Below are 72,089 nucleotides of genomic sequence, written 5' to 3'. Positions count from 1 at the left end.
TGCTTCACTAAGGTGAATCCTATAGTCTCTGCCTCTATACCGTACTAGCATTGTAGTTAACGGCATATATTTCTTACCGTGAAACACGTGAACTGAAAAGTACAAAATAATTTTAATGATAAAATTCCATGATCAAAATGACTTTTCTCTGGAAGCATGTTTAGTATATTTAATACATATGAGTTCCTTGACATTTTGTAGTATTCCAATTTTATTATCATGAAAATTTTGGAAATATATTCGTTATTGAACATCTGGCTGGGGGTTTACGAAAAAAAAAAAATGTACAAACATCTGAAAATACACAATTTGTAGCGAAAAGAACATGATTCCCCCCATCTCTCACGACATCTCTCACCCTTTTTTTACTTTTTGATCCACATGCTGGTAAAGCGTGGATTCTTTAAAGTATATTTTAAGTTCAAGTTAACAAACTTTCACTCACAATATTACCAAATATATGCCTTTCAATCCACCAGTGTTAGTGGTATCAGTGTTTTGAAAAATTTCCAGATTTCCAAAAGTGTTTTCAAAAGAACGTAGAATTATAGCACGGGCCTCAAAAGTATGTTACATACGGAAATGACAATAAAATTTGATAAAATTTTTGATTTGATAAGATTTAAATTTTATGTAATTTAAATTGACAATGAACTTAGTTCTTCTTACATCTACAAAATTTCGGACCATGCAGTTTTATAGAAGTAAGAGAAATGTAAATAGAAAAATTACTTTACCTACTTACATAGACAACAAGCATGTGTCAATGCAATGAAAGCATATGAAAATGTCAATGTGTCACGATCGATTTGTATGATTCATACCTAAAGGGCATTTATAAAAGGTATATAGTAACCACTAAAAATGTATTTGGACAAAAACCGGTTTCAAAACACTTCATTTATAATGATTTTTTTGTAATTTTTTATACCGCAAACGTAAACCTTTTAGACATTAGTTTCAAGCCAAACTGATGATAGTCATACAAAGTAACAAAACTAGGAATTTATACCCCCAACCAAAGTACTGCCTCTCAAAATATGAACATTTTTATTGGTCCAAAAATAAAATAAAGGCAAAAGGTTTCAATTTCATTTATTTCTTCTACCAACTAAATTTTAAGACAATTTATTGAAAAATAAAAATAAATAAATAAAAACTAATCTAAATTAAAATCAGTGGTAATATAAAGGAACATTTCATCAGAAAACAAATATTTTACACCATGAGCCCACAATGAAGCAATTTTAATGATTTGTTTGTGGGCTTTTTTGAGGGTTGATAATGATATTATGATAATCTTGGTAATAAAGTTGGAATTTTAAATCATGGCTCAAGTGTCGACAACTTTCTGGCCTGTAGTGTAAGTTAGAATATCTCAAATATTATATTTATTGTTGCTCAAGGTGAAACCGACTGAAACAAGGTGAAAACATGTGATCTAAGGCTTCTTTACTTGATCGAGTGGTGTGTGTACTATTTTTCATGCCGCTGCAAGGAGGAAAGTTACGGTAACTTTGTTTAGTTAGGGACGAAAATAGTTACTTTCGGTCCGCAGGCTCAGGAGACCATTTTTCAACCCTTTTGACGAATGCAAAGTTCCATTATTAAATTTTTTTCCTACGTATTAAGCTGTTATTTACTTGGAAAATGGAAAAGTCGATTTGCACAAATTCAACACTCGGCCCACGATTAAAATTTTAAATTTGTTTATTACTATCTTGCTTTTATCAATCTTCAAAATGGTAGAGAAAAAAATCATAGTAATGTTTCTTTATTATAGGCTCAAGGTCTATTTGGGTATATGGTTTTGATAAAACTTTACCTATAAGCCGATTGAATTTTGAACTAATATGTGTTTAAATTTAATTAATTAAAATTTATTCACAATGAATATATAGGAATACTTACTAACATTCATTTAAAGCAGTTTTTGTATATCTACTTTTTTTAAATACAAAAACCATTAATTTATACCTAACATACTTCATCATTTATAGTAAACTGCCCAAAATCCTTAAAAAGTGTCACTGACTTTACAAACTTGTTTTACAAATTCCTTGAAATGATGAGATAAAAACAAGAAAGTAATTTAATTCACTAGAAGAGTTATTGTGAAATACTGAAATATTATTAGAAGGTGTTCATATGGCAGGAGAGTAGAATTTTGAACTATGAATAATTAAAAACCCAGGAAAATAAGACAATAAAACAGCCAACCTGCTTAAAAAATCCAAGTGAAGTTTTTTCACCGGAATTATCTTTATTTGGATGCAAGAAATGACCAATGAAAAGTTCATTGCCAAATCATGTGCGCAAAAAAAATTATTCAACGTCAAAGTCAGCGAACATGTCTCATATTCTCTATCACTGCCCAGATCTTACCATGAAGAGATGGACTTACTTAAGCCAGTCTCTCTTTGTCGACCTCTCCGATATAAAGTCCATCGACGTCAAAGCACTCCTGCTGTTCTTAAACAGCTCCAAATGGTTCATGGAGTAGTGACCGAGGATGGGCCAACTCTTTTTCAGCCCAAATTAATGGGCCTCAACAATCCCGGCATTCTCCATGAAGCTCCTAAGATAAATAAAACTCACAGAGAAATATGGCATACTATTGAAATTTCGGGGTAAAACAAGGTCACCACGATCTAATAGTCGGTGTTAGCGCTACGGTATTGGTCCGCAGCCGCTCGCACTGACATCTTGTCAATATCGAACGTGGTTTTGTTGAAATTACAGGTTACTGTGTAGTTTTATTATTTTAAGACCTTTAAAAACGGAAAGTTTAGGTTTTTTTATAGCGTACACGTACCCCAGTTTGGTTTCTTGTAAATATGTCCTGTACAATCCGATCGATGTACAATATGTTTTCTTTGCATGAAAACAAAATTTACAAACTAGGCAGGAAAATTCGTCTCCTCAATTTTTTGCTTTTTATACCATTTGTTAATTTAAGTAAGCCTTAAATGCCGCAGGTACCTTATTATTTAATTAGCTTATTAAAATAAAATTATATTCTGATTTCAGACATAATAACAAGGTAAACACAAAAGTGCAAAAGTTATTTATCTTAAATTATAATTAATTCAATCTGAAGGATGATTAAATAAAGTTAGTAATTAATTTCGATACAATTATATTTATTTTTTTTTTGTAAATGGTAAACACGTGTTATTCCTTCCGTATGTACATACTTAATTTTATTCCTTGCGTGTTAGATAAAACGTGAGTCTATAACAAAATAAAAGAAGTAATTAACCTTTATAAACCAGATGATTTTTTTTAACTAAAACGGATTTTACTTTAACAAATCCATCCCCTTAATGTTATTGAGGAATGTTACAATGTGTAGCCAATTTAAATTTTATAACACGTATTTATATTTGAAATATACCAAGGTATATTTCATATATAAATACTTGTATATTTCATTGTGGGCTCATGGTGTAAAATGTTTGTTTTCTGATGAAATGTTCCTTTATATTACCACTGATTTTAATTTAGATACCAAGGTATATTAACTTTAGTACCAAGTTTGTATCGCTTAAAAATTTTGATGCTACGAACAAAATTTTTACACAATAACTCAAAAACGAAAAGAGATATCCAGCTAAGATTTATATATAGCGTGATCAGGATGTTAAAAGTGAGGTCCAGATCGTAAAAGAGAAACCTATGTCAATTTAGTCCTGGGACCGTAGAACCCATCATCTTTTGTTTGAAACATTTCTACGTAAACATCACTGCTTACCCATATACCAATTTGAATGTTTCGGTAATATACTTTCATGAAAATCGTTGGAGCCGTCTCCGAGATTGCATGTATATATATATAATATATGAGATTGCATATTATATCTTAATATATATATTTCTTGTGAGCGTGTGTATGTAATTGAACTCCTCCTAGACGGCTGGACCGATTTTGATGAAATTTTTTGTGTGTGTTCGTGGAGATTCGAGAATGGTTTAGATTTACAATTTGGTTCAGTACAACTGTTTTTGAGGGCTCCGTACCAAAAAAATGAAATTTCATTAAATGGTGGGAGCGCATATAAATCATATCACATTATGTATACTATGTGTACTATGTATTTTTAATAGTATTCAGGTCATTGTCAATAGGCATTTATTAGAGCCATATGCGAGCGCAGCGAGCTCTACTATCAAAGGTCAGGCCAAAGGTCGAAGGTCAGGCCACTCCAATAAATAGGAGCTAAATTGGGGTTTAGCGGGATGGGTTTAGCGGACAGGCTAAACGTAGTATAGGTATTCATGAATTGGAGTTATGTTTTTACGGGACAACGTCCGTCGGGGCCGCTAGTATATATATATATATATATATATATATATATATATATATATATGCAATCTCGGAGACGGCTCCAACGATTTTCATGAAAATAAGTATGCAGAAGGTTTTTGGGACGATCTAGCTAAGTTTCATCGTTATAAAATGTATTTTTAACCGTGTTTTCAGGAAAAACTGACACATTGCAAAATATGACTCTTCCTGACATCTATTGACGAAATAAAGTATATTACCGGGACATTCAAAGTGGTATTTGTCTAGACATTTTAAATGGTTCTTATATTATTGATAAAATTTGTGCCTTTTTCATTCAAAAAAATACCGTATATATATTAGATATCAGATATGTATGAGTGGCTATGTACGAATGGTTATCTTTCTTTACTTACATGACGTAAAAATAGAAACGATTGCGTTATCAACACTGTCTATACATAGTATTTCAACAATTAGCTCAGTCAATTGTTTGTTTTCACTTGTTTTATTTATATTTCATACAGAATTTATCACATAACTAAAACAAAATTTGTTTAACTAATTATAATTTTTTGAAAAATTACATAATTGTATTGGCATGGAACTATCTAATTAGTACCGGATAGAGACATGGAATCAACAAATTTTGACCTTGACAGAAGAAAACACGTTTTATAATCATGCAGACTAAAAAATACTTTGGTTTTTATTTTTACACAAAATTTTTCATTATAAATAAAATTATATTACACTTTAGAACTTTCTTGATAAACAAATTCAAAAGTTTCTTTGAAGCAGAAACTATTATTTAATTATAAACAACGGAACCTTAAAAAGGTTCATTTAACATCATTTATATGTCATTTTTTCTCATAGTTTTACGGATATCAATTCTAACGTTAAAGAAAAATTGATTTATAAAAAATTCCAGACTTTTCCAAAACAAATTAATATGCACTAAAAAGTAAAAAATTAACGATAATATAATGCAGTTAAAATTATTTTTATTTCTGGAGTCGGTGTCAGCCAAGGAAACAACTCTGACAGAACAGTTTGCTCTATTAGCTTTGCTGACACCGACTCCAAAAATAAAAATTAATTTTTACTAATTTATATTATCGTTATGTTTTCTTTTTGTTAAATGTTTTTTTTATTTTGTGATTTTTAGTGAATCTGAAGTACACCAACTAATTTGTCGCTAAAAAAGAATCATCGAATTCGGTTGGCGTGATATTGAGTTATTCGTCCTCTTTTCGTGCATACTTAATGCAAATTTATGACTTTTATGGTTTTCTCATGGATGCCGTTGTCAGAACTGGGCCAAATTGAAATGGAACCACCAGCTTTCAAATAGATAAAGAATCATCAAAATCGGTTCACCCATTCGAAAGTTCTGAGGTAACACACATAAAAAAAATACAGTCCTATTGATAACCTCCTACTTTTTTGTTTGAAGTCGGTTAAAATTAAATAGTCTCTGATGAACAAGTTTATACCAGGATATGCGTATGTAATGGTGTTTTTATAAAATTATGCAACCTTTGTTTTACTAATGACTTTTTTGTAAATATTTTGAAAACTGAAATGAAAAACATAATCCGATTTAAAATTGTGATGTGAAGTATAATTGGGGTTAGATCGCTTATGCAGGAGGTTTGTGTGAGGTATGTTAAATAAAGCAACATTGGATTGTTGTCACGAGCTGGGCTAGTGGACTCCCACTAAAATTCGCTTAAAAAAATGGGAAAATCACATTGTCATCCTGCCGGGGGATAAAAACTGGCAGAGGCAAAAGGGAATAACAACCTATGAACAGTTGGAAACCAGCATTAAGGAAAAAAGAAGGTGAAACGACGGAAAGTTATACATCCCACGGTTGATGAACTCCAATGCTTCCTTCAATTAAGAGTTTTTTATTAATAATAATTGTACGTCGACTAGCTGCCTTATTTTAAATGAATAATTTTGGAATATACCAGCTACCGAGAAATGAAAAATACATAAATAAACTGTTTCATTATTGCACAATAAACAGTTAAATGAGCAAAAAATAGTTCTAATCACCGTTTTAATTAAACTTTTTTCACACAACAATATTGATGGCCTCAACATCATCTGAACAAATTAATCAAAAATAATTTTTTTTTGAAATATTTAATAGGGAATATTCCTGTACCTTGGAATACTGTATGTTTTTCAAAGTCAATAAAAAAAATTTCACAATTGAAAAGATCTCTTTTTATAGCATTATTATTTCTACACATTATGGGTATTTCTTCTAGAAGTTAAATACTAACAATCTATAAGTATTATGATTATATTATATTTAAATGCGAGCTTTAATCCATTTTGACAATAATTTACCACGGATCATATCATAATGTATCTCGGAAGGCTCACAAATTTTTGGTTATACAAAGGCGTTGCTAGTAGGACCCTTAAAAATGTAATCCTCCCATTCCACTCTAGTATATAGGATGTCTTTGATTAAAATATTAAATGCCCTGCAAAATTTTCTTTAAAATACTTTTTTCTTCTCTGAGTGTCCACTTACAGCTTTAAATATCAGTTTTCTTACCTTAGAACACATGGATGGCATGCTGACCTTGTAATGACATTGTAATGCGTTTCTATCGAATGTAATTGCGTTTCTATAATAAAATGGCAAATAATTGTCACATTTGTCCTACAAGTACTTATATTCATTGATCACAGAGGACGTAGTATATTTTTTTATATTTTGATTTTATCCCAGGTACATGCCGGGATGATTTATGCAAATTTTATTTCTTTGACTATATTAAAAGAAAATTTTTATATTTAAAAAAGAATTACTTTTTAAAGGCAGGCTTTTTTGCTATAAAAATGATTATTTTTGGGAGTCTCTCATACAAGACTATTTGTAAAAGCTTGAGGCGCTCAATATAAAAATGAGTTGTAAGATTCCACCCGAACAAACATAGTTATATACATACATTGAGGTGCTCTAAATCATTGCCGAAATTTTATATTGAGCGCCTCAAGCTTTCTTCTTTTAAGGTATGTATATAAAAAATGTTGGAAGAGATGTGAAAATGAGGGCGCCACTTGCCTTACCCAAGCATTATCATCCAAAATAAACGTGTACGTAAAATTTCAGCTCAATCGGTTGAAGATAATTACCTTTTACTTCAGTTAAAAACATACAATAAAAATTAAACCGAAAACTATTTAATTTTAACAAGAAAAATTTTTGTTTGTTTGACTTGTATTCAAAAGCACATGGACAAACATTATCTTGGCTGTTTGCCTTTTGGCAATTTTAGCTCCATATAAATTTATATATTATATTGTTATTGGCCAAGTTACAACACTTTAACCTATTAATAATAATAAACGAATCATCTTGACTACATAAGATTAGACAAAGGTGCATGTACTTAGGTATTCGATTTCTATAGCAAGCGGTCAATAAACTATTTGTATTTTTTTAAGATCAAATTTAACTTCCATTAATTTAAAGTGAAATGTAAATTCGTTATGGTGTTAATTTTAAGATTAAAACATAACAAAGTACAGTTATACGAAGATATAAAAAGTGAATCTTATCCATGAGCTGAAAATGACTTCAATCATTATTTATGTTTTGAAACTCGAATTAAAGATACAGCCCATTTCAATATTTTGAAATCAAAAATCTCATTTTAGGAATTCATAGAGTTTATGATAAAAACTTGAAATCTTTTTGTACAATAATTAATTATTTTTAACCTGCATTTTTTCATAATTCATATCTGAACAACATTTAGACAATAAATTCATGTTATATGTAAAGCAACTTAAGCAAGAATTCCATGGTTTAGTGGCTTTACAAACTACAATTTTTTTTTTTTTTTAAAGTTACCATTTTTGTCTACAAAATATAACTGGTCACTATAGAAGTTTATTCGAAAGATTTTCCTGGAAAATATTGAAATAATATTTCTGATCTTGATCGTGATCGAATTTTTAAATAAATTTTATTCCAAAAAATTCTAGTCTACCCCTGTAAAATTTCTTGGAAATCATTATCGCTGTAAAATAATGTGGACAATAATTTTATGAGCATACAATTTCTATAATCAATCGAACTTTAATCATAATAAGCGATAGATGAAAATATCATAAACATCATCAAAAATACCAATGTACAAAAAATTAATTACGCCATTGTCTCCAATGCCATCAAGTGCCTAACGCTATTGATTTTACAGGTTTGTACATTGAACCCTAAAACAAAAAACCCAAAATCAGTGTTAACAGAAGTTATATTTGATGTTTTTATTTTAGTTTTAAAAAAAGTATACAAGTATTTTAGAAAACAAACTTGTTTCTTTTAAATCACTGGTAAGGTCATTGAAATATATATGCACCTAGTTTTGTAATAGATTTAATGGAACCAAATCACCTTGAACGTTATATAAGTATACATGCATTTTTAGATAAAATAATAATTGAGATGCTTGTTGCTATTATTCATTGTTTAAAAAAATTCGAAATGTGAAGAAAAAAGTACAAAAAATAATTTTACATCTTGTAGAATAACTTTTTTAAGGCAGGAATAATTTTGATAAAAAGCAAATACTTATAGGCTTTATGAGTAGATTTAAATAGCAAGCGTATCAGATAAAACTCCAAGGCTTTACTGACTTACAAAGTTTTTTTTCAAAAATTTGCATTGATCATTTTTAATAAATGTAGTTGAGTTGCGTTGATTCAGGTCTAGATCCCCTCTGTCAATTCTTGGGTGGTCGCATGCTTGATGGCATAAATCTCTGACTTTAGAAAATCCCAAAGCAAAAAATGCAATGTTTATAAATCCAATGGTTTGAGAGATCAATTTTGGACTAACCATAAATAATAATTTTAAAAAATTTATCTTTTCAAGTATAAATTTAAATTAATATTTTGCCATAATTTGCACGAAAATTGTGAGCTTTAGCCGCTAGATCTTCAATTATTTTTAAAACCTCGATGAAGAGTGAAAAGACGATTCTTTTTATTAAAATATTGCATTGATTTTTTGACAATATTTATTAATTTATTTTTGCTATCTCTTATACCAATTTTCTAACAGGATACACTTTCAATTTCCATTCTGCTACCAACATATCGTGTGGTTATGTAATCTTTTATTTTTCAAGTTTCAAACCAATATGATTAATGAAAGTGGGTGAAAATTAGTTACAAGTAAATCGAGCTTGTTAAATAAAGACAAGTGAGAAAAAAATTGATGTGCTTGTAAAAAATTATCCGTAAATCGAATTCATATAACAAAAATTTGTAACAAGAGGTCCTGGGATTCACAGCCAGTACCTCAGCTACACAGACATCAATCTAAAAGTGTTTTAACTACAGTTTGTGCCATCTTTTGTATAACTATGACATTCGTCAACCGATTGAGTTGATGAAATATGTTTTTAAAAAGTCATTTCAGTACAAATTAAACCATAAATCGCTTCACACCAAAACAACGAGCCGGAATATTAACGCTCTACTTTGAAAATAGTCGTTCGATTGTGTTACGCAACGTGCGTTTCATCGAAAATATCGTGGTCAAATTCTATTGTCGTTCATCAACGATCAAGATGGTGCGCGTCATGCCACAATGCAAATCCGCAAACGAAAATTCCCTGATCGCTGATGTAAATAAGAGGCGACATTGACTGGTCATCTCATAGCCTTAGAGTATTGATGAGCTCAAGTCAAACATTCGTGCCTAATTCATGGCCGTATCGCCCGAGATACTCGAAAAGGTAAAAAAACCCAGGAAAAAGGGCTTTTGTATTTGAAAGGTGAAATTTGCTAATGAGAAAAATCGACAGATAAACAAGTGGTGTGGGGTGCACAAAGTACAAATTTTTGAATTTTTTCAAAGTAAAAAACATTTTTGTATTTTTTACACTTTTAAGCAAAAAAGTACTCTTGTAATTTTTTTTTCTAAGCCCTTAGTTTTTGAAATAAAAATTTTTGAAAAATTAAAAATGCAATATTCGATTTTAAGAAAAATGTATTATTTTTTCAATCTGAAGGAATTCGTTTAGATACTGCAGCTTGTGCGCTACGAACTTTTTTTTTAAATTATTTAATGTTTAAAGAGGAAAAATATATAAAATTTCGATTTGAACTTTCATATCCATTACAAGAACTTCCTTATGGGAGGAAGCTAGTAAAAACAAAAATAATAATAAATAGTAGGGAAAAACAATGTAAAATATATTTGGTTTAATTTTTTTAAACAGCACATATTGGAAACAAACAAGTTTTAAAAATTATGAATCAAAATCTTAAGAAGACAATAATTTTATAAATGGGCGGAAAAAACAAATTTAATAAATTTTTTTCGACAAGACAATTTATAGTTGCGGAAAAACGACGTTGAAAGGTTAGTTATGAATGAAAAATTCTACAAGAAAATAATTATTAATAGGACAAAAAACAATTTTACAACATTTGTTTAAATTTTGTATAAATGCGAGGAAAAAACAAATAAAATAAAATTTTTTCGCCATAATTTTTGACAAGGCGACATTGAATTATAGTTATGTATGATAAATTCTACAAGAAAATAATTTTATTAATAGGAGAAAATAAATTTTTAACCCCCGAACTAAAAAAAGAGGTGTAATAAGTTTGACCGCTATATGTGTGTGTCTGTGTGTTTGTCTGTCTGTGGCATCGTAGCGTCTAAACGGATGAACGGATTTTAATTTTTTTGGTTTCATTTGAAAGGTAATTTAACGGAGAGTGTTCTTAGCTATGTTGTATGTGCGAGCTTAGAGTTTTGTACACGAAAAAACTATAAAATTCGCGATGATCTTCAAAATCGATTCAGTTTGGAAAAGGCATTACATATAATTTTAACATATAATTACTATGGAATTGAACGGTCAAATAAATAAGGCTCAATTCATTTCGAAAAGTGAAATGGTAAAATAATTAGGCAGTTCAAAACAATAATTCAAAGGAACAAATTCAATTCAAATTTTTCAATGAAAATATTTCCAAAAATTTGTCATATAAAATGATAGCTCTCTAAGTATCCTTTTCATCTCATTTGATGTCCTTGATCATCACTTTGATGTTTATTAAAGAAGGATTGTTATTAGCTTAAAGTTTTTATCTGTGCGTCTACGTGTTTCTCAGTGACATCGTAGCCCTTTAACGGTCGAACCGACTTGATTGAGAACATTTTATAGCTAAGTTTCCAAAAATCGGTTTACAAAAAATAAATCGCATTTGTCGGGGGTTTTTTAAATTTTGTAAATTTCACTTGTATAACATTTTTTCGCGATAATTATTCAAATATTATTATTAAATAAAGATTAAATATTATGAATGGAAAATTGTTTTAAGCCCCCCATACACGCGGAAACCATTTACATAAAATATCAATAATTAATAATTAATAATTATTTATTAAATTTTTTCAACCTTATAACAGATTGCATAAATTGTTTCATACAGCATGACTACATATAAGGAGTCTTATGAAATGAGGGTGTAAGTGTCCTCAATATCTTTGTACTCCGATTGGTTTTTTTAGATTCTTGTAGAGTTATTTATCAATCTTGTAAACCATTAGAGATAGAACCGAAAAGTTTAAATGTTTCTTATAAAATAACAAACTTTTGTTTGAAACAATTTTACGTAAATATCATTGTTTACCCATAAAGACGAAAATTAGGACAAAACTTAGGTTATAGCTTTCTCTAAAACCAAGACAAGGAGTTGAAAATTTTCAGTCAGTTTCAACTATTGGTATTGTAAAAGATTCTCGAAAAACAGAGTTCCAGAAAATACTTTCGAAAACATTCGAAAACCAATAAAATGGCCAAAATCATCAAGTACTGACATGCAACACTTTCTATACCAGTATATTTCAACAATTAACTCAGTCAATTGTTTGTTTTCTCTTGTTTTAAAATACTCTCTTGTCCAACTTTTCATTTGTTATAACGCTGTTCTATAATTTTTAACTTAAGCTAAAAATATTTCGATAAATTATGCTTTTTGTGTTATGAAAAAAATTGCACGAGTCAATTGTTTATCAATAATTTCTAATATTAAACTAACCGATGTGCAGCATTGACGTCAAATTCAATATAGTACCATTGTTTTTAAATTTGTAAAACTCTAATTTGAATTGAATACAAAAATTATTTCACACAAAAAATAACCAACATAGAAAAGAGCTTTAAAAAAGATTTTTTCGTAATTTTTGTAAGACATTTCAAACCTCAATCAAAAATATTTTGTACTTTTTGAGATTTAAATACTCAAAAAAATAATTTTCAAGGCCATCATAAAATTTAAATTTTATAAATCTTTTCAACTTTTTTAAGAAGCCTGTGTTTCTTTTTTTTAAAAATCGAATATCATTAATAATATTAATTTGCTTAAACTTAAATTTTTCAATATTTTGGATTTCTTGAAATCAAAAATCAATTTTTATTTTCAAATACGAAACAGAAATGAAATTTGAAGAGTTTTTATTAATTTTCTAAATGGTCTGAAAATCTTGTAAAAAACAGAATATTAATAAAGCAAAAGATTTTGACATTTTAACAGATTCCGAAAACCTTGAATAAAACGTAAAAATTCCCAAAAAATCTAATTCTTCGATTATGCGGAGGCGTTTTAGATTAAAATAATGCGCTAATCTCTAACAAAATAAGGTATTTTTTCAGATTTGTAAAGGGGTCCATGGAAAAACTGTACCTAACTATTCTCAAAGGATCAAATTATTCAATTCTGTCGAAATCGACTAAGCTACTTTTAGTCGATAGAAAAAAATACGTAGGACACATGAGACTTTTTTCTTAAAAATATAAAACACAGAAAAAATCCATAGTTAATGAGTGATTTTCAAATATCATCTCAAAATGTCTTGGTAGAAAAATTCTAAAACTTTATACAATATTCTGTAAGTTTGAAATTTTCTAGATTTCGTTGAACGGTGAGTACAGCCCTGAAATGCAAAATTAAATATAAAGGTTAAATAAATAACCAGAATTCTTTTATTTTGAAGTCGGTCAAATATGTAAATTCAGTTATTTTTCATTTGAAGGACATAATTTAGATGCATGTTTTTTGTTTGAATATATAACAACACTAATTTTTGAAAAAATGTTCCTTTTCGGAAAAAGAAGAACGGTACTTTTTCAAAGTATATTATTTTGGATTATTAATAGTATTCTCAAGGAGGTCGTGGTCTTTTTCCTAAAGTGTCCGGTCCTCATCCAGAAGAATAATCGTCCATGTCAATAGTTTTCCTTTTTTTTTAATTAACTTTATTTTTTTTTTTTAAATTTAGTATACATAATAGGAGATAATCCTGATGTCGATTCGGCCATATTACCCATACAAATGTTAAACTAGACTTAATACCATGACAAAATTTGAAAGTGAAATTAAAATTGATTAAAAAACGAAGAAGTTATAAGTAATCAAAGGTTGCCCATCTTCTATAAGCAAAATAAAGTTTAATATGTAATCTATATGGTGATACCCACGTATGACGTCCACTAGTAGGTATCTTCCTTTTTATTTAATTAGGAATTTTAAATCACATCTTGCATACTAGTAAAGATTTTTAAACTTCACTTTTCTATTCGTGAAGTGAGAATTCTTCATCTGAATTGATATAGTTCTCACCGGAAGCTCACTTTTTTTTATTGAAAAAGGAATCGACTAGGTATATTGGAAGATGGTTCTATTTAATTTTGAAAAAATACTTTAGTTGTGTACTTAAAAATATAATTATAAAATCAGTAGATTTCAAAATATTGTGCAACTTTTAGAAAGGATCACTTGGTTAATGTTAATTTGGAGCCTTTATGCCTTCTTGGTGAACAATTGAAGTGATGACCTCACTGACTGAATAACATGACCACATATACTTCAAAAACTGGTCAGAAAAATCCACCTTAAGTGACAATTCTAAGATTGAATACGCAATAAAAAATTTCCCAGTGAGCTTCTTAAAATAATATTTAATAAGAAATATAATAATTAGTGATTTTCATCATGGAAATTATAAACTATTAAATTTAATAAAAATGATAATATACAAAAACATAAAATTTATCCGGGACCCGAGGTTGTAGTTCTAAGATAGGCTACGCACGCACAAAGATTTTTTTGTTAAATAAAGAAATAGGAACTGAAAATTCATAATAGATATTAAATTTTTAAACGGAAATAAACAAAAAATATTAAATAAGGTGAATTAATTTATAATTTTCGGGAAATTTTAAGAATTTATGAATATATGTTTTTCAATTAAAATCAGTTATTATTATACCATGCATATATATGTAATATGCAAGGTATATTAAGTTTAGTCCCAAGTTTGTAACGCTTAAAAATATTGATAATAAGTAAAAAATTTTGTTATAGGTGTTCATAAAATCACCTAATTAGTCCATTTCCGGTTGTCTGTCTGTCATCTGTCATCTGTCGTCTATCTGTCCGTCTGTCATCACGATTACTCAAAAACGAAAAGAGATATCAAGCTGAAATTTTTATAGCTGAGGACGTAAAAAGTGAGGTCAAGTTCATAAATGAGCAACATAGGTCATTTGGGTCTTGGGTCCGTATAGGAACCATCTTGTAAACCGTTAAAGATAGACCAAAAGTTTAAATGTAAAAAATATTATTATAAAAAAATAACCAACTTTTGTTTGAAACATTTTTTCGTAAGCATCAATGTTTACCCGTGAAGGCAAAAATTAGACGTAAATTGTATAGTATATATTATATGGGAATATCAGTTATATATGTGTGACATGTATGTGTAATGTGACAGAGTAATCAACACTTTCTATACATGGTATTTCAACAATTAACTCAGTTAATTGTTTGTTTTCACTTGTTTTATTTTAATTTAGTAGGAGGGAGGGGTTTTTTTTTGTAAACATTTATTACACTTTTAGAAAACACGCATAATTTTACACTAAATAATAGTGGATACAATGAATTGAACAAAGACAGAAATATATACACATATAAATATTATAATAGTGAACATATCACCTACCTAATGTTATTCAATAAAATACCTCCAAAGGTACGAAATGAATTCATTTAATCATTAAAGAATAGACAATACGGTGTTTAAGAAGAAGAATCGATAATAATACGATTCTCTTACGAAGTTCATCAGTGTTGTTTTTTTAATTATTTTGGAAATTAATACGAAAATTTAAAAGTGTATTTAGTCCAGAATTAGTGATTTTTTAAAAAAAATTTTGGTTGGAATTTATTTCGAAATGTAAGTAAAATTTTCTTCTAAAAAAATACACAGGGCAAAAAAATAGTTAAAAAGCATTGTTGTTTAGAAGTTTGATTTTTGAACTTTGTTTGGAAAATTTGTTTTATTATTTTTAATCTTAACCGTTTATTTTCGTTTTTATAAAATTTTATGAAAAACAACTATCGTTAAAAATTATACTTAATTAATTAAATCGTTAATCAAACTGTCGTTAAATGAAGTTTAGTTTCGTTAGTTTTTTTTAAGAAGTGTATTTTTTTTTTGAAACTTATTTTATAATTTTTATACCATGTATAAATGAAATATATCATAGTATATTAAGTTTAGTCCCAAGTTTGTAACGCTCAAAAATATTGATGCTACGAACAAAATTTTGGTATAGGTGTTTATGAAATCACCTAACTAGTCCATTTTTGGTTGTCTGTCCGTCTGTCTGTCAACACAATAACTCGAAAAATGATATAAAGCTGAAATTTTTACAAACGTGCTCAGGACATAAAAAATTAGGTCGAGTTCGTAAATGGGCAACATAGGTAAATTGTGTCATGGGTTCGTAGGACCCATCGTGTAAACCGTTAGAAATAGAATAAAAGTTTAAATGTAAATAAAGTTTAAATGTTAAATTATAACTTTTTTTAAAATTTTTTTTCGTAAACATCACTGTTTACCCGTGAGGGCGAAAATTAGGCTCAAATTATATAGTATGTATTATAGGGGAACATCAGTTATGTATGTGTGACTTTTATGTATGTGTAACGTGACAGTGTAATCAACACAGTTTATACATGGTATTTCAACAATTAACAAAGTCAATTGTTTGTTTTCACTTGTTAATATTATATATCGCTTAAACGGATGAACCGATTTTGTTTTTTTTTTTTTGCTTCGTTTGGAAGGTAATTTAAGTGCGAGTTTAGCGTTGCGTATATGATCCTCAAAATCGGTTCAGTTTGGAAAAGGCTCTTAGAAGAAAGGTCATGTAATGGAGAGTGTTTTTAAATATGTTTGAAGTGCGCGAGATAAGGGTTAAGTACCCGAAAAATGGAGTTTTTTTAAATTTCGTAAATTTCACTTGTTTTGTTTGTTTATTTTCCTTAGTTATGAAAAAAGAACCATCGTGATAAAAAAGCAGAAAACTTAATGCGTTAAAAAATAGTTCGTTAAAAAAGCTTTGACTTCTTTTAATTAGTATAATTTTTGTCGTAAATTTTACATATATAAATTTTAAAAATTATTAAAGGATATAATACAGTTTTAATTTTAATAAAATACAAGTTTTTAATAAATTAAGAACCGGCTCTTTTTTAGAAAGCATTGAAATTTGAAGGATTTCCCTAATTTATAGTTGAATAATTTTTATTTTTTATTTGATATTTTGCTGTTGCATTCATTATTAAATATATTATGCATAAAATTGCAAACTGTTGATTAAGTAAGCATTATTTATTTTTTTTTAAATTTATTTATATATGTTAATTTGTTCTTGAAATTTAAATCATTTTTGTATTCTACATTTTATACATATTTCCGTGTGAATTATTAATAAACAATCGATTTAAAAAATATAACTTATTATATAACACAATTTTTGCGTGAATCATATATAGGCATTTTATTAGTATTTGCCAAAATAAATTTTAAATATGCAATTGGGTTTTATTCTGGCAAACCCGCATTATATTTATTAACATTTCTTTTCGAACAATAGAAGCTAAATTAACATAGGAGTAAAGGAAAGGCACGTGAAACTACTGAACATAATAATTTTTAACAAAATACGATAGATATTAAAGTTTGCCTAAACTAAAATTAAAAGAATTATTTACTGGCGATATACAAGCATATATATTCAAAATAAATGTAATTTTTCTAACACCTCTTAAAAATATCATCCTCATATATGTTATTACATAAAAAGAGTATTTTTGAGGGAAAATTTTGGACGATCATTACAACTACATAATAAAAAATTGATAAATCAAAACTTCGTATGTTTTAATTAGTTATATGATAACCCGAAAATAGAAACAGGAACATTAAATTTCAATTGAAACGACTATTTGGTCTAAACACTTATTTCTTTAAGTGAAGATATTTAAAAAGTCGCCAATCAAGTTCGCAATCTCTAATTAGTTTTATCTAAAATATAATATTGATATATTTAGGATATATTTTCTTTCTTACGATTATCTAGTTCAAACATTTCAGCATCCTAAATATTGAACTTGCACTCTATAGTTAATAAAGACACATATATTAAAAATATTGAAGATTATCATCTCTTTTCTTGTTGTTATCGAGTGCGGAACCCTTAAAAATAGCAAGGAAAATTCACAAAATGATCAAAATTATAAAACCCTTGACAAATTTCTCGGGTACTAAACTCGAACTTAAACATAGCTAAGACTAATCTCGATCCAACTATTTTCAAACAACAAAAAACCAAAATCGGTTCATCCATTTAGGATCTTTGATGACCTAGAAGAGCACACAGATACACATCTACGTTAAACTTATAACATCCCTCTATCAAGTCTCGGGTTAAAAGCCGAAATTTTTATCTAAAATAATCGTAAATTCCATTAGACAATTTCCTGTAATTAACACTTAATAATTCCTATTAAAGTATTCAGTGATTATAAATACAAGCATTTACTTTAACGTATAATTAAGTAATTATCAAAATTAAATTACTTAAGGTACAACATTTGATTTCCATCACGTTTTATTCATCAAACACAAGAGATATATACCCACTAAAATACTACTTGATTTACTATAAGGAAAAAATCATATGAACATGTTTGCAAATAAGTGGAAATATTTTTAATGAACTATTATCATGATTTAATGTTTTCTTGTCTAAATATTTTTTTTGGGATTTTTTTTAAATTTAATTACAATAATAAACGTTTAATAGAAAAAATACATACCATATAATTTATATTTACTTGCTATTGCAACAATACATGACGTTTTGGGTATAACTCATGCTATTGCTTTGACTGTTCAATAATTCTTTTTTTTCCGGGATGACAAACATAGTGCAATTTTTTTTAGAATAATAATTGTTCCTACCTACAGTTTTTTAAAGAGTAAAAGTATTTTACTTCGAAAAATAACGATTAAAATTGTTGTTTCAAATCTATATAATAATTAGACAGTTTTTGCAAAAGAATAGTTTTTCAAAAACAGAAAGTCTTTATTTTCTTGTCATAGAATCGTATTTTTCCAAACTTTCAACGCGTTACTCTAAATATTTTTGTTTCTTTGTTTCTTCCGCTATAATATTCATAGCCATGGGCCGTCTCAAAGTCAGGACCATGAAAAGTATGAATGGAATAATTTTTTCTTCAGTCAATAACCAAATCGCTTCATAGGCATGAAACATCCGGCAATTATCCGGACAATAATAATTAACTCTAAAAACTATGAAATATATGCGTCTTAAAAATTAGCACGAACATTGCGTGCGTATAATTTCCATATTATAGGAACCACTAATTAAATATTCCACTTTTATTTATTTTAAATCTGTATTTAACTATATTTATTGCTTTGGTCCTCTGGTTTAGTTCCATGTTTAAATTGAGTGCTACACGAAAGCATAACCTTCATAGAACACGGAAAACTAATATGATAAAAGTAGCATGTTTGATTTTAATTGTTTGTCTATAAGCAATGTTCTTTTTAGGCAATTCTCATAGATATATTTTTCCATCTTTGACTAGAAACGATTTTATACACAAATGCATTAAATTTCGAAATAATTTTTCATAACGCTTGGCATTGACATTGACCTCATGGGTATTTCCAAAATATATTTCATCAAATCATAATAGTTACCTTATTATCGTAATTTTCATTATAATGACAATAAAATATAATTGATAGGAAAAAATATAAACACAAATATAATTGATCGGAAAAAACAATTATGAAAAAAATTTAATGATGTTTAGGTAAATGTTACCTAATAAACAAACATTATTTGTAATCTGCAATGTAATCAATTTTGCATCGTATAATATTGTTTATATGGTCAAGTTCACACAAAAGTGATTTATGCAAATTTTATTTTACTTCTTTTTGTCAGACTATAAAATAAACATAATTAAATCAATTATTTTTTATCCGACTGTCGAGGAGTGGTTATGGTTTTCGCACGTATCTTGTATGTATACTTGTTTGTAAATTTCTTTATTACCTTGTATCTTCCAAATGGCTCAATGGATTTCAACATTTAAGCTATCATTATATTTGTCTCAAGAACCCAGGTGTTTTTTATTAAGTGTTTGGTAAAACTATAGCAAGGTTTTGTAAAACTAAACTACTTACATTTCTAGTGAGCTTGAAAATGTTTTTCTCAAAATATTATTTTTTAATGTTTTGTTTATTTATTTAAAATTACTATTAAAATATTTTTACAATTTCTAGTAAGTAAACCTAAACTTTTGAAGGCCTTGCGTATAAACAAATAAAAATAAAAATGACAAGAAAATAAAAAATATTATGAAAAGTAATAATTAAATACAATTGTGTTATTATACATTATGCATTTGTTTAAGTAAGAAGACACACGATGCTAATTCATAATCATTTAAATAACTTTCTTTTTTTATTTTGACTAATCGTATCGTGGTCAAATTGATTTAATTTATTTAAAGGTATAGAGTATGAAGGACAGTATAGCCATAGTCGTACAACTTAAGTTTAAAAAGTCATTACATCAATCCGATATACATTTTTTTAAATTTGTTTTTTATCAAATAAGTATTGATTAGTATCAACGTTACTAATCAATACTTATTTGATGATCCGTTCAAGTTAACCTTTTAGTCACTAGATCTATTTATAGTTCTTTTAAGAACTGATAATAGAAAATTAGGAATTATAAAAAAAAAAAAAGTATCAACGTTACCAAGCAAAAAATGTATTTATAATCAATTATAATTAATAAAATGCATTAAAAAATACCATTTTAGTAATCGGATTCATAAATGGTACTCACCCGTCTACTAAATAGAACTGCGGTGTTATCCATAAGATTAATAGTGCATAATTAATCATCAATTTAATGGATAAACATTGCATTTAAATAAACATAATTTTTGTGTTTAAAATGTATATTTTCAGCAACTTTGTATTGGTACCATTTAGGAAATAAAAATTTTAAAATATCTAACAAATAATTAAATATTGAATGAAATTGATCTTATCAAATGGTAAGATAATTTTTATATCATTTGAGCATTTCTAAGTCATATTTTAAAATACATTATTTTTTAACTCGCTTGATTATTTGGTGATCAGGATTTTCGGGATTAACGATTTCCATATCTGAAAATATACATTTATTTGGCATACTTATCAAGTGACGATAAAAATACAATAAATTAATACTATTATTTGGTTATCCTGATGAGAATTTTCTGGATTAACGATTACCATATCTGAAAATATGTACATTTATTTGCGCTCCCACCATATTTATACTGAATTTTTGATAAATAAATAATAGTCTAAAATAACACAAAGTGAATACTAGTTTAAAAAAAACACGCTTTTGTAACTAGCTGAACTAAACTGTAGAAAATTATTTCTTTAAATTTAAAAAAATCATTGTTCGTAAAAAAGCGTCAAGTGCATTTTAAAGTATTATTATTAAGTAGGAACTTTTCTTTTACCAATATCTATAAAATATTTACAATAGTTGAAATGTAGCACCCCTTGCATTTTTACGATAAAATGATTTATTTGAATTTAAAGAAATGATTTTCTACCTTTTAGTTACAAAAACGTGTTTTTTAGTTTTTTTTAAAACTAGTATTTATATTTAAATATCTTGCGGGTCGTAGATTTTTAAATCAACTTTCGGATATATAGTCATGGAGACACATTTGTGGCGACTCAATTATTCAAGAAACAACGACATCGATTTCAATGTAAAATTAGAAAGTTTTAGTGCCAAAAATATAGAATATGATAGTAAACTTTAACCTTAACAGAAAAGATCTTGAACACTGATCTATAAATCTCAAATTTCCTACCGGCTGTCTAGATGTATTAAAAGAGATTTTTGTTTTTCTCCCAAATTGTTTTGTTCAACAAATATTTAGTTACATATCTAAATCAAAACATGATAAAAGTCCAAAATTTTTGTGTGGGTATATTTTTTGAGGAAAAATGTAGAATAAAATGAACCTGTTATTCTAAAAATATTTTCAGTTTTTTTGCTTTTAATCGAATTTTAAATTGTTTTTGGAAATTAATTCACTTAAGTATCATTTTTTTGTGGATTTTTGTGATGAGTATTCTTTGAATAAAATAAAAATACAAAAGGCCAACGAACGCTGTATCATCATGACCCTAGATATGTATCATAAATTATGCATGTGAAGTACACTTCAAGTTCCTCATGTTTTGACGGTATAATTTATTATGTTGAAAATGTGAACAGATTAAATAAATTTAAAAACAAATTCGGTTTTGGGGAATTTTTTTTACTTTTGAACAATTATGAATCATTTTAGCTTGTTCAATTATCTGTCTCATTTATCTCATGGATAATTGCATTCAATTTTTAAAAAAACAAAACTTGGAGAAGCTCGGTGCTGTTATTAAGCGACTGTTATATAACGGTGACTTATTGTAATTAAGGTAACTATCTGACAAAATATTATTGTTGTCAATACCGAGGCGGTAGGTGTTGGCAACAGTCTCATCCTAGACCTGAGCCATTCATACATTGGACTAGTAACGTATGTATAATATGCATAAATTTTGAAGTATTTTGAGTCACAATCCAATTTGCCTCACCCTGGAAACCGGATACTACCATGAAAGATTCAGTCGTTATTTTTAGTTTTTAATTAATTTTAAATTTAAATATCGACAATCCACTGCTATAAAGGAGATGCAAAGCCGAGAACTGAGAACTAACTTTTATAAGTTGCATAACTTAAGTTACATTTTAAATTCTTGGTATTATTTCTTTTCCTACAAAATACGTTTTGGGAGGAGGTCGCAAATCTAACCCTGCTAAAAGAAGTTGTTACAACCATACTCGTTTTTACGCTTGTACTTGTAAATTTTACAAATGTGGCTAAAAATAATCTTATTTATCTAGAACAGGTTGACTATAAAAACAATTTCAAGACTTAATTAAGATTTAATAATTGTATTTTTAATTTTCTTAGGATTATGAAAGAATGTTTGATAGAAGCCTCAAGAAGAAAAACAATTACGTGGCATATCTCAACTAGAAACTATATGCAAAAATGTAGTAATACATTTTTTTTTTCTTATGGAAAATTATTAAAAATGATATTCAATCTTGGTGAAAACCGATTAATTTTTCATGCTGTGCTCCACGATTTGAAATTCAACAAAATTATGTTATAATATAATTGATGTTTTAAATTCATTGAATTCCAATCTGATGCCTTAATTAAAAATGATTTCGTAATGTTGCCAAATTTTTAATTTTAAGCATCGGTTTTGAAATATATCACTGATTAATAGGAAATTATCATCTTCAAGGCTGTTTTCGAAATGTAACCGAGTAGCATGTTTATTAAAAATTTATATTTATGTTTTCATTCTCCTGACGATTCTGTTTGTTCTACAAAAAACAGATCCAAACGAAAATACTTAACTAAACGTCAGTTATAAGGAACAACTTTCTTATTTAACGTCATTTTCTTTCAAATTTAAGTAACGAATCTGAGTGGAAGTTTAAATAACACCAAAATCAAAATGCTAATGAAGATATTTATAAAATTCTTCCCATTAAGCCTAGTAAACTTTTGTTAGAAATATTTTTCTAAATCTAAGTTACTCTTCAAGATTGAATGATTAGAATGAAATAAAATTTCCGGTTTCCACCATTAAAAATAACTTGAAACGTGGTTTGTAAAAGATACTTTGGAAAGATATGAATACAAAAAAAGAATTATAGTTTTAAAAGAATGACCGATCATCACATTTAATTATAAATCTAGAGCCAGTCGTAATGTTTGACAATGATTTTAGAATGGATGGAAATTTGAGAGACTGATTTGAAGATTAGACTTGCCGGTTTTCCACTAAACGGACAAACTTTGGTCGAAAAAAACAAAACAGCAACTTTTTACAAACTTGTTGAAGTTTGAGTTTTGTTTTTGTTTGTCCGTTTAGTGGATAACAGGCATAAAGTCGAGATTAAAATTCATTTTTTCTGATACTCGAACTAAACTAAACGACTAAAGCAGTTTTCACTACAAAAATTAACAGTGTTAATGTCTACTATAGCAACCATAATTTTTTTGTTATTTATTATGATTGGTTTATTTAAATTACACCCGCCGGATATTACATAAATTGACAGCACTTATACACTTGGTATTGACTTAAATGACTGTCAAAATACTACCACTGATCCTAGACTTATAAAAATAATAATAAAATTTGCCCATTGAATAGTTCGATTCTCTTCAACGTATCGTGTATATAAAGTACTTAATTTTATCTATTTTAAGACACATTTTAATGTAGACACTGAAATAAATAATAACGTAAATACATTTTATCGTTTTCATTACTCATACAAATAAAATTTTAAATATTAATTAATTAAAACGCAAAATAATCTTGTATGGATAATTAAATATTAATTTTTTTTTGATATATTAATCTAGAAAAAAAAATTAAATTTAAATAAATTATAATCAGATAAAATTTTAAAATACAAAATTTTCCATAATTTTAAACATAGTTAAAAAATAATTAGTAGTTCCCTGTTTACCCCTAAATTTATATTTAAAATATTAAATCATTGTATTAATTAACATAATTTACCTACATCATTTTTAAAAATCATTAGATAATCAATCGAATTTTAAAAACCTACAACTTATATGTTTCCTATTAACATTGAATAAATAATAATGGCAGCATTAGTCATGTTTGCTTGATCTTGAATTTATCATGTCTAATCACACTCTAGCATTTTTCACCGTGGACAATCTATTTTTATTTATATGGTTTTTAATTTTGTAATTTCGAAAATTCATTTTTTTATATTATCATATTACAAGAGAGAAATCCCCCTTCAAAAATTAAAGAAGACAACTTGTATTTGAAATTAAATAATATTTTTAGCAAAACCATTGTTCCTTGAGACAATCAAGGGTTTAAAATAGAACGGCATTTTCGCTTTTCAATATAAAGACGATTAGAACTTAATTGGTTAATATTGGTAAAAGTGAACTCATTATAAAATATCTTAAAAAGCACCCTAAGGTTTTTTACGATAAAATGATTTTTCTGAATTTAATGAAATTATTTTCTACCTTATACTTCAGCTAGTTACAAAAGAGTGTTTTTTAGTTTTTTAAACTATTATTTATTTATCAAAAATTCAGTATAAATATGGTGGGAGCTAATAAATGTATATATTTTTGATGAGATATGGATATCGTTATTCCTGATAATCCTGATCAAGATAATCAAAAAAACTTATAATATTATTGTATTGTCATCAGAACTAATTTCGAGTTAATCCGACGTTTTGAACGGGGTAAAAATATTGTTCAAAGTTTCCGTTACTTAATAAATTTTTTTGGAAAAGATAGAACCCACACCTAAAAATTCACATAAAACTAAAAAATAATTTCAAAGCAATGAATAGTTTCCTTGCCATAAAGTTTTAAAGTCAGTTCAGTTCATCGGAAAAATTGATTCATCGGCGTCGATTTTAAAACGATGTAAGGTTTAATTATTTACTATACATGTTTATGCATTTTTCACTGTACAATCTTTGACAAAAAAAAACTTAGGAAAAGAATATAATCGTGGGATATCCTCGCGATAGCGTGAGACTAGACTAAACAATTTACATATAAATTTTAAATATGAATTATAATTTATTGATTTTGGGGAATTTATCTATTTATAAGTATAGATATGATTTATAAGTTAAAAACTTCAATTACCTGTATTTATTCTTTCACTAAGATAATTAATAAAAAATACATTTAATTTTTAGCATACAATTATATAAATTTTATCCAGGTACATTCATTGTACGTGATAAAAAATTTTTACAGCAAGTAGAGTTCGTACAAAACCAAGTGGCACCGAGCAAGAGAGAGTGTATGATGTATATGTATGTGCACTTATATCTATACTCTCTCTTGTTCGGTGCCACTTGGTTTTGTACGAACTATAGTTTTTATATGTTTACATTGATGTAAAAAAAAGATACTTTTATTTTGTGGTGTAATAAATTGTAATGTGATTAAGTCGAATTTCTTATCTCAAAAGGACATCACAAACAACAAAATTACATGTTTATATTTTGTGAATTTTATGGTTATGAATCTTAATTTTGCTTTATTATTTTAGAATCGGAAAACAAAATCTTTAGCCCCTGTTGAAGTTCATGGCAATTATATTTATTAAATACAATTGTTTTCCTTTTTATTTTATATTTAGACGCACCTTCGTTCTTGAATTTTCAAGTTCAGATCAAAGAGAATGTCTTGTAGGTAATATTATTACAAAGTAAAATTTGTATTTTTAGAATTGAAATTACGCATTATACTCATTATAACTCATTATAAAATAATTTTATTCTATGATTTTCAAATATTCCATACGGTAAAACCCCGTGATTTAGTATATAAAGTAACGTTAAGTAAATTTAAATTATTTACCTCTTGGCAGACTAATAAATAGTACATACTAAGAAATAATGTACGTGTCATAATAATTATTTCCAATAAATATACAATAATTTTATTATAAAACAAATAATCTAACCATCTGATTGATGCATTATTAACTTTCAAATTATTATTTCCAAATAGACCGTGAGCACACAATGAAGCGAAATGTCTATAATTCTTTTAACTTACCATTTGAAGGATTGAAAACAAAGAAAATTCAAGGCTCGTATAAATACCATAAATTTTACCATTTACAAAAGGGCTACAAAAATTACGTGTAATTTTCCGATTTTTGCAAATAATTTTTCAATTATTCTGAAAGAGGAGGAGAGAAATCGTGAAAATATGAAAATTGAGTCATGAAAACTTCATAAATTCTAGCAACGATTAAAATACACCGTTTTCTTGTAATCCTAATAAATTTTTACTAGATTTCATTAACATCGTCATCTCGTGTATTGTCATAGTTATAACACTTAGAATGATTTAGCAAGTGCATTTTTAATGACATAGAGCGCCTATGTACCTATATCTATTCTCCAAAACGAGAAAATAATTTCGGTTGATTATAGGCTCACGATCTATAAGAAATACAATAAAATTATAAGTGTTAATGACTTTAGTTAATTCTAATGACTTAAATTAACTTGCATTTGATCGCATAATGACAATACCTACTTGGTAATTTTATTTGTTTAAGAATTATTATTAACCTACAATTTATTTTACCCACTTATCATTAAGGTTAGTATGTTAAATTAAACCGATAAGCGAAAAATTAATGATTTCTTATTTCCTCTTTTAACAATATTATTAAATATTTTCAGTCAATTATACAGAAAAATGTATTTTTATCAAATATGTAATTTGGAATATGTAAAATGTACCTTGTTTTAAATGACATGTTTACAGGCATTTAAAGAAAAAATTCTAGAAAATTATTTATAATTAATTTATAATTCATTATAATAAAATAGGGAATTATTAGGAGTTATTTTTAAATAGATTATACCTTGTTATACATGACGTGTTTACAGGCATTTGAAGAAAAAATTCTAGAAAATTATTTATAATTAATGTATAATTCATTATAATAAAATAGGGAATTATTAGGAGTTATTTTTAAATAGATTATTTTTTTGCTGAAAAAATTTAAAAATTGACTATTATTTCTAAAAGTATCATAAAAAGCTTTGTTATCAAACTAAGTGCAGCTAAGTTTCCCAGCTAAAGTTGTATAATAAGCACGTATTGAGCTAAGTAAATAGACCTTTCAGTTTTTGAACAAAATTTTAATTTTAATTATTCAGCAGGTGGAGTTACAGTAATCCGGTGAGTCTTATACCAAACATTTGGCTTTTGAATAAAAATTTTTTTACCAATTTTTAATTTTATTTCAATGTAAATTCATTTAAAAGAGAATCAAAAACATCCGAAAACAATTTTCGTAAAGCATCATGTTTAGGTATAGTCTGTAACTATTAAATTTGAAAATTTGTGAAGCGTTAGATAAAGTCGATAGTATCGGAGAGTCAATTATATTCTGATTAGAGTATAATAAAAAGTAGATATTCATAAATTATCATCAGGCGAGAAAATTAAAAATTTTCTGGTCACAGAATTCAAAATGCATAGCTCTTGCATATAATGATTTTAATATATCGCCGTTTCTCAGTGTTTTCAAACCGATTTAAGACTACGTTCATACACTAGATTTTTACAATTAATTTTATCTGAAAAGTATTCTAAAATCTTGCATCAATCTTTAAATTCTTCTAGTGCATGATATGTTCGAATTAATTATATTATAATAACAAAAGACAAAACAATATTCAATTTATTGATTCAAAGAAAAGTTGTCATACCTTGAACCAATCAATTAGTAAACAAATCATGTAATTAAATCTTTAAATATAAATATGATTAATTAATTAACAAGTAATTAAAACAAACAAAACTATAGGCGTCAAGGGTGAAGAATTTTTCATGGCTACACCAAAATTTTTTTTTCGTATTTTTATGTGCTGGAGTTTGTTTTTTTTTTTTTGTTAATTTTGAATTTTTTTATTTTACTCTAGCGTTACGCTAAAAAAAGCCATATGAGCAACAAAAGCAGGAATAGAGCAACTAAAAGTGTCCTAACGTCTAAAGTTATTTTAATAAAAAAATAGAAAAAAAATCGATTTTTCGAATTTTTTTATTACAATTATTTTTGGCAATACTTGAAAACCGTATATATTCCAAAATTGATTCTCCACATAAAAATGCGCAAAAAACCTTGTTGAAGGGAAAACAAACATCAGGATTAAAAGATTCTAGCACCTTCAGTATTTTTATACCATGTATATATGAAATATATCAAGGTATAGTAAGTTTAGTCCCAAATTTGTAACGCTGAAAAATATTGATGCTACGAACAAAATTATAGGTAATATTAATGCTTTGAACAAAGGTATAGGTGTTCATAAAATCACCTGATTATTCCAATTCCGGTTGTCCGCCTGTATGTCCGTCTGTCAACACGATAATTAAAAACAAAAAGAGATATCAAGCTGAAATTTTAATAGCGTGCTTAGGACGTGAGGTCTAGTTCGTAAATGAGCAACATAGGTCAATTAGGTCTTCGGCCAGCAGGACTTATTTTAAAAATGTTCCATATAAAAAAATAAACAACTTTTGTTTGAAACATTTTTTCGTTAACATCACTGTTTACCCGTGAGAGCGCAAATTATAAAGTACGTGTTGTATGGTAATATCAGTAATATGTGTGTGACATGCATGTGTTACACTGTCTATACATGGTATTTCAATAATTAACTCAGTCAATTGTTTGTTTTCATTTGTAAATAATAAAATAATAGTTATAAAATAATAAATATTTATTATAGTAATTCATGGTTAAGGTTGTCAACTAATAAATTGTTATTTAGCCTAAAGAATACTTTATTAAAATGTAGATTAACTTAATATTATATTCTATTATTCTAAAACTTGATTTGTTGGAAGGATTATTAATTTTATGAATTATGACACATCATTGCATAAGTTTGATGTCAACTGCAATGAATGTAGTGTCCTTGATCTTTGACTTAAACTCTAATTTGTATTCGACATTTTCTTTTTTTTATATGAAATGTGGGTATTTAGAAGAATATTTTCTTGCCTGAAAATTTCAACTTTCTTGAAATAGAATTTTAAAAATATGTAAAAAGCTTTAGAACTTTAAAAATATTTTCTGTGAAATGACCAAAGGCTATAAAGAGAATCACAGAATTATTAGTTTTTCGGTAATTTTTTTATGTTTTGCAAAATCACCAATAACTTGTAACGATATTAAATTTGATAACATGTGCATTTATATAATTCCGACGTGAAACAAGAAGATGATATTAATTTAATTTTTTAATTTTAAATTTTATGCAGAGAGATGAGAGATAGAAAATTACTTTTGTCGAAAAAGGGGATTAAATTCAATTTTCTAATTTTTTATATAGATATATAAAATAACAAGTGAAATTTACCAAATTTTTTTGATCAATCAAAATTTTGAAACATCCTAAAAGAGAGGAGCAGAAAATGTTTGCTGTGAAAATCTTCGCTTGACGAACTAATTTTTAATGGAGAACTGATCAGTTCAAAGGAATCTATTTGACTTAAAAATTACATTAAGGATGTTCCAGCATGGTATTTGCAGTTTCTATGTTAAAGCAATGGTACAATTTTTTTTTCGACAGAATTTAACGAAAAATTAAATTTAAGAATTTAATAATGCTTACTATTAATTCCCAAAGTTTCAGAAATTTTGACCGTTTAAAATGGGAAATAATTATGCCAACGTCCCAATTTCGATCAATTTACGTCAAAATTAATATCTCGAAAGTGAAAATTAATTTCTAAATTTTTTTTTTTAGAATTGTATTGTATAAACATTTTTTTCTACTTTTTCTTCAATATATAATAATATCATAAAAAATAGTTGGAGAGACCGGACATTTTACATGCTTTAAATGGGACATGACCCTCAAAATCGCGAACTTTGTCTTTAAATATCTCGCGATCTAAACGGTCAAAAATTATGAAATTTTAGGAATTCATAAATAAAGCTATTATAAACCCGAGAAAAAAAATTCGGCCAAATCTGTCGAAAAGTGATTTCATGCTGGTACTACCTTAAGTATAAGTATTCAAAAAACAAGTTTTACTACAGTTTGATTTATTTTTATAACCGATATCAGTTTATTTCACAGATGTGTAAATTATGTAGGTGTTATGTATCTTTGGGACCTTTTTAATTTTATAATTTTAAATGTCAAAAATTTATCATGGCACTGACGTACGTAGTAATATTAGAGCCAGAATCTTATAAAATATTATTCAAGTTTTAAATTCATATATGTTTTATAATTTGAATGTTTTATTTTAATGGCATTTCCCATGATTTTAATTTCCAATTATTTCTAATGGTTCAAATACACTAAACCTGGTTTTCTAAAGAAAGAATTGTAAATCAATGAATTTCTTTTTAGTTTCAAAATCATTATTCAAAAAATACCTGCTGACATAATGATTTTAGCTTAGTCATTAGAGTTTTTATAACTTTTTTTTAATCTTCTAAAATCAAGAAGTGTGATAAAGACAAGTCTATTAGTGATATGGAAAAGGGATATAGCTAATCAATAGATTTCTTTTTTAATTTTCAAAAAATTTACTGGAAAAAATGATTTTAACTTAACTATTAGAATTTAGAAAAATAAAAAAGTGAAGAAGACAAGTGCTATAATGTTATCAAATGATATTTCTAAAGATTTGCTGATAGAATTTGCTCCCACCTACCACCATTATCGTACTAGTTTGCAAGAACTCGATTGCAAAAAGGATCAACCATTTTTTATATAATGAAACCTTCCATAATTTTGCTAAATAAACAATATAGCATCAAGAATCACGGTAAATCGATCCAGTATCACGGTTTATGAATCATTCTTCAGTAAAATATTCTTCTAAATATGATAAGCAATTCACTTGATTTTTAAGCGACTCAAATGGTCGCTTAAAAATCTATAACGATGTTAATATGACGATGCCAATATAATGGAATCCAAATATGACGATGTCAATATAATGGAACAGTGTCATTAAAACTTAAGATTCAGGTTATTTCTGTAATAAATGAAAGATGGGCAAGTTTTAGGAAAAAAAAAATTGGATCAGGTTATATTCGATTATTTTAATGGTTCTTAGAAATCAAAAATAAAAGAGGAAATACCTAAAAAGTTTTACATGGGTACTTTTTTATGTAACATTTTATTTTTTAACTCGTGTTTATTTTTTATTACTTTGGTTTACAGATTTTGAAACATGCGAATTTAATTATTTTCCTTGCGAATGAAAAAAAATTTATTAACTCCTCAAAAAGTTCACGTTTCCATTGAGAAATTTTTACATGAATTGAAATATAATTATAATAAATAATTGGAAAATGTTGGTATCATGGCTTGGTAAATAAAAAATATAAAAATAACTCCAATTAAAAAAGTACTCTAGCAGTCAAATTAACAATGTATATATAGGTGGTTTTTTAACTTGGCTTTGACTTAAAAAACATTTTAATCGATTTTTATTTCGCTTCATACAAAATAGGCTCAAATTCGATTAAAACTACACTCTGATTCAAAAACTTCACTCTGAAATAAGGCTTTAAATTAGAACTTTATTCTTTATAAAAAAAAGCCAATATTTTTGTATGAAAAATTTTCTTTGAAAACCGAATAGTTTGGACAGAAACTGATTGCAAAACTTTGCCTTTATGTGTGTTTTCATTCAGTCTCTGAATTATTAAATAGAAAAATATTATATTTATAGTCTACAAAAAAAATAGATTCCGCGGAAGAACTACGGATAAATAAGTAAGACTTTGCAGCTTTGATTAAACTATACGTTGTTCGAAAAAATTTCTCAGCAAAAAAAAAGTTCACTATTTAATAAAGAAAAACTTTATAATTATAAAGTATTCTTCTATCTTTAACCATTTATGAAACAGAATGAGCTTAGATCGCAAGCTTAGATCGATGTATGCAATTTTTATCGATAAAACTTTCACTTTTCAAGTTTCAAGCATATATCATCTTAAAAAAACATCCTGTATTGCACGTTTAAAGTTTAAATTATCTAATCAAATTTATTATTATATATAAATATCATAAAAGCTTTAGGAAAGATTCTTTTATTTTTGTATTTTTAATTGTTTATTTGACTCGACAGAATTACCTTTTGTACCTGAAAATGTTAATTAATTATTATAATTGGTAACAAAAACAATATTATAGTAAATTATTAGAATACAAATAGTTTTCAAGGTTTAATTTAATAGAAGCAATCGAACGACGTTGTCCGCACGAATAATTAAATTAAATTATAATTTTTACGTTAATAATTTAAATATTTTAACATTTTTGTATTTATTTAAAAAAAGTTGTTATAATTTATCTACTACAGTAGGACCTCTATAGCTTCTCATGAAAACAACAACATTTTAAGCAAGTTTCGTTTGAGAAGATTCGAATTATCGAGGTCTTAAATATCTTCAGATTAAAAGTCTCGAATAATTGTGCCGTATGTTGTCATCGGAAAGTCAATACAATAATTCTTAAGTAGTTTTTGTCAGGGTCAAGTTTTTTATACAATAATATTCCGATATTTAACCAGAATTTAATTAAAAATACTTCTTAAACAATATCTATAATTATTCAATTTTGATTACTTTTCAATTAACATTTACCTGATAATTATAAATTTAAATGGATAATTATGACAAATGTCTGATATACGTAAGAAAACGTGTCTGCTCATTTGCAATAAAACAAACTCGTAGTGCAGGAATTAAGGGAATTAGCTAAGAGAATTCCCTCTTAAGAGATTGAAAAAATAAGATTTAAAATTATTAAAATCGAATATTGAATTTTTAATTTTTCAAGAATTTTTACTTCGAAAACTAAACATATAGAGAAAAAATCACAGGAGTAATTTTTTGCTTAGAATTGATGAACCAATACAAAAATATTGCACAAATTCAACATTTGTACTTTGCGCAAAGCCAAAGATTTTTTCAAATATTAAAATTGATTTAAAAAATGAAGAATAAAAGAGGAAATAAGATGAACTCACTTCTTTATTAAATTTATAAATATGATTGTTATTATTTATAGCTATATTTAAAGGTTACTATTTTAATTAGAATGGTTCTTTTCCTTATGAACAAAAAAATTGTAAATTTCCAAAAAAGAATACCTTTTCATTGAGATATTTATGAATGAATCATATAATTATTGAAAACAGATGCATAGAATTATCGAATAAAATAATACATCAAGATGCTCTGTAGGGTTGAATGTTTTTTATATTGTTTTCACATCCATTGTAATATAGAAGTAATGTTTCCTACCCAAATTGGATTTTGAGTTTTCAATGAATTTGTACATACGTTTAAAATTCACCTGAATGAAAATATTATTGATTTACACGGATTTTTAATATAGTTGTTATTTTTTTCTCCTTGACTTTGAAATATTAGCAATTACACTTATATTAGAAAGGACAATTTTTTCCAAAAGACAAAGGACAAAATTTTCCACCCTTATAATTAAAAACTGATTAGAAAATCATAAAACATGTCCATATTAAGAGGACAAGAACACACAGTATTTAGTTGCTTTATACGGGGGTGTCTTCCTGGATAAACAGGGATCAATTTTTTTCTCAAAAGAAACCACATATTTTTTGTAACAGATTTTTCTACAAAAAAATCAACTTTTTTTACTTGATTATACGTTAACAATTTTCAAGCAAAGGTGCTTTTTATTGTGGTAAATCAAGAATTTGCTACAAAAAATTTGTAGTTTCTATTTAAAAAACCAAAGTTGATCCCTGTTTCACCATAAATTTTCATTTCTATTAAAAATAATCCAAAACGTGTTTTCTGTTTTGGAAATATTTCATTCCGTTTTCGATATATAAGGGTGAAAACTTTAAAAAAAAATCACCCTGTATGGTCTATTTTATTGGATAAATAAATTAATGTTTGTGCAATAAAATATTTTTTTATAACAATCATAAAATAATTATAATTTTTTCATAAAGATACTGGTGCAACATACAAAGGTTAAGAGAGGCACAAAATTAGTAGTATTTTTGATTAATTGTCCTAAAGTGTCATTAAACGATCAAAAAATGCAACTTTTATAGGAACAACCACGCGTCGGGCTGTGTGTCACAGCCGATTTTCTAAAAAAAAACGCCTTGAAAAAAGTTGAAATATGATGCATGTGTAAATACAGTTAGTTGACCCAATAACGGACGTAAAGTGCAAACAAAATGATCATGATTTTGGGAGTGAGTTAAAAACAAATTTAAATTTTACCATATGTAGACCCAGAAATAGGTGTCAGAATAGTTCAAATTTCGAAATTTTATTCTTATTCAATAAAAAACGTACACAAAAAGCCATTTTTGAAATTCTCTATAATACAAATCTAGCATAAAAAATTTGCCTTTGGATCTCTGAGATCATTATTCTAAAAATGAGTGTGACCTTGGTCATAAAATAAAACTAACAAAAATGTGTAAATTATGGATATTAATAAAAACCGGAACTTACACATTTTATGTAGAATGTTACAAAAATTGATTAAATCAACAAATTATTACAAATTCAAAAACTAATTTGCATTGCTGTATTTTTTGGCGGGACCCATTAACAGAATATTTCCTATATTAATAAATCTTCAACACAACACTGATTAAATGCCAAATTAGATCACATTTAAAAATTTTCCTAATTTTTTAGATAAAAATGACCTTACATTAATGTTATTATTCAAAGGTAAACCAGTTAGATCAACCGACTTGCATTTTATGGAAATCATCAAAAATTTAAGGTAGTACAAGCGTTAAGGCAAGGTTAGACTTGTGGTTGAAATAATTTGTACCTTATTTTCAACTATGATGATGAATTTTGTTCAAAAAATTACTCCAGATATCGAAAAAAATTTTCTTATTTTCGTATTATATTGTCATGTTACATAATTCATCATCAAAATTGAAAATATATATTTTTTTTTAAATTTGTGTTCCCACTACCGTGCTCATACATCCTCAGTTAGTCGGGCCCAACGGGTTTTTTTTTTGTTTTCAATAATTAATTAAAGCTTTAACATTTAAATAGTTTTTTTTAATTTCCACTGCCTAGTTTTGGAGAAATCTATGAAAACATATCTACCATTTTCCCATAAGACCAATGTTAAATATGCTTACTTTTGAAGTCACTTATTTATTTAAATAATCGAGCAACCTTCCTTAAAATTTTCAGAACTAATTTAGACTTAGTCCAACTTCATATAAAAGAAATCAAGCCATTTAGCCAAAATTGCCCTGGCACTCGTACATCCTTAATCAATCTTCAAAACAACACAACACTGATTAAATATCTTATTAGATCACATTTAAAAATTTTCCTAATTTTTTTAACAAAATCGATTTTGCATTAATTTTATTATTCAAAGGTAAACCAGTTTTCTAAAATATTACTAGGATCAACCGACTAACATTTGATGAAAATCATCAAAAATCAAGTTAACTATTATTAAACATATATATTTTTGAATTGTTTCAGATAATAAATTACGTACAAAAATATGGCACCTAATCAAATACCAAATACTTTATCAACAAATGAGCATATTTTGGATGCTGAACCACCCCAAACGGATATGACAATTGAACAAAATTTAACTACACTACAGAAATTTTACAAAGATGCCAATATATTTATAACTGGTGGAACTGGCTTTCTGGGAAAAATTTTAATTGAAAAATTATTGCGTTCAGCATCAGATGTACAATGTTTATACATATTGGTACGATCGAAAAAAGGTAAAAATATGCATTCGAGAATACAAGATATATTCGATGATCCAGTTTTTGATCGATTGCGTAAAGAACAACCGAAGTTTCAACATAAAGTGCAAGGAATATCTGGTGATTGTTCCTTACCAAATTGTGGAATTTCCAAATCGGATATTGAAATGTTACAATCAAAGGTATGTCAATTATAATGTCCAATAATATAGACTGATCAACTATAAATTTAGAAGCTGATTCGTGAAAAAAGAGAGAATACAAGTTACCTATTCGATTGTTTACGCCAAAGTTAAAATTGTTTTGCCTTTTAATTTTAAGAAACATTAAGCATGTTAGGCATAAACTTTAAAATGAGATGAAACTTACATTAGAAAGCATATACTTGATACTGCGAAATTCATCAGTCAAATAGAAGACTGCTAAACTTCTTGAGTTACCATTTACCATATGCAATTTTAAACATAAATGTGCTTTTTTTTGAGGTAAAACCCGTCTAATTTCAAACTGTAGACATATCCTTACTGATTGTGGAATATAAAATTCATGCATACATGCATAAAATTGGATTAGATTAGATTTGATTTGACTTAGAAATTAGTCTTTGAAGATCTTTTCACTTCAACCAGTGTGATCCAATGTAGCCTACCTCGCTTCAAAGGCACCTAGGTACTTTTTCTTTTATTTTTTTCACTTCGATTTCTTTCGAATCGAAAAGCATTAGATAATGACGAAGTATAATAGTTAATTCTCAACAATCAAAAAGTAGATATCTACGCTTATAAAAATCCTGAAAAATATCGCTTCGTGAAGTTTTTAATTTTGTCACGTAGATCAAAAGTTAGCAGTTTCAAACAAGTGAATCAATTTCTGAATCAAAATTTCTCGACCAAGTATTGTAGCGATCTTTATTTATTTAATACTAATAGAAATAATTTTTTGTTTTAGATATCAATAGTATTTCATGTCGCAGCTACTGTGCGTTTTGATGAAAAATTAAAACTAGCATGTGCTATAAATGTGGTTGCACCCAGAGATTTGGTACATATTGCAAAAGGAATGACTGAGTTAAAATCATTTATGCATGTATCAACAGCTTATGCCAATTGCCATTTAAAAGAAATTGATGAGAAAATTTACGACCCACCAATGGACAGTGAAAAATTAATAACATTAACTCAATGTGCTCCTGAATCATTATTAGACAGCGTAACACCAACGTAAGTATACTGAAGGATCCAAATTATAGTTACTTTTAACGAAAGAGCAGAATTAAAAATTGAATACACAATATTACAAGTAAAATTTACAAAATTTAAAAAATCCCCGAGAAATTTTTCGGGTACGGAACCTTAAACTCCCACTTGAAACGTATTTTAGACGCCGTATACTTCATACTGCCGAATACCATCCATCATAGCACTGGCCCTAAGGAATTTAGATGTTTAGTGACTTCAAATATATTATTTGAATCCATAAATATCACATTTTATTACATAGACGTCACAAATTTTGATTGAGACATATTAGTAAATAATTAATAATCTTAAAAAAATAATAGTTATTAATGAACAATAAAAAGTAAACAATAGTTTATACTGATGCGAATAGCTTACACGAGGGTTGTTTTGATTTGAAATTTACAAAATTTAAAAAAGCCCCGAGAAATTTTTTGGAGAACAAAACCCTCAACGCGCACTTGAAACGTATCTAAGAACACTCTCTATTAAATTATCTCTTTCTTTAGAGCCTTCTCCAAACTGAACCGATTTTTATGATCATCGTCTATTTTTTAGTTGTTCCGCGTACATAACCCTAAGCTCGCACTTGAAACATAGCTAAGAACACTCCTCATCAAATTACCCTTCAAATAAAACAAAAAAATCAAAATCGGATCATCCGTTTAGGCGCTACAATGCCACAAACAGACACACATAGTGGTCAAACATATAACACCCCTTTTTTAGGTTCGGGGGTAAAAATTTGGAGGTTGCTTCAGAATGATAAAATAATATTGATGGGAAAATCTAATATGATATGCACACATTTCAACGTTGCATTTGCAATTGCATAACGAAAATAGAATTTTCTTTTCACAAAAAATGTAGCGATTGCAAAAAACGCCACCTTCAACGCTAGTATACATACTTCTATGGCTAGTACTACCCGCAGCACCCGGTAAAATTTATCAATCTCGTAGGTATTTCTAACTCTATGTCTCAGCACGCTCGTCAGCCTTTTTAGCCAACGTACGATACGAACAAAGCAAAGAATAGTCAATAAATTATTAGGTGTAGAGCTAGCGTAGTATTACGATCGCCCTTTAAATATCACCATGAAGGTTCAAATCAGATTTATCAAGAGGCCAGCTCAATTACAATGGTTTAATATTCATTAAATACAAAATAATAAACCCAAAATAATACGTATTCTAGATTTAGTAAACTTATAATATTCCTAAAACGTGATACAACTATAAATTTGTGTTTAAATACACTAATAAATAAATAACTTTCCATTTTTAAAAACCGTGATTTATATCGTATCAATCGTATTTAGTATTGCATATTTGTTGTAGGTACTTACTTACTTTTACATAATAAATTGAAATTTTTATTGAAAATTCAAATATTTCAAAGATGAGTAATTTTTAATTTCTTTCTACAATGATTGAGGAATCATTTCCTGAATGCAAGTTTTTAGTCTCCAAATTGTTTTTATAACAATACTTTTAATTTTGCTTTTATAAGCGATTTTTGTATTATTGGGTCAAAATAAGCCACTTAAGGTATTATAACAAGTCAAGGTCACCCTAGGGATACACCTATCATCAAATTCCGAAACAGGGGAAGGAGTTAATAAAGTTGCAAAAAAATCGCAGAAATTATTTATCTGTCTCCGATTAGTTATCAAAATCATTTTCTAGAATAATTTCGATCCAACAAATACAAAAGTATGGCTCCTCTGCCATTTCTTTAGCCGATAGCTCAGAAACTTCAGATAGATCATTCAAGTATTTGTAAAAATGTTCATATTTTCCGTTCCATAAACTGTTTTAGATTAGCTACTGAGAGGTTATTAGAGTGTCTAATTAACTCCGAAACTTGTTATTTCGTAGCGTATTTAAAATTATATCATAAAATCTGGCGGTAAATTTGATAAGTACATAATGGGAAAATCACATACAACTTAAAACTAACTTACTAGATTTATTTACAAGAGAAAGAGAGAGGTTTTTGAATCAGGTGGCATTATCTAAGTAGTTTATCTTTCCCTATAAGATTATTTATGTCGGATATTTTTCTATTTCATGTTAACATGGTTTTTTTAACCTGTCGACTCGAAGTCAAGTCCTTTGTTTTTCTATAACAGCTGCAAATAGTTAAAAGTATATTGTCTAGTAATGTGGCAACCCCTTTCTTGGTATCTAGCACACCTCAACTTTCATCAAAATAATAATATTGGATTTCACAAATTTTAAAGCTCTCTACAAAATTTTAAAAAAAATTCATAATTATAAACGAAAAGCCAATTTTGCTAATAAAAATATATATTTTAGTATTTTAGGTGATTGGCCTAATACATACGCATATACAAAAGCTATTGCTGAAGATGTTATTAAACAAAATGCTGTTGACTTGCCATGTGGAATTTTCAGACCAGGAATTGGTAAGTAAAATGTTGAATTCACTATAGTTAAGTAGAATTTTTTGAAAATTAAAAAAATAATTTTTAAATCTATTCTCGTTTCGTTTTTGCCTAAAATAGCACTTATAAACCAATAAATATTTTTACTAGGTAAAAAATAATCCTCTCATTTTCTTATTTTCAGTTTTATCAACATTCAAAGAACCAATTGAAGGTTGGATTGATAATATGTATGGTCCAACAGGAGTGGCTGCCGGTGCTGCAAACGGTTTAATTCGCACAATACACTGTAAACCAGACAATGTTGCAAATATTATTCCGGTCGATATGTGTGTAAATTCGTTAATTGCTGCTGCATGGGAAGTTTGTGACAATCACGAAAAAATTTTAAAAGAAAAGTAAGTATTGATCGAAAATAATATTAAAAGTTTTACGGCTAGGAACAAATTATAAATAAAAGTTTGAATAATAAAAAGGAATTTCTATATTCCTATAAAATATATTCCGATATTATACACATAAATTTTGTGTAGTTAATTATTAAAGATTTGATGTTTAATAGAGTCAATAGAACCAAACAAAATTGGATTAATGAATAGAAAATCATTCGAAATTAATAGGAAACCAATAGGAATTAATATAATTTATTTTTGAAAAAATAAATCTCTTCATAAAATTTAACCGCAAATGCTTATAGATACAATTTTTAGGTATTAATTTACCGTTCTCTTGACCAAGAGACTTTTATAAATAAATAATTCAGACGCACTGTTTAAAAAATTTGTTAAGATATTTATGTATTTACATATTTTATCTTATAGATCACAAGCCCATGCATATAAGAAACTTACTGATTACATTTTCGATGATATATGATATTTCCATTTAGTGTTCGATGATATTCCTATTAAAATAACAAAAGAACCGATTTTCATAAACTCGAAACTCGAAAGTGAACCGAAAATTTTCTTATGTAAGGTAATCGGTTTAATTTTTAAGTGTGGGCTTTCGGCCTAAACTTCATTCATGAGAGAAATATCGATTATCAATCAAGTTTCCCCAATTTTTTAAATTATGTTTTTTTCCCTAGGAGAGAGAAAACAGCTGATGATATTATAGTGTATAACTATGTGTCAACAGAAGAGAATCCAATTAAATGGGGTCAATTTATGAATTTAAACGAATTTTATGGATTTAGTTATCCTTCCAGCAAAGCTGTATATTATTATGCGTTTACAATGAATCCAAATTTATTGATACATTGGATGTATGTTATACTTTTACATTATTTACCCGCAATAATAATCGATGGAGCATCATTACTTATGGGTAAACGACCAAGGTAAATCTTACAATTCTAAGTTCTATAATCGTTACAGTTCCCTTAAATTCTGCAGTGGAAAAGACGAAACAATTACATTAAAATTAAAATTATTAGAGAGCAAACTGCCTTAGTTTTAGCTCGTTCGTAATTTCAAATTTTTACAAATATCTTAGCTCGAGAATGATGGGAGGAGCTCAATATATAATTTTACTTTTCAATTTCAAAACAATCAAAATTGTTTTGACTCCAAATTACTACCAGCCCTAATCAGAATCGCAACTCTTACATATTAGAACTGACCATGGCGCTTAAAAATTTATATCATTTCTTTTCAAATTTCAGAATGTTAAAAGTATTTCAAAAAATCAATCGATTCTTATTTGTTATCTCATACTTTACAACACGCGAATGGAAATTCAACAATCAAAACGTCCAAAACTTAAATAAAAAATTATCAAAAGAAGATCAAGAATTATTTTTATTTGATATGAAGAAATTAAATTGGAACACATTCTTTGAAACGTATATTTTAGGAATTCGAATATATCTTGTAAAAGATCCAATAACAACACTTGAAGCAGCTAAAAAAAGATGGACAAGGTAACTATTCATAGCCAGTTTTGTTTTTCAAATATTAACAATCCCTATATCTTTTACTATTTACCTACACTTATTCCGAGCTTAAAAGAACAGACCTAATATAGTCTATACCGATTCTAGCTACAGCTACGGTAATAAAATCTCGGTTTAGACTTCCAGATTAGTTAAGAGGCATTGATTAATGATTGGAGCATACTAAATTAAATTTTTCGAACTGCAAATCAAATCATTTAACATACAGACAAATTGATATTGCCGATTTTTATACGCATTATGGCATTATTCTTGAAACATTTTTTCGAATATTTTAAAAACTTAACTTGGTAATAAACCTAGCCTGGTCCGTATTCGAAACTTTTTCAATCAGAAAAGACGTTTTCCAATCAGTATTTTCTTTCAAGTGCAGCTACCTATCACATCATTTGTATTTATGAAACAACTGGCTTACTTTGTAAAGTAAAATAAATTCCGAATGAATTTTAATTAATAGAGAATTAAAAAAATTTACACGAGCTAAGAATGGATGACTGGATATCTTGCATTCGCGGCAAACATAACAAGAACCAATAAAAGCAAATTATAATAAATAAAATCAAATTAAAAAAATATGCATTTGCAAATAGTAAAATCAATCAAACTAATTTCATAATTAATCTAACTTTCAAACACAAAACTTTTTTATAGATATTATTATTAATTCATATTTATTTTTGTTTCAGATTGTATTACTTACATAATGGTATTAAAATTCTTAGTCTTCTTGTTTTATTAAGAATTTGTTGGTATATTGTTAGCATCTTATATTCGTAATGAATTTTGTGTAGTTTTTTTTGTATTAGTATAGTATAGTAATTTATCTATTTAACTTTAGCATTTTTTGATGGTTCGTTAGTATTGTTAATTTTAAGGGAGTATAGAAAATAATTTTTTACCTGAAAGTACTGAGGTTACTTGCCATATTTTGTATTTAATTATAATTATTAAAAACAAATAATTTTTTTATTTAAAATATCTTGTTTTATTTAATTTTTTCATCACCAAATTTTAGCGACTTATGCTGATGTTCGTTTTTTTATCCACGGATTCTACATATTTTTACTCTTCACTACTCCAGAATTGCTAGCGTAGATAATAAATTTCTTATCTATATGATTGCTAGACATGCTAGAAAAAAAACTATCTCAAATTTTGGACCTCCATTTCATCTATAGTTCCAATCTAAGAAAAAAAAATTTGAATTTTCCTATTTATAAAAAATGTATGTAATGGTTATGATTTTTTCACACCACCACAACTTTACTGCCCGTGTCAAGTAGCCATTTATATGAAAATTGATAAATCTGATCAAATGTCAGCGATCATGGTTATCCAATACGATCTCAATTGTAATTTTTTATGTAGATAGTAGTCATAAAAACCTCTTTAGGACAGTGACTATGAAAAGAAAATCATTTATGCTATATAGATCAAAAACACGCTTGCGTTGCACAGATTCCTACAATTTTTATTTTAAAATCGTAAAATTTGTGTGACGTAATTTATAGATGGCCCCTTCGATAGATGATAATTGAACTTCGCGAAAAGATTTTATCGACAGAGCTATTTGTAGAAAAGAAGAGAAATAAATTTACTATTAAAAAAAAAATTTAATTGATAACACTTACTACAATTTTTATTTCAATATTTATAAAAGAATTCTATAAAATTTTAAATTAATTAATTAATAATTAAACATCTGATTTCATTTGTGTATCACTAAGTAGAATTTTTTCACCAGGTTTGAATGCTGGCATTCCTAAATAAGGACACGTAGCACAACGGAATGCATCTCCTAAATAGCACTGAAAAGACAAAATAGAAATTCAATTTCATGCGGAAAATAAGTTAAAGATTATTAATCAAAAGGACTAGTAACAATTTTGAGAGTAAATCCGTTGAATGAAAAGTTGTCGTTTAATAGGAAAATTCAAAAATATATATGAATCTGGCTCGTTTAAGTACTAGATGAATGTTTTTCGAGATTTATTCAGTATCGCTCCGAAATATGAGCTTTTCGTACAAGATTAAAGGCGATATTTCAAAAACTGTTCAATCAAGTTGTAAATAAACTGTTCTTCAGTTGATATCTTAGAAACTTATCGTACAATATAAAAATCAACCATATTTTCGTGCCTTTGAAAATCTTACAGAAACCAATATTAAGTTTAGTTTCAAAAAAATTACGATGTTAGTTTTTTGTTTTGTCAATTTTGAAATAAAAGTTAAAGGAAGCAAAGGCTTTAAAATCTTAAGGAAGAAAATATGTTGTAAAATAATATACTTACACTGCCACAGGATGATTTAAGAACTTCCTTGACAGCACCGCCTGTTTGTTCAGCTTCCAGTTCTTCGGCTAGTCCACACGAACAATTCTTACAAGCTTTTCTTTTTCCAGTTGTACCACAAACTATATAAATAAAACATGAGACATTATAATTTCGAAACAATTATTTTCAATTATTAATTATTTACCTTTTAAAGATTCAGGTGTTGGTTTTTTGAAATCTTCATCATCCAGTAATGAATCTGGATCGATAGTCTCAATATCATCATCAACAGTATCATCAATTTTCCAAACAGATGCTGGAGTAGCTTTTTTTGCAAACGATAATTTTACACTTGAATTTAATTCAAAATTTGGTTTCCGGCACACTACTGTTACTTCATTTAATTCCTAAAAACAAATAAATACAAAAATTAAGATATTTTACAATGCGTAATTCTAATGATTCACTTTCTGGTAGAAAATAATTATTTATGAATATAAAATTATAATCCATCCGTTTGTGTAATTATCTTCGGCCTTCAAATAACTTTAACATTAAACATCGATAACCTATAAATTATGCATACCTCAGTTAATCATTATGCTTTATATAGTCGGACTACTCCCGTGCTAGCGTATTCGAGAAAGTCACTCACGTGAGAATAACTTTATAAATTACGAAGCCTTGTAACTAAATATCTTTTACGGAGTGATTTTTCGCAAGTATCTGTGTACAAGGACACGTCTTCACGAGGAAGAGGTTTTTTTGAACTAGAGTTCACTCTCTGGCCACAGGTTGGGCATGCTTTTACTGGGATCGAGTTTAAACGGGTCAGCGAGTTTTTCAACTCCTGCGTTCATCCTGTGATAGTATATATAGAGTTAAATATGGGTACGGATACTTTTTACACCGTATTTTTTATACTTACATTTAATTTAACATCAGAATCATTGTTTACTACCAATCCGGCAGTCTTTAGGTTAAACAAAAATTTTTCTTTGGTTTCAAAAGTATCAGACGATAGTTTTTGAATTAATACTACTTGACCACCTGGCTTGATAATATTTACTATTTCTTGTAATAATTCTAAACTATGGACAGTTGACTTTGGTTCTAAAGTATTGGATATTACACAATCAAACGTAGATTTACCATATTTTGCTAAACAAAAATCGCATATATTTGTAATTATTTAATATTTCACATGATTGTGAAATTACTCACCATCTTTCAATCTATCTGTATTTTCAACTGTGACTTTTCCTTCTTTTCCAAGAACGGAATTAAGTTCATCAACATATTTAACGAGATTATCTTGTTGTGAAATTTCTTTCCATAATAATAAAACACGTTGGCCTGATTTAATATATTCCATTTTTTTTTTTTAAATTTTTGACTTGCTTCTTAATGTTTTTTTATTTCAAAAATAATACAAACACAATTTAGAGATGATTTCAGATGAATGACTACTCCGTAAGGTTATATATTCTATGATGACTACGTGACTTTTTACAAACGTTAAATGTCACTGACTATGTAGAATGAAGTTAAACGCAATGATGAAATCATTTCCTACCTACTTCATCATACGTTTGTTCCTTTCATAAATTATAGATGGCAATGTTTTAAGGTTTGTATCACAGCTACGTATTATATTTCCTCTAGTCCCATATTCTATGAAATAAATTAACGATATTTCGTAATCAAATACGTAATAATACTATAATTCTCTGATAAACAAACATTCTAAATTTTCAGTTTATTAATTTTTATGATGACTGAGTAGCTGATATTTTGTAAAAAAAACTATCTCAAATTTATTTCTGCGATGTCTTTTGAATTCATTAAAGGGTGTTCATTTAAAGGTGGATTCGAATTCATTTATTTTATTTTGCTCTATTCTGTTACGATGACCTTTTAGTTACGCTTAGAAAATTAATACAAAACGGGAGGTGTTTTTATTTAGATTGAAATTTTTGTCTGTCATCGTAGTTCCTCATTTAATGAAAATAATCCACTGTTTTAAAATGAACCTTGCTACAGCATAATAATCTGATGCCAAAAAACAATGAGGCATCGACGAGAGTCAATAACCAAATGTTTTCAATAATTTTTTACTCTTTATGGCAAGTTTGCCATATTACGTTAGATAGAGGTTATTCAAATTTTGTCATAAAACAAAGTCTTTGTACACAAGCATATACTTTTTGTTAAAGTTAAAATTTTAATAAATTTTACATAGGTAGCACATATGTAATTGAAACGAACTAACTGGTGTCATTTTAATGAACTTAAAATAAGGCCATATTATCCAATCTAATGCATAGAAAATCTTTCTATCCACCTTCATCTCCCTAATAAAATATATGTAATTATAATAAATTATAAATGAGTAAATAGTAAATTTTATAACAAGCTTTCATAACTCTTGCAGAGCGAGTTACAGTCTAACAAGAGTTAGATTTATCTCAAGCTTCACGTACCTAATAATATATGAAATTGATAGAAAACATGTTGAAAAATAAGCCAGTATACTTATATATCTTTTTTTTTTTAATTGATACTTTATGCTTTGTAAAAAAATGTAGAAAAGTATGGAAACTCCTGGTATTTTTTTACGCTGACTAATGGTGACCTTTGATTTGACCTTGAAAATAACATCAAAGCTACTGAGATTTGGAAAAAAGAGCGGAAACTTTTACGCAAAAATATGATCTTGACCACGGCCTTGATCATAATCTTCAAGGTCATTCCAAGATCAAAATTATTATTGCAACGGTAACGTCTGCATAATCACCATATCCGACATATTTTTCGATGGGGAATCCAATTTGACTTTGAACATAACCTTAAAGATACAGTTAGTTGAAAAACGATTTTTCAAAGGGAAGTCCCTAATTTTTATTGCGGATTTGGAACGAACAGAATATTTTACATTTAATTTGACTTTGACCATGACCTTCAAGGTCATTTCAAAGTCAAAGATCTTAAAGAAACTCTAAGGCAAGAGGCACAATCCAGACAATCTTGTTTTTCCCGCTGAATCTGCGAGATCTTCGGGGGTGTCTCTAATCTTGCGGCATCCTGTAGATATGTTATCCAAATGCCACTTTATATTGACATTCATCAGGAAAAATTTGAATTCATAAATTCTGATCGAGCAGTTTCTTAAAACAGTTACATACTACCGGGCACGGGTTGAGAAACTGCACGTTTTAGAATTTAAACTACCACTTATCCCATAAGGGTTGGTTAAAGAGTAGCGGGTTCGATCAACCGTCATAACAAAAATTAATTTAATTAATAGTTGTGACGGGCTGGTGTGGTGTATGGTATATGCATGACGGAGGTGCACTCAGCCTCTCAAAATAACTGAGTTATTAGTTTAAATTATCAGCCGAAAAGCCGGTAAAGCACACATATGGTATCACAATGGACTCTTTACCCTAAGTGTGTCCTTCGTGGACAGCCAATATGCCAAATCTAGCAATAAGGGTCGCACTCACATTAACAGCTCTAAATAAACGACTTCAAAGCTCAACGAACAAAGTACATTGGACAATCAACCCAATTGTATATGAAATACTTCTATAAAAATTAGTAAGTCATTTTACTGTGAAAAATTTAAGGGACGTATATATAGGTATACTAAAAACTACCTATATACACAAAACTTTTTTACACAATACAATATTACTATAGACAGGTTACTTGTTGTGTTGTGTTGAATCCACTTAGGGGATGATGAATGCAACGCTCTCATAAAAGCATGCATATACACAGCATAATATCGCATAAACTCCACCCATATTGAACGCTTCTATAAGGGTTGTAGGCACGGTCTTATGTTATTTTGTATACGCCTTTTTTGTACTGTATTATTATAATATAAAGTGGGGAACAACGACGTCGGGACGCTTGACGCATCGCGCATATATCAGCAGCCATCATGATGACTATATCGTCATCATCATGATTTCGAATCGTATATATGTTGGTTGTTATTGTAATCATTCGATTTTGATTATAGTATAACGATACTATATGTTTTGTTTATATGATTTTGATTTTGATTTTTTTTTTGGGGGGTAAAATGATCATCGGTATTGAAATCAATGCTACAAATCAACAAAATTTTATTAAATTGGGAATTTGATATTTCTAGGTACACGGAGAATTTTTTTATACCTACTTCTAAAAGATTATTTTTCTCATGTATCGTTGCGAACTTTTAACGATTTTTTTACTAAACAAATAAATTATATTTCTTTGAACACGGTTATTTATTTTTCGTAATTTTTTTTTTAGTGAATTAATCGTAATCATACCTTTATCTAAAGTCGATATCAGTTAGAGATTAGAAACTTTTCTCTTAGCAGGTTAATTAAACGTCAGAATATTTCCATAAGTATTATCTCACGACAGAACCGTAGAAAACACTTTTTTGTTGAAATGTTATTATATATATGGAATTTCTCATTGCTTCCACTGAAATTATAAAATTAAATTTCGAAGCGTTTTTTTTTTTTTCTGCTGTAGGTATGATAATTTTGTATTATTTGGAAAACTTCAAATCTATAAGAATATAATAATAATAATAATAATAATAATGGGATTTAACCTCCGTTTCTCTGACATATACGCCTATAACAGAGGCATCATTACCCGCATCATTATTTGTTCATCTTTATTTATTTAATTACAAACATATTTACAATTACATTTTGATATGGGTGGAGTCGGTTACATCGTTCTTATAAATGCGACGACAATGTAATCATTTCTGCACTTCCATTAATTATAAATTGTTCACATTGCCGCTGCCTGGATTCGAACCCGCAACTTATGTCTAAATGGACAAACAGTCAAAGGTAAACGCCTTAGACCGCTCGGCCATTTAGGCTATCTATAAGAATATACCTATGCGGGTGAAAAGTGATTTGTAAAAATCCTTTGCATTTTCAGTTTTAATAAAACCTTGAGTTATTAATTTACATTTTCCAAAAAACAAAAAAAGGCAATTTATAAAATATAATAGTGAAGACAAAAAAATTATCTAATTAATATTTGTCAAAGCTTGAGATAATATGTTAAAAATGTTTTTCTGATCGGAATAAAGTTTTAATTTTAACACGAAAAACAGCACAGTCAGAAAATAACAATTTCGTTCAAGTCAATTTTCATTGAGAGATTTTTATAGACGTAAAACTTATGAATTCGTCATATCCGGATCGTTCGGAAGTCACAATACCACGTGTACCACGTCACATTCATATCACGTTGAAAACATCGATTCTCGCTCAAAATTTTAATTATTCATACTATAATTAATTTTAAAAAAACACAGTTATTCCAAAGTTTTAAATTTTCATTTTTGTTGGTTGTCCCCATGGCTGCCTATCATTTTTTTTTTTAATTGTAAGATTTTGTATTGCCGCCAAGCAATATATATTCAGATAATAATAGTAACTATTTTGTGGCATTTTTTTCCGAATTATTTAAAAATAGGAAGGTATATGCTTAGTTCACACTTGATTGAAATGGGATTAATTTATGGCTTTGGAAAATGAAATTGGAAGCTTAGAATCTCAAGGGGAGTTTTCAATATACGTGAATATTAATATAGAAACATTTTATCTTAATTCGTCGGGAATAGAATAATTTAATTATTAAGTGAAATTTATAGATAGGTGCATGATCTGCTCTCAAGGTCAATTTTAGCAAATTTTTCATTTTAATTGTATATAGGTATCTTTTTTCTACAATGAAAAAACTAATTGTAATAGAAATTAAATTCAAATATGTAGAAATAAAACTTTCGTGCCTTTCTACCTTTCTACATTTTATACGTCTTTAAATTTTACTGAGAAAGTTGGTTAACTAAATTTGAGTCACTCTAGTCAGTGTTTCAGCCAAAAAAAATTTGGTTTATTCACATACCAAATTTTCTAAGGAATTTTTTAACGGATACTATTAAATCTTTTTTAATTATTTATTAAATGTAGAAACTACTTTCATCTGGTTAAACTTGCGCAACATTTTGCGTAACGTCAACTAACAATAATAATTAAAATGATCTATGAGATTAATTTACAATTTTGTGTTAAAATTTTTGAGTTTGAAATATTTTTATAGAATTGGCAGCCTTAAATTTTCTCTTAGCGTATGCGTTTAAAAGGTAATCATTGTGAGGTTCCATGTCGATTCATCCTTGTAAATTTCATCTCAGCCATGGGTTAATGTAAGGATTAAATCCCGCGGACTCGTCCTAAAACGATCCCATAAGAGAGTGATTTTAAATCACAACATTTGAACAATTTTAATATAATTTATGTGTATTCATTTGCACATTTAAGTTAAGACCAAATATCCAGGGATGATATGGCCGAGAACGGAATGGCAAAGAATGAATTTGTCGGAAACAAATTTGAAGGGGACAAAAATCTAAAGTTGAAATGACAACGGTTCAAGTCACGGATCAAAAGACCGAAGACGAAATGCATAGGAATTAATTGCTCCCATTTTGCTATGCGTACCAAAAATGTTTCTCCTTGTCTACATAATGAAAAAAATTGTTTGCGGCTATTTAAAATCATATTTTTATTAAAATAAAAATTTTTATGTTTTATGTCTGTGCCCTCAAACTTTGTTTATGTTTTTGAACACAAAGTTGGTGAAATAATTTGTTAAAAAAAATTTGTATCGGTATAGAATTAATAATTTTTCAGGTAAGCCTGTCTATTTAAAATCATTTTGGTAAACATTGTAAATATTTATTTGCATGTGATAAATATATCGAGAAAAAAAGGATTGGATAGTAGATTCTGATTTCTAATTCTGATATTAATAAAGCTTTATGAATAATAAAAAAAAAGTTAAAATTTTATTCAAATTATTAAAACAACGACGTATTTACCCCAAGAAATAGGTTTGGATTGTGATCTGGAGGAGAACTCAATATGAAAAGTTGGAACTCATTCAAACAATAATTATTTCATAAATTACTTAAAACAATAGCAAATTGACACAATTATTAGTTTTTCCAATACCTACGCATGTTGTTCAAAACTAAAAGTACCTACTTAATAATTGGGGTATTGGTTGCACCTTGTATGGATTAAAAAACTTGAATGGAATTCCAATACATTAAAATCCATCCGCAATTTGATGTGGTAAAAAGGGTAATTAGATTCAATGTAGAAGTAACAAAAAGTTCAAAAATAATAATAAGTAATCAACAGTTCAAAAATAATAAAAAGTAATTCAGAAATTTGTCAATAAAATTGACTTATCAGCTAAAATATCGTCTAAGAATAGTGAAGTGAGGCGACATAGCAAAAAATTGTGCATCTTGTGTTGTAAAAGCATAAAACTTTCATTTTTAGGATATATTAATGTGTTTTTAAGATATGGGAGCTATATAAAATGTAAATGTAAAGTGAGAAATGGATAATAATTTTAATTTAAAAAAATTTTGTTTTAAAAAACTTTAATTTTTTTGTGTAGGCCGGTATGCAACCTAAATCAATGAAACTTAGACCTTTACTTCATTAAAGTAAACGAAATCAAGGTCTAAGTTTTATTTGCATTATTGAAATATCTTCAAATAACAATTTTAGTGTGCACTAATAATTTTTATTTGAAATATTTATCAAGCAAGGTGAATTATTTTGAAAAAAAAATCGATAATTTATATCCACCTTATATGGTAATTAGAATTTAAAGTTATTATTTTCTATAGCGCCTAAATAATACCAGTACAATACCACCTAACAAATTGCAGGTACATCATGATCACAAGTCAATTAATCTATCAATAATAATTTATTCAAATTAATTCACATGTTTAAATAAGTTTTCTAAGTCAAATTGTTTTTTTTTGAGCAGGTAATAAAAAATATAAGGGTCTTATTTAACAAAAAAAAAAAAAGTAATATTAAAAATTTAATCAATTAATATTATTTCAAGGTAAATTTATTTGAACGGAATAATTTTGGCGGAAGAGTTGGGAAATTCTTTATTCAAAACCAAAGCCGAAGTCAAATTTCTTATAAAAGAATCCAAAATAAGTTATAGTGGATCTCTGACTTTTAGAGATCCTGGTAACAAAATTCTGATAAAAATTTGCATTCAATGTCAAAGAAAGATATCCTATTTTTATTACAAGCTTATATTTAACTTGCAATGTATGTGTGACCGGATAGAATCTTGCAACTTAATTTTGAAGTAGTTATCTTCAACCGATTTAGCTAAAATTTTGCACACACGTTTAGTGTGGAAGGTAAGGCATGTTAAGTTAAATGCCGTCCTCATTTTCCCATCGCTTCCACCATATTTGATAAATATGCTTCTTTTAGTCTTACATAAAAAATTTAAAAAAAATACTTTTTAAAGCACAAGCTTTTATTGTACTAAAAAAAAGAAAATAATTTTCACTCACACTTGACTATTAGAAAAGCTCGAGGTGCTTAATATAAATCTAAGTTGCAAAATTTCCCCGAAAAAACATAGTTACATACATACATTGAGGTGCTCCAAATCATTGTTGATGTTTTCAAGATTTTACAAATAGTCAGTGACTCATAGAACAAATTATTTTTTACTTTTTAGTACAATAAAAGCTTGTGCTTTAAAAAATATTTTTATTTCAATTTTTAATTATAAAACTGTTACAATATTTTTTGATAATTTTAGAGAAACACATTTCTAACAAGGATATTTTGAAATCCCTGGATTTAGATAAGGAAACATTTCCTCGTTATTTTTTCTCTCTATTTTGTGCGAAAGTTTAATTAAATATTATTTTTGAATTAAAACAAAAACATATATAAATAAATCTTTAATTCATTGAAATGTATAAAATTTAACAGGGTGGCACCGCCGTAACAAAAAAATAATAGATTTATTTATTTGATAAGAACAATTGATCACATTTCATATACATTATTATTTTAATAAAATAAAAGAATAAAAATTCGTTGAAATAAAAAAAAAAAATCCAGCCAGTTTATCTTCTGTTGTATTTATTTAATTTTTTTTTAACAGTAACTTTTTAATTTACAATAAAACTATATGTAACAATAATTTTTTTTTTTAATATCATATAGTGCTTACGATAACTATTATTCTAAAAATATGATTATAATTTTTGTTTCACACATATACAAAAAGGCCTTAGTGTTTATGTATGAATCTGACAAAAATGAAAAAAAAAAAAATTTTCTATTGTCTCAAGTTAGACGAGGGTACTTGAATTTATACAAAATTTTTTTTTTTTCATTATAACAGATTATATTTTTAGAGTATAGTAGAGAAGTTGATTTGCATATTTTGTGTGTTCACAAAACACAGTTCTTCCCGTATATGCAAATTAACATAAAACCTTTTTTCAATATATGAGTATTATTTTTATTATTTTATTTTATTATTAAATATAATATTATGGGTCTATTGCTATTTTTATGTGTGACATCTTTTGTTTTTGTTTTTGATTTAATTTTTAAACCATACATATATGTAATATGCAAGGTATACTAAGTTTAGTCCCAAGTTTGTAACGCTTAAAAATATTGATGCTACGCACAAAATTTTGATATAGGTGTTCATAAAATCACCTAATTAGTCCATTTCCGGTCGTCCGTCCGTCGGTCAACTCGATAACTCAAAAAAGATATCAAGCTGAAATTTTTACAGCGTACTCAGGACGGAAAAAGGGAAGTCAAGTTCGTAAATGAGCAACATAGGTCAATTGGTCTGGGGTCCATCGTAGGATCCATCTTGTAAACCGTTTTGAGATAGAACAAAAGTATAAATGTAGTTCCTTATAAAAAAATAAACAACTTTTGTTTGAAACATTTTTTCGTAAACATCAATGTTTACCCGTGAGGGCGCAAATTACGCGTAAATTGTATAGTATGAATTATATGGGAATATCAGTTATGTATGCGTGGCATGTATGTATGTATAATGTGTTAGAGTAATCAACACCACTGTCTATGCATAGTATTTCGACAATTAACTCAGTCAATTGTTTGTTTTCAATTGTTTTTAAAATAATAATAAAAAGAAGGTTTTAATTAGTTTGGAAAATATTTTTGGAATATTAAAAACTAAAATATGTTTTATCAATTCTGGTATGTAAGCCCAGCTTTTGGTTAATTTTTAATTTGTTTGGTTAAAGCGCAGGATCTGCGAATTCTCTCAAAGATTGAAAAAATAACACACTTTTCTTAAAATGGAATATTGCATTTTAGTTTTTCCAAGAATTTTTATTTCGAAAACTAGCGCCTAAAAACAAAACCACTATAGTACTGTTTTGCTTAAAACTGATCAACAAATACAAAAATATTTTTGATTTTGAAAAAATTCAAAATTTTGTATTTTGCGTTAGTATCGATGAACATTTGAAGATCATCAATACAAAAGCAAAAGTTTTATTTCCTTCGGCAATTCGCTAATTATCTTAAAAAAGATAGTTGAATTATCGATCATCCATTTCAGGATTAAAAAAATTTTTTCTGCTCTATATAAACAAATTATTTTATTGCTCATATTCATTCAATTGCATAGTTGATATATGTTTTGTACTAATTTATAAGTTCATAATAAGTGTGCAAAAAATGTTTCCATTAATTTCATAACAAGAATACAATCAGTCTATTTGACTTGAAAATTTACTGTAAAATTATTTTAAAATAATTGTTTAATCTTTAGCTTATTACGTTTTGCAAAAAATTTTCAAATGTGCTAATTCATAAAATAAAATTCAAATTGGTATCTTAGAGTTATATCAGTTATATCAAATATCCTTTTAACATAAGTTTGTAAGATTCAAGAAGCATTTTAAAAAATAAACATTTTATTAACGTACAAAGAATCTTTTTGATTAAACAAAAAAAGGTAGGTATCTTTGATATAAAAAAAAGCTGTTTTTGATTAATTTATACGATAACGCTATATAAAAGTATGTATTCACACAATGAAATTAAATACTGTATTTCACATCTGTAAATCTTTCAGTTTAAAATTTACCGCGCTATATATACCACGTATCATGAAAATAATTTATATTACTTTGAAATATTTAATTTTATAATTTGTATTATGCTTATATGTACTTTTGTCAATAGCATAGGAGTAAGATAGGATAAGATAGTAGGTATTAGTTTGTAGTAGACATTAGTTGGAGCGTTTTTTGTATCTTGCTATACAAAAAATTATGATTTGTATGAAAAAAGATAAAAACGTTGTAAAAAATATCTGAAACAAACTTTCCGCCTCTGGAATATTTTTCTATGGATCAGTTTTTGGTTGAGATTTTTCCCGTGAAACTGTGGTCCTGACACCATTTGTGACATTTATTCTTATAGTTAGCCTACTTAACTGATATCGACCACTCTACGCTTTGTAACATGGGTGGGTTATATATTCTGGTCAAGCTAAAACAAGAGTGTTAAAAAGTGCTCTCTATTAAATCATTGTTAAAAAAGAGAAATTTATAAATTTTAGCCCTCTATTCGTAGTATCACAGTACCAAAGCAGACGGTGAAAACAAACATTTGACTGAGTTAATTGTTAAAATACCATGTATTGACAGTGTTGATTACACTATCACTTTACACCTACATACATGTCAGGCTGTAAAAATTTCAGCTTGATACCTCTTTTCGTTTTTGAGTTGTTGTGTTGTCAGACGGACAGACGGGCAGCCAGACAACCGAAAATGGCCTAATTAGATGATTTTATGAACACTTATACCAAAATGTTTTTCGTAGCTTCAATATTTTTAAGCGTTACAGACTTGGGATTAAGTTTAGTATACCTTGATATATATTACATTTACCTATACATGGTATAAAAAACTAAATAGTAATACAATACCATTAACTAGTAAACGCAGTTAATGCAACTGCTCTCAGAGGCCAGTTGTACTTCACCCTTTCAGCGTAGAAGTAAGAAAGTCTCATTTTCAATAAGAAAAGAAAGCATTAAGATCTATTTTTTCGTGACGTTGCTAGGACGTTACATCAATGAATTTTATTCTCATAATAGCCTTAAATTTTAGATGTCGAGGGTGTTAGAAAAATCGATGTAAGTTACTATTTGTATCAAACAAATTATAATGCACATAGTATATACAAGTAGCAAAAATAACTATAAATAATTTATACACAATAAATAAATTAAAATAAAGAGATCTATTTAAAAAAAAGTATATATATGGTGTTTTTTTTAAAATAAAGAAGTACATGTTATTATTATTTTAAAAATACCGTTTGTTTCACCATTTAATTTGAACCCCGTCCCGTCCGACGTGTATTGGGAATTATAGTAAAATAATAGTATGCAGATGTCACTGACAAAAATTTTTAACTACTATTATTATTAAAAATAAACTACTTATAAAAAACAAAACAATAGCATAGAAAAGCAGTTATTCCGGTTGAGAAAAAAAACTTTGTTTCACGTTATAACTGATTTGCATAACATGCATATCGAATCAAGGCCGATGAGGGTTACTATTAATATTACATCATAGGGTGTCCATTACAATTAACTGTTGTATGCAAATTAAGTATTTATGTTTAGTACCTTTTAAGGTACTATATAACTAGTGGAATCTCATCGCATAACCAGACTAATGTATTTATGGGTAAATATTGTCTATAGGAAGGAAGTTTATCTTTAAAGCAGGTATCATTTTGTTCATATTCTCGTGAAGTTTTTTTGTTTTCTTATGTGAACGCTTGTACGTCTTGAGAATTTTTCGATTCACAATACCAAAAAAATAATTATAAAACTTGTTTCATATGAATTTGTCACACGAACTTTTATTTTCGGTTACTAAATTTAAATAGGGAAATTAATTTTGTTACTAAATTAACATTTTTTACTTGTTCAAAAGTCTTTTACGAAAAACTTTTAACAAAAAGAAAACCGACTTCAAAAGGAAAACTTTTCCAAAATATATTAAAATGTACTAAAAAGTAAAAAAATAACGATAATATAATGTAGTTAAAATTATTGTTATTTTTGGAGTCGGTGTCAGCCCAACTAATGTAACACACTCGACTATCAGAGTTGTTTCCTTGGCTGGCACCGACTCCAGAAATAACAATAATTTTAACTACATTATATTATCGTTATTTTTTTATTTTTTAGTGCATTTTAATATATTTTGGAAAAGTTTTCCTTTTGAAGTCGGTTTTCTTTTTGTTAAAAGTTTTTTTATTTTGTGATTTTTAGTGAATCTGAAGTACACTCACTAACTTGTCACTAAAAAAAGAATCATCGAAGTGATATTGAGTTATTCGTCCTTTTGTCGTGCATACTTAATGCAAATTTAAGACTTTTATGGTTTTCAAATGGATACCGTTGTCATAACTGTACCAAAATCAAATGAGACCAAGCGAGCAAGCACCAGCTTTCAAACAGATAAAGAATCATCAAAATCGGTTCACCCAGTCAAAAGTTCTGAGGTAACAAACATAAAAAAAAAAAATACAGTCGAATTGATAACCTCCTCCGTTTTTGTTTGAAGTCGGTTAAAAATCCCATGTCAAAAAATTAATGATGATATATTTTCCATTTTCCACATGACCAGCGTCTTTGTTATAAGTCAAAGTACCATTTTGTAATTACCTGTCCTGCTATTCATCCCTTACGAGCTTTAAATCTAATTTCGTGCTTAACTTGAACTCTTTTAAAGTTATTATAAACTCTTTAATTCAAACTTTGTATTGTTTTGATTCAACTACTTGAGTTTCTAACAGAGCTTCACACGTTTATTTGGATCTCGTACACGAAATCTTAAGTTTCTGAGCCTGCTCTCCCTTGAACTCACAAGTTATCAAAAGGAAATCATTGTGTTGCTAATTTTGCTGCATAAGGATGGATGTCCCATATTATGAGTAAAATAGAACTTTTCAAATATATATATGGATAAATTAAAAAATTTAAGATCATTTTTGAATCAATTTCTTAATATTAATCCACTATTTATCAAGAAATTACCAATTTTGTTCTCTGCTCGGAAGGAGAGAACCACGTTCCTATTAAGATCGATTCCTAATAGAACCGCATCCTCAGTAAAGGTTTTAAATTGATATGATAATTTGTTCAGGAATAACAAAAATTTAATGACAGGCATGGACATACACACATTTTATTATGTTCATGTTATTTTCATTCCGTTAATGTCTCAAAACATAACGATATCAAAAAAAGAAATATATTAATTTTCTTATAGTATTTTGTGTACTATAAATTTTTTTTTGAAGTTTTTTCCCTTAAAAGATATACAAGGCTCTACAAAAGTCATTATAATTTTTACACTACACTTATAGCATAAAATCAACAAAAGAAATTTAAATAAGAAGCTAATACGTAACTCATTAAAAATGTGAAAATAATTTGTTTAGCTAGTGAATATTGATTTCAATTTTAAAACGTATTTCGTATCAAATATCTGTGATTTACACATACACAAGAAAAAATACATTATAAGAAATGTAAAATGTGTTTCGAATCAACATAAAAAAAACTCGTGAGCCGAGGAGATCCATTTCGAAGGTTACATTTCCTTTATCATTAGGTGCTTCTTTTTTTACCCTCGAACTAAAAAAAGGGGTGTTATAAGTATGACCCCTGTGTGTGTAGATCTGTGGGATCGTAGCGTTTAAATGAATGAACCGATTTTGATTTTCTGTTTCCTGAAAATTTTAAATTTAAATTTTGTAAATTTCACTTGTAGTCCAAACTGGAGACAAAAAATCTTTTTTAAAACTATTATTACTTTTTTACAAATGTTTTTGGAATATTCCATTCTAGTAACGAACTTACTTGTACTAAATATTATAGCCAGGAGCTGTCACTTTTGAAAATTATTTAAAATAGGTTTAAAGGTTAAACTTGTTCACTTTTTGACTGGTCTTTCATTCGGTTTCTCTTTATCTATAATAAAAACGCTTTACATAGAGGTCAATTGGTAAAGTCTATTGAATTACTTTTTTAACCCCCGAACCAAAAAAGGGGTGACCGGATGAACCGATTTTATTTTTTTTCGTTTGGAAGATAATTTAATGGAGAGTGTTCATAGCTATGTTTCAAGTGGGAGTTTAGGGTTACATATTCAGAACAACTAAAAAATAGGCGATAGACTTCAGAATCGGTTCAGTTTGGAGAAGGTTCCAAGGAGAAAGATAATCTAATTAATGTAGAGAGCTTTTAGATTTGTTTCAAGAGCGATTTTAAGGTTCCGTATCCGAAAAATTTTCCAGGAGTTTTATAATTTTGTAAATTTATCTTGCTATCATTAGATGCTTTTCATTGAATTATAATTTTTGTGTTTTCATGTTTTTAACACATGAATCATATACAAAAAGTACGGCATCGATATTATCAAAAGACACTTCTGTAACATTAATTTAAATCTCATAAAGTGGTGCTGGAACGTTTCTACTCTCGAGAGATAGTTTGTTGACACTAATTAAACCTCAGTACGGACTTTTAAATGTCTTGTTCAATTTAGAAAGGCTGTGCGATTCTCAAAAAACATTTCCTCGGCACTAACTCAGCCCACGTACCGATTTCAATCCCCGAGCTGGGAGAGTCTGGAGGTGGAAAAAAATATTCATCTCAAAAATCTCACAAATATTGTTATAGGGATTTCAAAATGGACCTATAGCATACTCTTACTCTTACTCGTAGACCTTCGATAAGAGGCATAAGTCTACAATTTTATGAAAAATATGACTAAAAAATATTTTATTAAAAAACATTTACGATCAGAGCGTGAGAGGCGGGTTTGTATGTATGTATACAGTGAGGTGTTTATTATATGCCAGAAAATTAAATTGGTATGAAAAAGGTAGTGAAATTTATGAACGTGCAGTCAGTTGTATGTGGTGGGCTGCCAATGGTCGGAAGTAACAGGATGTGTTTAACAATATCGTGACTTATTGCGATTTCTTTATCCAGCACGCATTTACCACACTTGTCCGTAGCACTTGATTTAAATTCTGTGTGCTGACGTTATATGTATATGTATGTGGAGAGATTTTTCCCATGTTTTATTTTTTTCTTTCCTTTTTAATAAAATCAATTTTCCAACCTTCTTGTCAACATTCTTCCCAACCACGTCACATTCAATTTACTGTACGTTGATGAAAATATTATGATATAGATAGGGAATGAAAAATTATTTAACGAATTTTTTTTCTTAATGTTGAGGTTTTCATAAATGGTGGTTTAAAATACTATAGAAGCTAACAGTAATAAATCAAAAATGCGCCAGAAAATCAAAGGTTGGTGGAAGCTGTGTCAAGTCAAGCATTAGAAAATGATAGTTATGTCCTATATATTAATACGTGTCATGGTTGTTTCGCTATATCATAAGAGCCGATCTACTGAAAAAAAATCATGGTTTATTCCTTGAAACCTGCAACCACTTTGATGATTGAAATGTATTGATATAATAATCCAGCTAGCAACCATTTTAACAGAATCTTTTAATAGTAAAATGTAGCAGCCATAAATTATCAATATCTGATATCAATAATTTCCGATTTCAAATATGAAAATATCGTTACGGTTGATGGCACAACTTTGACATCATCCTTTTCCAGTTCTGTCAATGACAAAATGACTTCTCAAAATGTAGAACACATTTTTTTGACTCGCTTGATCCTTGCAAATACAAAAATTTATCGCTGTTGAAAGCTAAAGAAAAAGAAAGCCTCACTTGTCCAAAATAGAATTTACTCATCTAAATTTCTTAAAAAACAACGTATGAAAGTTTAAAAATCATCCTGTGTACATTCAAGTAAACAAATTTTTTTCGTTTTCACATCTGTGAAAGTGTAATTTGAGTGGGAATTGTGTAAAAGAAAACGCAAACGTCGTTATTAACTATAGTAGACGGAGATAAGAAATAAATTTAAAGAAAGTAATTGACATTTTTGTATAAATACATAGCTTTGATATGTTGACTATATATAATTATTTCGAAAATTGAATCCAGAATATTTGAATATATATAATACGATATTGTAGTTTTTTTAGGGATACATTTCTCTTTAAATTGAATATCATTAAAAAGAAACGAGAAATCAGAATTAAGATTTTTCTTAAAATCTATGTAGTAGGTACAGTAAAACTTCTGTGATAAATTAGCGTGTCTTTTATTTTGACACGAAAACCAAAAACTGGCAAGTGTCACAAACAAAAATCTTATTGAGAATGTTTTGAAGAGAACAGGAGGTAAAAAATTGACTTCTCGTAGAACTTGAAAAATTATGAGGAGCGTCGTTTGATGTTATTAGTATCTGTGATGTTATCAGTGTCATTAGTGTCTCAGTAACAGATTGGTTTGTTTAAAATTTGGAAAGTTGTATATTTTTAATTGCGTACGATATAGCACATAATAGTCTTTAAAAAATCAGTTGGAAATACCAAGCTCTAAGGTTCATTTTAAGAGATATTTCTAATTAAAAGCACAGCAGGTTTTAAAATAATTTTAAAATATTTGCATTTTGACATCAGAATTAAAGGTTTGATGAATACGTTAAGAAATAATCATTTTGAGCATATTTTCAAATAAATTAAAAAGTTGAGTAGAAATGCAGAATGTTTTTAAATTAAAACATAATTTTTAACATAGAAACTTTCCTAAAGAGAATTTTTAAGTGAAACACTCATTTGGTACATTCTGTATTATATGTGACTAGAGTGATACCCACCCACTTCGCTGGGTTTAAAAGTAAAGATAAGTAAAGATTGCTCTCGCTTATCCCCTTTCTATAACATTCGAAATAATGGTAAGGATTGTTTTACACAGGTAAAATATATGTATGGATTTGTATTTTTTTAAATGTATAATAGTCATAATTATTCATTGAGTCTATCAGAAAAGATGGCCGTGAAATATTTTATATTGCTTATTTTTACAGAAATCTGTATTTTATGGTAATGTCAAATGACTACTTTTAATGGTAATGTCAAATTAAATTAATTTTAATTTTTTTTTATTAATATTTCTTTATAAATTATATCTCATGTGTTATTCTGAAGTATGAGCTATATTGCTGTACAGTTTTATTAAAAACCATTAGCTAGTTTTAGCGTAAAGCGTAACAAATAAACAAACAAACAAACAAACCTGCTTACTTTCTCATTTATAATACATAGAGATAGAGATAGAGATTATACTTTAAATAGTAAAATTTTATGCTAAATCGCTAAAAATTGCGAACTTGTTATTTCGTATGAAGTGCATTTATAAACAATTGATATAAAAATATGAACAATAAAGCTAGATTAGTACTTGATAATTTAATTGCCAACATAGAATAGTGATAATAATAAATATCTTACAACAAGCAAAAAAAATAATATGGAGAAGATATTCTAAGATAAAAAGAGAGTCACATTAAAAACTCACATAATAAAAAAGCACATCTTTTATAGCTGATTATATTATGAGTGTAATACTCAGTGTCTAGGATATGTATATAAAGATCAAAGAATTGAACGTCTGATGAGGTAATTATTAAACATGAAGATTTTCTCTTGTGATATTTTTTTTTTGTAATATAAAAAAAAGGATAACAGAAAAAGTCTGGTGAGAAATTTTCCTACAACCTCCATCTTTTATCAAAACTTGGTTCTATACAGATACATTTTATAAATTTTCATTGATGTACATCTAATATTTTCTTTAAAAAGTTAAATATTTGCCGCCTTCAGCCTACAAGGATGTATCCTGTCCGAACGGCAAAGCTAATGTTTTTACAAAACAAAAGAAGCACTCGGTACAAACTATGTTCCTTTTATCTCACCAAGTTAAAAATCCACTAGCCACTCTTTGGGAAACAAAGTAGATATTAAAAAACGCACTTTTGAGGCGGAGGGGTTTTGACCTGACAACCTTCTATACGAGCATTCAGTACTCTAATCACTATACAGCGGCCTCTTTGAAAAAAATATTAATATTTCAAGATGGTTAGGTAAGGTAAGGTTAGGTTGAGTGCACCTCCTTCATGCATATACCATGCACTACACCAGAACATCACAACTATTAATTAAATTAATTTGGTTGCGACGATGGGAATCGAACCCGCTACCCTAAGCATATCGTGGACGGATTTGGTTACGCCTTAACCAACTGAGCTAATAGGACGACTTATGTCAAGATAATATACTATAAAAAAGTGTCAGTCGTTTTTTGGCTTAACCGACATCCGTCAACCGCAGAAGGAACATTCCAATAAATTTTACTTCGTTATAATGTTTGATGATTCAGAATAGCCAAAAAGTAAATTTATTTGTAAACAGATGTCAAAATTATTCAAAATATTACTAAAAAAAGGGAAAAATTAAAAACCAAGAGCATATTCCCGTAGTAATGTGTATATAGATTTAAAAGAGGGAAAAGTTAAAATGAAATACACAAACTTATGTAAGGTACCTTACATTTTTTACGCTACTGTGAAGTCCAATGGATTGATAGAATTGCTTCAGATACTAAATAAATGACCTCATTCCTATATAAAAGTACAATTTCATTGAAAATAAAATTTCGAAGCCATAGCTATGGTTTGATCTTCAATAAGCTTGGATATATTTAAAAAGAGAACTTATAGTAACGATGTAACGTCGAGTGATCCAAACATAAATAGATACTCATATTATGATTTCGTTAATGCATAGAGGTAACAATGCACCCAAATATGTATATATGGACAGAAAAAAAGCTGTTAGTTGATTCTTTTAATGAAAAGAAGCAATGCTAGCAAGTTTACTGTTGTGCTATACAAGCTTTTAATATTTTTTATTATACACATTCAGTGAGAAGTATTTTTAATTTGCTCGTGTATGTACAAAGCTGCTCGTATGCTTTTTGATTGATTTTATACATGCGTGATGGAAATGGTTTGTCTTCCTCTTCTTCCTTTTTATGTATTTTATTATTGAATGAATTTTGTATTGTTTTTAATTTTATTATAAATAAATCAAATAAACGAAAATTTTGAAAATTCAATAATTGTTAACGTATAGATAGATTCTCCTTAAAAAAATTATTCTGGCCAGTTTTGGAATAAGAAATTTTTTTGTAGAGAAGTAGAAAAAGTAGGCTTATCGTTAATAGAATTACGATTGAAAGACGTAAATACCTGAAAACATCTTTGAAAAGAGAAGTACAATTATTAGTTTAAGAAAACATTTTAATGCACAAATCTATACAAAACTTATTATTAGAAACCTTGATTAGAAATTTACAATTGTGAACAATTATTTTTAAGTTTTTAAGTTTTAGAACAACCATAAAATTTGTAGTCCTAATTTATTTTCTGTTGTAAGAAACAAATATTTGTTCCTTGCAACAAGGGAATTTTTCTTAAAATAATAAATGATATAGTGTACTTCTAACTCGTAATATTTCCTTAAAAAAGTTATTGTTTTCGTAAATTATTTAAAAATATTATTTAAAAGTTATAAAACTCCTTTCATTTCTGATTAATTGAAGCATTTAAATACCTTGAATAAAACCCTTTAAGGACGATACACAAAACAATACACTTATGGTTATTATCTATGAATCAAAATAATCTCGATTTATTTTCGTCCAGTCAGCTGGAATGATAATTGTTTTGCATAATTTGAAGGATGAATTGTACCTATCTTTATTTCCCGGCTCAAGAATTATCAGAGAATACTTGGCAAAAGTGGATCATAAATCCACTTTTAAATGCAGATGACGCAGCCAGCAAGTTTCGCATCCAACTTGCAAATTTGCTAGAAATATTTGCCGATGGCATATTGCACATGGAATTCAAGTCTGCCAATTTGGTTACGTTTTATTTAAAAGTTAAAATAGAGCACTCAATGGACGTTTTCGTCAATGGCTCTGATATTAATGATTAAATTAATATTATTATTAATTCTTAGATTTTAGCGAACGGTTTGAGGGAACTTTTTATAGATACAGACGTACATAATTTGTAAAAGCACATTCATTCAATTTGAACTTTAATCTTTTTGGTTGGCTCAGGTATTTATTTATAACTATGACGAATTTTATGTTACGATTTTAGTGTTTATGACAATATAAAACATAAAAATGTAAACAAAGCAAAAAAGTTCGAGAGGGTTGAAAATTTTGATATTTGCAAACTTCCTGTCATTTGTTTATATGTCTTCATTTGTCAAAAGCTTTTTTTTTTAACATATCCGTCAAACAAAAAAAAGTCGAAGTATAAACATCATTGGAAATAATAAATTCTAAAAATTCAACACACGAAGGAATACAATTTCACTTTTCTTTATTACCAAACTTACATTTTTCACTTCTCCAAGTGTCAGATAAAAAAAAAATAGAAATTTTGCTTTATTAAGGATTTATGTTAGTCAATAATTTACGATAAAACTTATTTTGTAAAACTTTTATGATCGAAATGTTGAAATTGGTGTGGACTACAATTTTTTAAAATCAAACCAGTTACTTTTTTGTCTAATATTTTCAATACATCTTAAATAATATTAGATTCAGTACTTATGGTTTTCCTGAATATTGTTTACATCAATAACCCCTTTTTCTGCTGTATATAATTTCACCCTTTTTTTCTATAGAATAATAAGGTAGGTATGAATTTTCTATGAACACCCTCTCATTGACGCTTTCTTTTACTTATTTTACTCACTGTGTTTCGAGTTTTTTATTTACCCTTTTTTCTCTCAAACAGTGGCGTACACTTCTATAAATCTATAAAAACAAAGACACAATCTATATTATCAACGGTTGGCATTAACTGATTTCATATAATGTCACCTATTTCTAAAAACCACATCAATTTTAAGTTGTTGGCTTGCAACGCAAAATGAGGGATGCTATAAGTTTGACCGCCATGTGTGATTGTATTTGTGTGCCTGTCTGTCTGTCTGTTGCATCGTAGCTCTCAAACAGATGAACAAATTTTCATTTTTTTTTAAAATTAGATAATTTAATATGTGTTTTTAGTGTGTTCTTAGCTATGCTAGTATTTTCCTAGGAAAATCGATTCAGTTTGGAGTAAGCCGTATTTGTAGGGGGCTTATTAAATAATGTAAATTGTATTTGCGTATGTGGTGAATGCCAAACAAATCAGAATATAACCAAAGTATATTTTTTCTAGTCTAATTTTTTTTTTTTTAGGAGGTTTAAAACAAATTTTCTTTTTGGATGTCGAATTGGACGGTCTGAATTTTAATACGTCTAACATTGCAATGTGTTCGCCTTTATATCTACTTTAGCACAAGCTATAAAAATAGCATCAAAGAATATCACAGAAATAAAATATATCTATTTCACTGGAATTTTATTTTTCATTTGAAAAACTTAGTATGTACGTTCATCCCTTTTTCTCTTTTTCTTTTTTACTTTTTTACTGTACATGATTTTACATAAAACGAAAGAATTTTTATTAAAAGAAGGGAGGTTGTGCATACAACAGCAATAATGCAGATGTGAAAATCCGGACTATGAGAGCTATATCATCTATTTTCTTTATAAATTTAGGCTAGTAAACTTCGACTGATTTTATGGAAAGAAACTTCAAAATGGTAAGTTACACTTTTTGAAAGAAACGTTTTATATAAGTAGTCTTCACAAAAAATCCTAAAACGAATTCACTTGAAAATCGAAAATCATAAACAAATTTAAAAGCTACTGTAATAGTAGCAAATATAGAAGTTAAGAAAGGGGAAACGAGGGGGAGGGCAAATGAAACATATTTCCGTTTCCACAGACAAATGGATATGTTGACAATACGTATCATAGACACTACCTAATAGAGACAGACATGTCTCGACCCTGAAAATTTTCCATATCTAGCATAAGAAAAAACATTTTTCGTAGAAGGATGAAATTTTTTATTCACTCTTGTAATCTACATTTAAATGTTGACTTTAGTGTAGATTCACTAGTTCCCTGCGGACTTGGGAACGGACTTGAGAACTTTTAAATTTGGGAACTTCAAAGTGGGTTTTCGAGTCGAGTAATCGAACTTTTTTGTAAGATCTCTGGTCATCGTAATTGGAATAAGATATAATCAGATATTAAGGCATTAAATAAATTCAATTTCATAAAAATCGGTCTTTTTCGTGATTGAGTAACAAACAAGCTAACTTACATTCAAATATATATATAAATATATAATAACAGTATTGAGATTTAAATATCGTATGAATGATTTCCTCGTAAATAAAATGTCACGATTTAAATTTCCTTAGATCAAGAATTGGGAGCCCCTGCTAAATGTCATACAAATACAAATTTTTCTTTCTGAAAACCTTGTATCATTTCTAGTCCAGTGCACTAACATAAATCGCAGAGGTATGACCCAAAAGTTTTGACACTAGATTTTTTTATTACTCCATTCGACAGGCGGTTGTTAGGAGACCCTAAATCTAATTTTGTGTATTCGCCGCCATTTTGGAAAATGACTTTTTTTACGTTTTGGCCTATATCTTGCGTTCTATCGTTGGACTGGCCTGCGTTTTTTCTTCAAACTCTTTTATGTCAAAGTACACGCTACGATTGATAGCAAAGAATTATTCGTGTTCAAAGTCACGTATTTTGACATAAAAGAGTTTGAAGATATAAGCAGGCAATAGAACGGAAGATATAGACAAAACGTAAAAAAAGTCAATTTCGAAGATGGCGGCTGGAGGGATAATTTAAAAATCTAGTGTCAAAACTCTTGGGACAATCCGTAAGTGTATTGGAGCATTCATACCTTCAAATAATGTTTAAAACATTAACAAATTATTGGAGTTTGACTACTGTACGCTTTTACTGGCCTATATTACTGGTTTTCTGCTTATAGGGCTTGAACAAGTCGTAGTTAAAATTCTATGATGGGTATGATGTGATTGAGAAGCTTTGTAATAATATATCTTTGATCAATACACAAAATGAAACAACATAAAAAAATAGATATTTATTCGAATTTATTGTTTAGTTCAATAAATAATATGCTTCTTATTATTTTGTTATTGCTTAGCAATCAATCATTTTGTAATTTATTGAAAATCTTTTATTATTATTACTTTGCAGAATAATCGTTCTTTTACTAACTAGATAATGTTTGTAATTACATTAAATATTTAATAAACGGTCTAATTATATTCTTATTATATTTTATACAAAACTATAGCTTTAGCCTACAACTTTTCTCGTAAAAATGGTTCCTTTTCATAAATGATTCATTTAGGGAATCGTTAATTCATAAAGAGAACCTACTTTTACCTCACATATCCCCTCTTTATGTTACTCGCAATATAGACCCCTTTCAACCTCTTTGCACTCGCTTAGCCCGCTCCCTAAAAATCAACTTTAATTCCAAGAATATTCATCGAACCGTCCTGTATTGAAGTAAATAAACCATGCAAAGACAAAAAAAATCTGGTTAATTTCATGATTGAAAGACAAACAATTGAGTTATTGATTGAATAAATTGTTATTATATATCATCCCCTGAATATGACTTTAGTCGACGTCTTAGAAACCACTAGTCCAATTATCAAAATAACTCGATTTTGGTATTTTTTGGGTCTAAATTACTCTCGAAAATGTCTTTTATCCAAGAAGAACTCAAAATATGTTTCTCAATTTTTGCATATTTCTTAAAGGGTAAGTTTAAAAAAATAAATAAATTAACAAGAAAATTATTCCCTAATTTTATGAAACTTGGTATATACGGTAATTTTCACCCAAAAAGTACCAAAATCATATTCATTCAGTGAAAAGTTTTCCCCTAAAAGTGATTACAAAATCGTACACAAAAGACTTTGCTATTGTCTTTTAGAGATACAGAATCCTAAAAAAATTAATAACAAACGCCAATAAATTACAAGGTATGTTTTATTTGGTTAAACCAATTACACTTAGCGTAAGTAGAAAACGATGGTCTTATAATATTCTGACATCACTATCTTTTTCTACTTACACCGAGTGTATGCAAAAAACAAACCTGTATAATAATATATTAATGATTATAATATAATTACTCTTTTAAAATATAATTTACAATAAAATAATAGAATTGAGATTTTATAAATTGATAAATTCATATTTCATTGTAAAAATACAGAAAAGCTATATTACATATTGGTACTATGAATTAATAATAATATACCATATGTACAGAGTAGGGAAGAGTGTAGTGGCAGGGATCAAAATTTAAATGTTTTAATTTTTAAAGCTTTTTTTTCTATTAATATAACAATGAAAATAAACTCTGTTTATGGCACTATTAATCCCACACTCTACTAGTAATTTTTAAGAATTCATATATTAAACAGCTATCGATAACAACGTGATTTATTGGACAAGATTTGTGATCCATTGTTTACAAGATAGGTTCTACGAACCCAAGACCCAATTGACCTTTGTTGCTCATTTACGGGCTCGACCTCACTTTTTACGTCCTAAGCACGCTATAAATATCTCTTTTCCTTTTTGAGTAATCGAGGCGACAGACGGACAGACAACCCGAAATGGACTCTTTTGGTAATTTATGAACCTCTATATTAAAATTTTGTTCGTTGCATTAATATTTCTAGGCGTTACACACTTGGAATTAACCTTGATAGGTATATATTATATGTATACAGGATATGACAAATGTACATGAACGATCTTTCTCCCGGTTGCTTCCCTCTCAGGGTGGTTAACTTTGTCTTCATATGTACTTGGAGTTCGGCTACTACACTTTACCCTATGTAGAGTACCTCTGCATATTTATTTTACAATATATATTTTTTTTTTGCAAACATGCAAATTTTCATTTTATTTATGAAAAGTATGTACGTACCTACATATTTAAATTAAAAACGGAAGTTTTGTTAGATTTTATTTCAGTTTACCTTGGCTATTTAAAATATTATTATGAATCTATGTTGTTAACACGCAAACTATTTAAGAACTTTATACTGGAAATATATTGGCTAAATGATTTTGTATTAGGTTTTGCAATGAAAAAATGTACATGTTCATTGTAGTAGTTTGTCCGCGATTTCAATCGCGTGTATACCATACGGTGTCATTTGCCTTAATCAATGCGATAGGTATTCGCATGCTTAAAGGCAGCAAATTTATTAAGTGCATAATATCAAAACCTGGTCATTGCTCGTTCTTTTGGCTGGAAAATATCAAATTTATAGAGAAATACTGCCATATAATATTTTCGAACCCTGCCATTGTATTCCTTTTGAGATGCTTTCTGTTTATCTTCCTTAGCTTCCCTTGAAATTTTTATATTAATGTAAATTTAATGAATTTTTTGTCAATCATTTCTAGTATTTTGAAAACGTCGTACGAAAATTTTATAAAAGAAACTTGTTAGCACATCAATACCCTCAACAAATTTTTCGAGTACAAAACCCTAAGCTTGTACTTGAAACATATCAAAGAACACTCTCCATTAAATTACCTTTTTACTCAAAGCTTTTTTCTAAACTGAGCCGATTTTGAAGATCATGAACAATTTTATAATTTTTTTAGGTACGGAATCCTAAACTCGCACTTGAAACATAGCTAAGAACACTCTCCATTAAATTACTTTTCAAACGAAACAAAAAAAATCAAACAGACAGGTAGACAGACACACACACACATAGCGGTCAAACTTATAACAGCCTTTTTTGTAATTCGGGGATTAATAAATCTAAATGTGTGAGCATTTGCTGTTCCCTCTAAATCCCTATTTTTAGCTACATGCTAAACTGTGAATTTCGACGTGGGTGTTCCCTCAGTAATAAGCGAAATAATCACATAACCGATCTGCCAAACTTGACACCACTCTTCGTTTTACAAAAAAAGGCACCACTACTTAAAGGTTAATGGTAAGTATTATACAAGTGAGAAATTTTAAATGCTTTAGATCAGAAAATACCAGACTTTTAAATAATTTTTGAATTTACCCAGATTTGAAAAAGAATATTTATCAAATGATTATGTCAATAAGAGAATGAGTGACTACAATTAGAAAACTAGTCTACATCATTCTAAAATATGCAGAAAGACAAATGAAAGTTTTGTATCACGTAAGTACTTTAAAATGCTTCGAATTATTTAAGTTCCTACTATGAACTGAAAACTTTTTTTAGTACTTAATCTCATAATATTTCTAATAAGCACAGTAAATTTTGGAAAAAAAAACAAAAGATTTTATTTAACTTTAAAAAAATTAAAATCTGGTCGTTTGATCTGATAAGACCACAATCCCTTCAAGTAAGAATACAATATCGATGACCTGACAAAAAGTATAAGAAATGTATATATTTTAAAATACATAACATTCATGAATGAATGAATGCATTGGAATACAATAAGCACAGTATTAAAAAACTCTTTTATAAAATATATTTACTTTGTTTTTATTTGAAATGGACATCTGCTGGACCACTTCACAATATTTTTATTTATTTAAATTTTTTTTTTGTATTTCTGATATGAAGCTATGGCTTTCATCTCGAAAAATGTCGAAACTTTATACGATTTTGATATAATTAGAGTTCATTAAAAGCGGTGGCTTACAAAACAAAGGAGAATAGTTGACTTTAAAATGGAAATTTTATACCATGTGTATATGAAATATATCAAGTCATAATAAGTTTAGTCCCAAGTTTGTAACGCTTAAAAATATTGATGCTACGAACAAAATGTTGTTAGAGGTGTTAATATAATCATTAAATTAGTCCTTTTTCGGCTGTCCGCCTGTCTGTCGACACGATAATTCAAGAACGAAAAGGGATAGAACAAAACCGATAGAGATAGTACAAAAGTTATGATTATGAAAAGTTATGTGATTTTATAGTATGTATTAAATGGAAATATCAGTTATGTGTGTGTTTGGCAATCTAAGAGTGGATATCTTTCTTTACTTACGTGACGTAAAAAAACAAACTTTAAAAACGTTTGTTTCACTTGTTAATATAAGAAACGTTGAAAAAATAAATATATCTAAAA

General features: G+C 27.9%; 2 protein-coding genes across 3 annotated transcripts; one reads left to right on the top strand and one right to left on the bottom strand.

Moving 5' to 3' along the window:
- The first annotated feature begins 15,392 nt into the window (after nucleotides 1-15,392).
- LOC123297659 (fatty acyl-CoA reductase wat-like) lies at nucleotides 15,393-42,705 on the top strand. 2 transcript variants are annotated; one of them, XM_044879407.1, is made up of 8 exons: nucleotides 15,393-15,584; nucleotides 35,961-36,387; nucleotides 37,154-37,425; nucleotides 39,765-39,874; nucleotides 40,038-40,251; nucleotides 40,944-41,195; nucleotides 41,520-41,777; nucleotides 42,497-42,705. In XM_044879407.1, exons 2-8 carry the CDS (start codon nucleotides 35,983-35,985, stop codon nucleotides 42,585-42,587), a joined length of 1,602 nt encoding a protein of 533 aa, XP_044735342.1. In that variant the 5' UTR covers nucleotides 15,393-15,584; nucleotides 35,961-35,982; the 3' UTR covers nucleotides 42,588-42,705. The 2 variants fall into 2 exon arrangements, with proteins under 2 accessions (XP_044735342.1, XP_044735343.1); XM_044879408.1 differs by lacking the exon at nucleotides 15,393-15,584 and adding an exon at nucleotides 34,537-34,681.
- Nucleotides 42,706-43,463: 758 nt separating this feature from the next.
- On the bottom strand, nucleotides 43,464-45,520 carry LOC123298318 (anamorsin homolog). Its single transcript, XM_044880287.1, has 5 exons — nucleotides 45,308-45,520; nucleotides 45,012-45,244; nucleotides 44,289-44,490; nucleotides 44,102-44,223; nucleotides 43,464-43,618 (listed from the first exon to the last, which is right to left on the bottom strand). The coding sequence occupies exons 1-5, from the start codon at nucleotides 45,456-45,458 to the stop codon at nucleotides 43,505-43,507; spliced, it is 822 nt and encodes a 273-aa protein (XP_044736222.1). The 5' UTR covers nucleotides 45,459-45,520; the 3' UTR covers nucleotides 43,464-43,504.
- Between the last annotated feature and the right edge of the window lie 26,569 nt (nucleotides 45,521-72,089).

This window comes from Chrysoperla carnea, chromosome 4, assembly GCF_905475395.1.
Source record: "Chrysoperla carnea chromosome 4, inChrCarn1.1, whole genome shotgun sequence".
Lineage (NCBI taxonomy): Eukaryota > Metazoa > Arthropoda > Insecta > Neuroptera > Chrysopidae > Chrysoperla > Chrysoperla carnea.
This window is presented reverse-complemented; position numbering and strand designations above follow the sequence as displayed.

Excerpts from the sequence above, each read along its gene's own strand:
- LOC123297659 (XM_044879407.1), top strand. The coding sequence starts at position 35,983 with ATGGCACCTAATCAAATACCAAATACTTTATCAACAAATGAGCATATT. Across the intron at positions 40,252-40,943 it reads GAAAAAATTTTAAAAGAAAA|GAGAGAGAAAACAGCTGATG; the intron begins GTAAGTATTGAT and ends TTTTTTCCCTAG. Across the intron at positions 41,196-41,519 it reads CTTATGGGTAAACGACCAAG|AATGTTAAAAGTATTTCAAA; the intron begins GTAAATCTTACA and ends TTCAAATTTCAG.
- LOC123298318 (XM_044880287.1), bottom strand. The coding sequence starts at position 45,458 with ATGGAATATATTAAATCAGGCCAACGTGTTTTATTATTATGGAAAGAA. Across the intron at positions 45,245-45,307 it reads TACAGATAGATTGAAAGATG|CAAAATATGGTAAATCTACG; the intron begins GTGAGTAATTTC and ends ATTTTTGTTTAG. Across the intron at positions 44,491-45,011 it reads ATTCTGATGTTAAATTAAAT|GAATTAAATGAAGTAACAGT; the intron begins GTAAGTATAAAA and ends ATTTGTTTTTAG.